At 43.5% G+C, this 72,089-nt stretch overlaps 2 protein-coding genes and 1 long non-coding RNA gene across 4 annotated transcripts; 2 read left to right on the top strand and 1 right to left on the bottom strand.

The window, feature by feature from the left end:
- Positions 1-34,775: 34,775 nt before the first annotated feature.
- Positions 34,776-47,399, top strand: LOC110521071 (fermitin family homolog 1). 2 transcript variants are annotated; one of them, XM_036976053.1, is made up of 16 exons: positions 34,776-35,097; positions 37,038-37,196; positions 38,782-39,015; positions 39,546-39,686; positions 40,451-40,637; positions 40,795-40,897; positions 41,033-41,140; positions 41,762-41,890; positions 42,093-42,142; positions 42,419-42,650; positions 42,772-42,848; positions 42,940-43,087; positions 43,326-43,450; positions 43,615-43,756; positions 46,052-46,437; positions 47,010-47,399. In XM_036976053.1, the coding sequence occupies exons 2-15, from the start codon at positions 37,046-37,048 to the stop codon at positions 46,223-46,225; spliced, it is 2,001 nt and encodes a 666-aa protein (XP_036831948.1). In that variant the 5' UTR covers positions 34,776-35,097; positions 37,038-37,045; the 3' UTR covers positions 46,226-46,437; positions 47,010-47,399. The 2 variants fall into 2 exon arrangements, with proteins under 2 accessions (XP_036831948.1, XP_036831949.1); XM_036976054.1 differs by lacking the exon at positions 34,776-35,097 and adding an exon at positions 35,331-35,353.
- Positions 47,400-48,206: 807 nt separating this feature from the next.
- On the top strand, positions 48,207-51,518 carry LOC110520983. The gene is made up of 5 exons (XR_005051511.1): positions 48,207-48,266; positions 48,377-48,531; positions 48,645-48,979; positions 50,333-50,435; positions 50,996-51,518. It is a non-coding gene; the product is annotated as an uncharacterized LOC110520983 (long non-coding RNA).
- Positions 51,518-60,618, bottom strand: LOC110522445 (trichohyalin). The gene is made up of 7 exons (XM_021600837.2): positions 60,389-60,618; positions 60,042-60,088; positions 59,860-59,953; positions 57,005-58,745; positions 56,709-56,841; positions 56,385-56,492; positions 51,518-51,972 (listed from the first exon to the last, which is right to left on the bottom strand). The coding sequence occupies exons 1-7, from the start codon at positions 60,435-60,437 to the stop codon at positions 51,889-51,891; spliced, it is 2,256 nt and encodes a 751-aa protein (XP_021456512.2). The 5' UTR covers positions 60,438-60,618; the 3' UTR covers positions 51,518-51,888.
- Positions 60,619-72,089: the final 11,471 nt, after the last annotated feature.

Raw genomic sequence — 72,089 nt, 5'->3', positions numbered from 1 at the left:
GAGACATAGAGAGAGAGAGACGGAGATGGAGAGACATAGAGAGAGAGACGGAGATGGAGAGACATAGAGAGAGAGAGAGAGAGAGAGAGAGAGATGGAGATGGAGAGACATCGAGAGAGAGAGAGAGAGAGAGAGATGGAGACGGAGAGACATAGGGAGAGAGAGACGGAGATGGAGAGACATAGAGAGAGAGAGAGAGATGGAGAGACATAGAGAGAGAGAGACGGAGATGGAGAGACATAGAGAGAGAGAGAGAGAGATGGAGACGGAGATGGAGATGGAGAGACATCGAGAGAGAGAGAGAGAGAGAGAGAGAGAGAGATAGAGACGGAGATGGAGATGGAGAGACATAGAGAGAGAGAGAGAGAGAGAGAGAGAGAGAGAGATGGAGACGGAGATGGAGATGGAGAGGCATAGAGAGAGAGAGAGAGAGAGATGGAGACGGAGATAGAGAGACATAGAGAGAGAGAGAGAGAGAGAGATGGAGATGGAGAGACATAGGGAGAGAGAGACGGAGAAGGAGAGACATAGAGAGAGAGAGAGAGAGAGATGGAGACGGAGATGGAGATGGAGATGGAGATGGAGAGACATAGGGAGAGAGAGACGGAGATGGAGAGACATAGAGAGAGAGAGACGGAGATGGAGAGACATAGAGAGAGAGAGACGGAGATGGAGATGGAGAGACATAGAGAGAGAGAGACGGAGATGGAGAGACATAGAGAGAGAGAGACGGAGATGGAGATGGAGAGACATAGAGAGAGAGAGACGGAGATGGAGAGACATAGAGAGAGAGACGCCGATGGAGAGACATAGAGAGAGAGACGGAGATGGAGAGACATAGAGAGAGAGACGGAGATGGAGACGGAGATGGAGAGACAGAGAGAGAGAGACGGAGATGGAGAGACATAGAGAGAGAGACGGAGATGGAGAGACATAGAGAGAGAGACGGAGATGGAGACGGAGATGGAGAGACATAGAGAGAGAGACGGAGATGGAGAGACATAGAGAGAGAGAGACGGAGATGGAGAGACATAGAGAGAGAGAGAGACGGAGATGGAGAGACATAGAGAGAGAGAGACGGAGATGGAGAGACATAGAGAGAGAGAGAGACAGAGATGGAGAGACATAGAGAGAGAGAGACGGAGACAGAGATGGAGAGACATAGAGAGAGAGAGACGGAGATGGAGAGACATAGAGAGAGAGATGGATATGGAGAGACATAGAGAGAGAGAGACGGAGATGGAGAGACATAGAGAGAGAGACAGAGATGGAGACGGAGACGGAGATGGAGAGACATAGAGAGAGAGAGAGATGGAGATGGAGACAGAGATGGAGAGACATAGAGAGAGAGAGACGGAGATGGAGAGACATAGAGAGAGAGAGACGGAGATGGAGACGGAGATGGAGAGACATAGAGAGAGAGAGACGGAGATGGAAAGACATAGAGAGAGAGACGGAGATGGAGAGACAGAGAGAGAGACGGAGATGGAGAGAGATAGACGGAGATGGAGAGACATAGAGAGAGAGACGGAGATGGAGAGACATAGAGAGAGAGAGACGGAGATGGAGAGACATAGAGAGAGAGAGATGGAGATGGAGAGACATAGAGACATAGAGAGAGAGACGGAGATGGAGAGACATAGAGAGAGAGATGGAGATTGAGAGACAGAGAGAGAGACGGAGATAGAGAGACAGAGAGAGAGAGACGGAGATGGAGAGACATAGAGAGAGAGATGGAGATGGAGAGACATAGAGAGAGAGACGGAGATGGAGAGACAGAGAGAGAGAGAGACTGAGATGGAGAGACGGAGATGGAGATGGATACGGAGATGGAGAGACATAGAGAGAGAGACGGAGATGGAAAGACAGAGAGAGAGAGACGGAGATGGAGATGGAGACGGAGATGGAGAGACATAGAGAGAGAGACGGAGATGGAGAGACATAGAGAGAGAGAGACGGAGATGGAGAGACATAGAGAGAGAGACGGAGATGGAGAGACATAGAGAGAGAGACGGAGATGGAGAGACAGAGAGAGAGAGATGGAGATGGAGAGACATAGAGAGAGAGACAGAGATGGAGGCGGAGATGGAGACGGAGATGGAGATGGAGAGACATAGGGAGAGAGAGAGATATGGAGAGAGAGAGAGAGAGAGAGAGAGAGAGAGAGAGAGAGAGAGAGAGAGAGAGAGACGTAAATACAGGGACCTGCCCTTTGAATCAAACTCCTCTCATAAAGACACCACGCGTCACTGAATTATACCTCTGCATGATTGGAGAGCTGGGCTACATAAACAGCCAACGTCAAGATTTATATATTTACCGCCTAAAGCACAAACAGCTGTTTATAGACGCTGAGGCCTGGAGGAAGAAAAACCCTTAAGCTGTCTATCTATATCTATACATAACATAGAGAGGCACAGCTTTTAAACCGTCAAACGTTAATGTCAAGTTAAATTGCCATGTAAAGTTAAACATTGCTATTGCTCAACTGGATTTTAATGGGGTCTAATATAGCTAAAACATGTTGTTGGTAGAGAGGCACATTCATTAATGACAGCGTATAGTATTATTAGTTAACCTACAGTATATGATCATTTGATGATAATCTATCTCTTAGTGCTTGTGAAGGTGCTATGAAGGTTTACTTGAAGGAACTTCTGTCAGAGTTTATTATTTTAAAAATGTTTAATATATGATTACGTGTAGAGGTATGTTGACTTTCACGTGGACAGCATTTTCAATCTCCCTCAGATCAAGATGAGGCATAGAGATTTCATATTCTTTCATTTCCCCTGACATTAGCCACAAAAAGTAATAACAGCATTGAATGTTTGTGTGACTTTGACAAAACCGTTTCAACCCCAGTGAATTGGATTGCGTCCTTACAGGAGGGTATGAGGATGACACAATTGATGTTGGTCTCTCTCTCTGTGTAGGCGTGCTGCTCACAAAGGTTGATTTGAAGTGTAGGGCAGAGAGGATACACAACGCTAAAGATCACATGTCAAACAGACTGAGGCTAATTCATGTGGAGAGGTAGTGTTGTTTAAAGATAAAGGTAGACCATTTATGGTGTTTCAATGAGAATGTTTTCCGCTTACCAAATAAGGAACAGATAGTTAAATGACATGTTAGCTCCCTGCACTCATAAAGACATCAAGGGTTTTCACAGAAAAAAAAGCTATATTTAGCCTATGGGCTATTTAAAAACTGCTAAAAGTGTACTTTCAATTTGAATGTTTGTACTTTTATTGCTGATTTGCCGAATAGCCACATGACTATTTCCCTTTATTAGAATTAATTGGCGCATAATTATTGAGCCATAGTTTTTCAAATTCCAACAAACAAGACAAATTGACACCATTTATTCAAGACATCTCTTGATATCGATGTCAGGTTATACAGAATCAAAGTCAGAAGTGACACACATTCATTATCACATTGACAAGTTCAGGCCTCTCTGAAACAGACGCAGGGAGCAGAGACGTTTGTTGTGTGTGTGTGTGTGTGTGTGTGTGTGTGTGTGTGTGTGTGTGTGTGTGTGTGTGTGTGTGTGTGTGTGTGTGTGTGTGTGTGTGTGTGTGTGGAGGAGAGCTATAGGGAGGACAAGATTGTGTCTTGGCATCCCCACAGCAGTGACATTAAAGCTGTGTGGTTTTACGATAATAATAATCTTCAGAGCAGCTGTCTAAACATTTAACTTACATCAACTCCAAGGGCATGCAGTATCTATCTTTGACTTCTTTAACTATGTACTATCTGATGCAACTCTGAGCAGATATATTTCGTCTTTTATTTGTGTTACTTTCTCTACAACATTACCCACTGGGCACACCAGGTCATTTCAACGTGCAAATGTTGGTCATATTTGGTTGAGACGGTGATCAATGAGATTTTCAACAATTGTTCTCCCATTCCAAAAAGACAGCCACAAGTTTGTTGAATTTCAAGTGTGTTCTCACTACACTTTCAAACATTGAAAAGCACAACCAAATTCCAATGGAAAAACCATTGTGATTTTTGGTTAAGTTGTCATCTAAATGTGGTATCACTGTGCTTTCAACCATTTAAAAGCATAACAAAGTTCAAATGGGAATGCAATGTCAGATTTTATTTATACAACAACTTAAAAGGATTCTTTGGGAATTTGGCAATCCGGCCCTATATCTACTTTCCCAGAGTCAGATGAATTCATGGATACCATTTTTTGTCTCTGTGTGCAGTTTGAAGGAAGTTGCTAACTAGTGCTAGTGCATGAGCTAACTAGTGATAGCGCAATGACTGGAAGTCTATCTGCTAGCATGCTAAATGCTTTGTCTCATGAAACTACCTCTAACTTCCTTCATGCTGGACACAGAGACATAAAAATGGTATCCACAAGTTCATCTGACTCTGGGGAAGTAAATTAAGGGACTCATTATCAAAATCTCAAAGTATCCCTTTAATGTGTTTTCACTTTCTTCTAATAGCACAACCAAATGACATGAATTGCCCGTTAAGATTATATTAAAGCACAAAGTGCAAGTGCGCAATGCTGTTCTGCGCAGATTATTACAGCAATTGTGAAGATCTCCACAGACCTGCGACCTTTACATGCTATCTTGGACATGCATGCTTGCTATGATTACATAAGAAGACATTTATAGTTACAGTAGGCTAACCTCAAAATGTGGCCATGGATGTGTTACTCGTTTTAAGGTTAAATAAATACTTTTAGATTAGTTTGTAAGTTAGCCTTAACTTTGGACAACTTTTGACAACACAACCAAATATCAACATTTAAAAGATATCTAATGCTTGGATAGTTTCATTGAAGCCACTGGCCTAATGCTATTATTGAACTTTTATGGGGGGGATCCAACATATTTTGTGAATCCAACATGTTTTTTATTGTATTTTTTATTTCACCTTTATTTAACCAGGTAGGCTAGTTGAGAACAAGTCCTCATTTACAACTGCGACCTGGCCAAGATAAATCAAAGCTGTGCGACAAAAACAACAACACAGAGTTACAGATAAACAAACATACGTCAATAACACAATAAATGTCATTTGTTAACTTGTTAATAAGCTATTTACTGTATTGCAAAAGTGATATTGAATTGTATTTGGTCGTCAACAAATTCCAGTTTGTCGACAAATTAATAATTGACATGTTGGCTTCACGTCTCCATCTTAACCAAAAATCTAAGTTAAAGGATAGGACTAAATCTGATCTAATCAAATTTTAAATGCACTTTAAAAAAAAGTCTGATTTGATTTAGTCCTAATCTTTAACTTAAATGTATCGTTGAGATGTAGATGTGAATCCAACGTATTAATGATTAACTTGAAGATTAAATGTCAAATCAACCAAAGCTTGAAACCCTTGGTCTATATGTATTGTCTGTTTTTAGTTGAATCCTGGGTTGAATTGAAACAATAGCTGTTGATGACTTTGTAAATGTTACGAAGGCCGAAATAGTCTCATTGGTGATAAATGACTTATAAAGTCTGGTTACATTTCATTTGCTCTGTCAAATCTATCCTTTGTGTCACGGTTGTCGTAAGAATGGGACCAAGGCACAGCGGATGTTGAGTTCCACATATTTATTTCAGTGAAACTTAAAGCAAAAAACAATAAATCAATAAACGAACAACGAAACGTGACTACGTAGTGCACATGCACAAACACAAAACAATATCCCACCAACACAGGTGGGAAAAATAGCTACCTAAATATGACCCCTAATTAGAGACAACGATACCAGCTGCCTCTAATTGGGAATCATACAAAACACCAACATAGAAAATATAAACTAGAACACAACACACAAAATATTAAATTAGAATAGCCCCTAGTCACACTTTGGAATGACTTCGACACTTTGGAATGACTTCGATAGCAACAGTGAATATATTTAGTTATTAAGAGGTCTCTCAATAAGCATTCTCACTATACCACATTGGTAGTAGTCAGTGACAAATATAAAAGCTAAGCTAGGCTTGGTTAAAACACTGGATGGAAGACCAAATTTATAGCTGTACATCAAGAAGGTGCTGTCCAGCCTGTTTTTTGGGGATAGTGTATATAACTTTGAAGATCTGACATTGTATCATAGGAACAAATTCAACATATTTTATACAAGGTTTTTCTATGTTGACAATTGATTACAATGATTTCAATATCCTGTGGTTAAAATTTCACCCTCAAAACAACAGCTTTACGTTGACTACTTTAAATTTAAATTTCACCCTCAAAACAACAGCTTTACGTTGACTACTTTAAATTTAAATTTCACCCTCAAAACAACAGCTTTACGTTGACTACTTTAAATTTAAATTTCACCCTCAAAACAACAGCTTTACGTTGACTACTTTAAATTTAAATTTCACCCTCAAAACAACAGCTTTACGTTGACTACTTTAAATTTAAATTTCACCCTCAAAACAACAGCTTTACGTTGACTACTTTAAATTTAAATTTCACCCTCAAAACAACAGCTTTACGTTGACTACTTTAAATTTAAATTTCACCCTCAAAACAACAGCTTTACGTTGACTACTTTAAATTTACATTTCACCCTCAAAACAACAGCTTTACGTTGACTACTTTAAATTTAAATTTCACCCTCAAAACAACAGCTTTACGTTGACTACTTTAAATTTAAATTTCACCCTCAAAACAACAGCTTTACGTTGACTACTTTAAATTTAAATTTCACCCTCAAAACAACAGCTTTACGTTGACTACTTTAAATTTAAATTTCACCCTCAAAACAACAGTTTTACGTTGACTACTTTAAAAAAATCCAATGTATTTTCCACGTAGATTCCACGTCACAATAGATTGACAAATTACATTGAAACAAGGTTGATTCAACCAGTTTGTGCCCAGTAGGAAACGTCAAAATCTTCTCTATAATGTTGTTGTACAATTATGACATCACCTCTGCAATATTTTGTTACTTTTATGAAACAAACTTGTTTTGCTGGACAGATGCGTTTATAGCATTGACCTGCTGCCAGCATGGTTCAAAGGATAGGCCTAATACCAGTTTCAGAATATGCCATACAAACATCAATAAGTCTTCAGCACTTTCAGTGTAAATTGTAAATATGTATGAGCGATTTGGGCCATTCACAGCCAGTAAAGTCGTAGAAACTTTGTTAATGGTTCTTCACAATACAATACGTTTCCTTTATCCGTTTGTCTTCATTCGTGGCAGATCGACTAAATATTTCTGTGACAAAACTAACTGTTCTGTATGCAGTAAGCCCCGCAATCTGCTCTGGAATGCCTTTTCATTGGTGGTTTCCTTTGTTTACCCTATTTAATATGGTTAAGGGGTGTGCTTAGCGTAATGAATAATTAGGTGGATAAAACGAATGTGTCCTTCAATTAAAACTAGTGGCTTTAAGAAAATTAAATGAAGGTTAATACCCGTTGTAGGCCCCACGTCTGTCATTCAAAGCTCTCTCATCACATGCCAGATTACCATTATGTGCCATTTGTATCAGAATAAACAAAGCGCAGCTGGTTCGTATTCCCCTGCTACATGGATAAAGTGGAACAGCAGCAGCAATGTGAAGGGAATGGAAGCACTGCCATGATGCTTAACACAGTGAGACTAACAGAAGGACATCATGTCCCTGATCCATGCCTAGTGGTGTAGAGTCGACACAACTATTCTCTTAAACAACTTGTGGATGTTTTTTTAAGGCATTCTCATAAAGTTGAACCAGGCTACATTGGTTAAGTAAAAACCATGATTATTTTAAAGGTTTAGTATTGAAGTAAAATTCTGTATGTGTTTTATCAATTATATTCACCACAGCCTACGCTAATAGGCAACTGTATAAAAACAAACACAGCAGCCATATTGTAAAGTTTGTGTTGTTTCTGCTTTGGGTCACATACAGTAGAGTTGTTTGAGTTGGACAGGCTGACAGAGAGTGCTGTACCGCAGTAGTTTCCTTGTTCTTCGCATGTCTTTCACAATGTTAAGCAGAGCAGCTAGTGTAATCTAGTTAAAAACTACTGAAACTCTCAGATCTCTGAATGCATCTCATTACACGCCTTGTCATTCGACAACTGCACTTTTGATCTTTTCAAATCAAACCACCCATCGCATATTGTGGAGGCTTGCCATGGCACTACAAATAGACATGTCTGAGAGTTGGTGCTCTTCCAAAATACACAAAAACATGCATACACAGACAAGAGTCAATGGCTCAACCTGGTCTCATAGACTAGATATTTTATCTTTATTTAACTAGGCAAGTCAGTTAAGAACAAGTTCTTACTTTCAATGACGGCCTAGGAACAGTAGGTTAACTGCCTTGTTCAGGGGCAGAACGACAAATTTGTACCTTGTCAGCTCAGGGATTTGATCTTGATACCTTTCGGTTACTAGTCCAACACTCTAACCACTAGGCTACCTGCCGCCCCATGTATAACATAGTAAATGTAAATCCGGGACACTCAAAAAAGACAGAAAGTTACTTAAGGCAAAAATTAAAGGAGGGTGGTTGGTCGGAGTAGATGGGATAGTGTATAACGCAAAAGTCTAGCAACCCAAAGTTTGCATGTTTGAATCACAGACAACGTTGGGATTTTAGCTAATAAGAAACTTTGCAACTACTTACTACTTTTTAGCTACTTTGCAACTAGATATCATGTTAGCTAACCCTTACATTAACCTTAACCTTAACCTTTAACCTAACTCCTAATGCCTAACCCTAACCCCTAGCCTAGCTAATGTTAGCCAACTAGCTAATGTTAGCATTAGCCACCTAGCTAACATTAGCTACAGCAAATTGGAATTCGTAACATATCAAACATTTTGCAAATTTGTAAGTGCAATTCATAACATATTGTACGAAATGCAATTGGTAACATATTGTAATACTAATTGCAATTTGTAACATATCATACGAAACGGATGATGGACATCCACAAAATAATACATAGGCCTACCTAACATATCATTCTAATTGGAGTGTCCTGGATTTACCTTTATTATGTTACCTCTACCCTTGAATCCAGTTTAAAATAATAAAACATTTTCTGTCGGGTTATCTCACATCCGACTATGATTGATCAGTGATTATTTGGCCTGTATGTGGTTGGGGAAAAGACCACCTGCTCGGTTTATGCATGGTCCATTGAGAAACACTTGGACCCTTGTCAGTATGTCCAGATCTTACCCAAGAACGAAACATGTTATTTTCCTAACCTGGCTAAATAATCACATTACCTAAGACTCTATAAAGTGGAACAAACAGTAGCATAGAGACCCTGGCTTCTTCTTATGTGCCTTGACTGACAGATTGGCTATCATCAAAGTGCCCAGCCAATGAACTTATATAGTCATTTTGCTACGCTAGGAATACTAAATTGATCCTCATATGCGGAACATCTGGTGAAAAGCAATTTCCACCCAAGTGTTTTAGTATTTCCTCCTAATTAATTTCATATGTACATGACAAGAACGGAGCAGCCTCCCAGAACCGACGCATAAAGCCAGCTTTGTTCCCCCCCCCTCTGTTAGAAAAGTCATCTGTGGCTCCTCGCTCGTTAAACCACGATATCACTTTGACGCTCCCATCTATGTTGAAAGCTCCATTTCTAGGAGGAAAGTCACAACTAAAGTGTTATGTTTACATTTGGACAGTTGGATCGGTCGGTAACTTGCTTAGCCAGAAGGGCATGACAGAGCCCTAAGGAGAAGGAGAAGAGTGCATGCTCACAGAGTGCAGCGGGGACACAGTGTAAAGTGAGTGCTAAGCCATCAAGCTAAGCCACAATGTAGAAGTTTGTGTGAGTTATGGACTTGGCTACTGTAAGTGCTTTGGGTGTGATACGACACCCTGTGTATCAGAAGTTGGACGGGCATGGCAGAGTAATGGCGCACGTGAGATGTAGCTTCCGTTAAACTTTTGTATTATTTTCTGTTGATGAAAGGATCCACATAACAAGTACTACAGAGCCTTCAGAAAGTATTCATACCCGTTAACTTATTCCACATTATGTTGTGTTACAGCCTGAAAATCTACACACAATACAACATTTTGCAAAGTATTGAAAATGAAATACAGAAATATCTCATGTACATAAGTATTCACACCCCTGAGTCAATACATGTTTGAATCACCTTCGGCAGGAATTACAGCTGTGAGTCTTTCTGGGTGAGTCTCTGTGAGCTTTAAATCCATTTTAAATTCAAGCTGTAACACAACATATTGTGGAAAAAGTTAAGGGGTGTGAATACTTTCTGAAGGCTCTAATTTAAGACCATTTTAGTAATCTAAGGTGTCACTACCCATCAACGTTGTTTCCACGTCATTTCAATCAAGAAAATCAATGTGATGACGTTGAATCAACGTGGAAAACTGATTGGATTTGCAGAAAGTCACCAACGTCAGGGAATTTGGTCTTTTTTCACTCACTTTTAAAAAATATTTTTTCTGAATTTATCTTCAATTCACTTTAGTTGACAACTCAACCAAATATAAATCAAAACTACATGTTGAACCAACGTCTGTGCCCAGTGCGTACGGCCCACTATCCTTGATTGATTATAAAGTTGAATTGTAGAAGCATTGAGACAAAACAGCTCCTGTTATTACCTGTCTAGTTGACAACTCAGTGTTGTTCCCAGAACGACATGGCGTCTTCAGATGAAAGTTGAGCCTCGATCAGATGAATCATTAAAGAGCGATATGTCTCCCACCTCGTTATTGTTTTTACACAATCATCCTGCCGCCACTAGATCGAAGCCAGCGTGGGCTCTGTTTGGATAAGGTGTCTGGGACCACCTGGACGAATGGAACTTCTGTATACCAGACCGCACGTTGCACACCTGTAGATTTTTTTACTTTTTTTTTTTTTTTACAATGGGCTTTCCTCCGCCTTTACAGTTTAAGCTTTTCATCTTTACTGGCTTCTTCATCTACAGAGGGGGAGATGTGACGACACGTTGCTACAGAAGAAACGACTGACTGACTGACTGACTGACTGACTGACTGACTGACTGGGCAGGCAGAAGTTGTAGCTAGCCTAGTGGAGCGGATGTCTTGTCTGTACACAAATGAACAAGAATGGGAAATATTTCCCAACACTGATGAGGCCAGAGATAAAAGCAGGTGTTTGTGTTTGAAGGTGAAGGAGGAAGATTGAAGGTGTGTTTGAAGGTAAAGGAGAGATTGGAGGCTGAGGAAGACAGGCGGTGTGTTGGTGTTACTGTAGAACACAAGGAAACCTCATCCCTCCTTATCTTTTCATTTCACAGCTGTTTTCATAGCTGTACTCCTCTTTCAACTCAATTTGGCACCAGAGGACCATGACCTTGCCATTCCAAACATATTTCCTTTGCATTTTATGACTACCGATGACAACAACATAACATATTTCCCAAGTAGTTAACATCATATTATTTCCAGCATTTCAAACCATATTTTTTTGTCAATCATCTTTTTCATGGGGACAGATCAAATCTAACCCGGCTGCCTTTTCCTGAGCCTCTTAGTAGTCATCCGCCCTGGACTCTGTGGGTAGGAAACCCTGTGTCATTGTAATCCAGAGTTCCTAGGTCTATCCCTGTACTGAGGAAACCCTCTTCTCTGCTGCAGCTTCAAAGCATTTTTCCCTGAGTGGCAGAGTTACAGGCTCTTTGTGGCTTGGTCTATTTGTAAGAGGGTTTGGAGAGTGACTTGTTTCACTCTGCTTTCTGAAAGGGCCCAGTGCGTGTGTGTCTGAGGTGGTTTAAAATTACGGCCAGGAGCACCAGCATTACAACCCGACGACTGACTGGAAAAATGGGGTGAGCTCCCTTCAACCAGCTTCTAACAAAAACACCAATAGGTCGGAGCAGAGTGAGTGGAGCAGGAAACAACAGATTAGAGCTCTGATCTTAATCTAGCCTCCTCTGGTTATTGAGAAATAATAGCACTGAAGAGGAAGTCATTTAAACTGCCTTTAATCAATTTCTCTTTGACGAACGAGGGGAACGAGCAGCATGAAAGGCCAGAGAGAAGAGGAGAGAAGAGAGGAGAAGGCAGAGGGGGTTCATCCTAGCTCTAACCAACAGGGGCTGGTGGGTGTAGAAGGGAAGGGATGGGCTCTAATTTGTCTTCTCAGGGTGTCTGGGCATCTGAAGACTACGTGATCATCACCGCAGTGCAGCCCAGCACAGCTCCCAGGCCTTGAAGCCATGTGTGAGTGTAAATGGTTCCAAGGCTCCCTGGCAGTAAAATCACGTTGCCAGAATTACCACCAACTCCAAATGAAACACTACCCCACTTTTAAAGGTCTCATTCAAAATCCTGTGGCTTTTTTTAAACGGGACATAAGGGAGCAATTTCCCCCAAAATATGGTATAGCCTAACAAGTGTTGAAGAAACTGACACAGTGTCAGTGTAAATCAATGAGATATCTCAGATAAGTATGTTGCATTATTGAGGCATAATACATTAGTGTTCATGTATGATGAATTACAAATGCAAATAATGTAATATACAAGGGACTTTAGGGATTGATTAAACAAATACAAAGTTTAGAGTTTGCTCTGAAAGACAACATAATTGTTACATTTCGTGCTTTGGTTTTACAGCTATGAAATGCACAGAAATTGTAGCTATGTGTGCCTATCCACTCAAAAGACTGCAGCCTACAAATCTGCCCATTTTAAATTCAAGAGAGGAGGAACCCTTTAATTTAAGCCCTGAAAAATGAAGTCATTCATTCCATGCTGAACTGCACCACGACCCACGAGGTTAGATAAACAAGTCCCTTAATTGCATTACTGTCAAAACACCCTGCCCTTGTTCCTGCCATGATGTAAACTCCCTCCCACTATCACGTTACACTTACATTAGCCAGTGAAACTGACAGATGACGAAAAGACAGGAGGATATTCATGCCTGGTTTTGAGGATAGGGAGGGAGAGAGGCAAGGTGGGCCAGTAGCTGCAACCTGAAATCAAGAGTAGACATAACATAGTAACTTTAAATCTGAGACACTCCAATTAATATGATGTGTTAGATTTTGTATGGTATATATACATTTGTGGATGTCCATCATCCATTTTGTTTGATAATTTACTTATTTGTTACTAGTTCCAATTTGTTTTGGCTAATGTTAGCTAGGTGGCTAATGCTAACGTTGGCTAAGCTAGGGGTTAGGGGTTAAGGTTAGGGCCAGGAGTTAGGTTAAAGGGGAAGGATTAGCTAACATGCTAAAAGTAGTAAGTAGTTGCAACGTTGCTAAATAGCTAAAATGCTAAAGTTGCTAGATGTTTTGCGTTATACGCCTACCCATCCAACCTGACCAACCATACTACTTTACTTTTTTACCTTAAGTAACCTTCTGTCTTATGGTACCTGGGACTGTTCTCAGCTAGTTGTCTAAAGGGAGAACAGTGGAACATGATAGAAAAAGTGAAGTAAGAGAAGAACAAAAGTCCTGCATTATGGTAGGATGAAGACAGGCTACAAACCAGCTGGTCTCCCAGATCTATTACCATCCTACAGTACATAACAGCCCCTACAGGAATATCCGGAAGCCTACCAGACTACTGGGGCTCCAACCTCGACACTGGAGTCCAATCTGGACCTAATACTGTGTTCATCCTCTTTCTCCAGTTTTCTGACCTGTTTGTTTCTGCTCAATAGGGTTTGTAGGGCTGCAAGAACAGTCCAACAGCATAAAGGCCATAAAGGCCAAAAGGATCTGAGGAGCTATAGGTCCACATGGGAATGTTACCTTTTCAACTAAAATCACGGAAGCTGGGTATGGAAGCAATCTTTCCCTTTGAAAGCAATTCAGCCAAGCCTTAATTGTTTACAATTATAACCAGTCCAATTGTTGTGAATGATATACAGTACCAGTCAAAACTTTGGACACACAAACTAATTCCAGGATTTTTCTTTAGTTTGACTATTTTCTCCGTTGTAGAATATAGTGAAGACATCAAAACTATGAAATAACACATATGGAATCATGTAGTAACCCAAAAAGTGTTAAACAAATCAAAATATATTTTATATTTGAGATTCCTCAAAGTAGCCACCCTTTGCCTTGATGACAGCTTTGCACACTCCTGGTAATCTCACAACCAGCTTCATGAGGTAGTCACCTGGAATGCGTTTCAATTAACAGCCTTGTTAAAAGTTAATTTGTGGAATTTCTTTCCTTCTTAATGAGTTTAAGTCAATCAGTTGTGTTGTGACAAGGTAGGGGTGGTATACAGAAGAGCCCTATTTGATAAAAGACCAACTCCATATAAAGGCAAGAACAGCTCTGTGATGTGTACACAGAGGAACTTAAAACTTTCCACCTTCTCCACTGCTCTCCCATCGATGTGGATTGGGGGGTGCTCCCTCTGCTGTGTCCTGAAGTTCACAACATCTCCTTTGTTTTGTTGACGTTGAGTGAGAGGTTGTTTTCCTGACACCACACTCAGTGCCCTCACCTGCCCCCCATAGGTTGTCTCGTCGTTGTTGGTGATCAAACCTACTACTGTTGTGTCGTCTACAAACTTGATGATTGAGTTTGAGGCGTGCGTGGCCAAGCAGTCATAGGTGAACGGGGAGTACAAGAGAGGACTGAGCACATACCCTTGTGCAGCCCCAGTGTTGAGGATTAGAAAAGTGGAGATGTTGTTTCCTACCTTCACAGCTGGGGGAGGCCCGTCAGGAAATCCAGGACCCAATTGCACAGGGCGGGGTTGAGACCCAGGGCCTCAAGCTTAATGATGAGCTTGGAGGGTACTATGGTGTTGAATGCTGAGCTGTAGTCAATGAACAGCATTCTTACATACAGTTGAAGTCGGAAGTTTACATACACCTTAGCCAAATACATTTAAACTCAGTTTTTCACAATTCCTGACATTTAATCCAAGGAAAAATTCCCTGTCTTCAGTCAGTTAGGATCACCACTTTATTTGAAGAATGTGAAATGTCAGAATAATAGTAGAGAGAATGATTTATTTCAGCTTTTATTTATTTCATCACATTCCCAGTGGGTCAGAAGTTTAAATACACTCAATTAGTATTTGGTAGCATTGCCTTGAAATTGTTTCATTTGGGTCAAACGTTTCGGGTAGCCTTCCACAAGCTTCCCACAATAAGTTGGGTGAATTTTGGCCCATTCCTCCTGACAGAGCTGGTGTAACCGAGTCAGGTTTGTAGGCCTCCTTGCTCGCACACGCTTTTTCAGTTCTACCCACAAATTTTCTATCGGATTGAGGTCAGGGCTTTGTGATGGCCACTCCAATACCTTGACTTTGTTGTCCTTAAGCCGTTTAGCCACAACTTTGGAAGTATGTTTCGGGTCATTGTTCATTTGGAAGACCCATTTGTGACCAAGCTTTAACTTCCTGACTGAGGAATTGAGATGTTGCTTCAATATATCCACATCATTTTCCTACCTCATGAAGCCATCTATTTTGTGAAGTGCACCAGTCCCTCCTGCAGCAAAGCACCCCCACAACATGATGCTGCCACCCCCGTGCTTCATGGTTGGGACGGAGTTCTTAGGCATGCAAGCCTCCCCTTTTTCCTCCAAACATAACGATGGTCATTATGGCCAAACAGTTCTATTTTTGTTTCATCAGACCAGAGGACATTTTTCCAAAAAGTACGATCTTTGTCCACATTTGCTGTAGCAAACCGTAGTCTGGCTTTTTTTATGGCGGTTTTGGAGCAGTGGCTTCTTCCTTGCTGAGTAGCCTTTCAGGTTATGTCTATATAGGACTCGTTTTACTGTGGATATAGATACTTTTGAACCTGTTTCCTCCAGTATCTTCACAAGATACTTTGCTGTTGTTCTGGGATTGATTTGCACTTTTCACACCGAAGTACGTTCACCTCTAGGAGACATCTCCTTCCTGAGCGGTACGACTGCTGCGTGGTCCCATGGTGTTTATAGTTGCATTCTATTGTTTGTACAGATGAACGTGGTACCTTCAGGTGTTTGGAAATTTCTACCAAGGATGAACCAGACTTGCGGAGGTCTACATTTTTTTTTCTGAGGTCTTAGCTGATTTCTTTTGATTTTCCAATGATGTCAAGCATAGAGCCACTGAGTTTGAAGGTCTTGAAATACATCCACAGGTACACCTCCAATTAACTCAAATTATGTCAATTAGCCTATCAGAAGCTTCTAAAGCCATGACATAATTTTCTGGAATTTTCCAAGCTGTTTAAAGGCACAATCAACTCAGTGTATGTGAACTTCTGACCCACTGGAATTATGATACAGTGAATTATAAGTGAAATAATCTGTAAACAATTGTTGGGAAAAATACTTGTGTCATGCACAAAGTAGATGTCCTAACCGACTTGCCACAACTATAGTTTGTTAACAAGACATTTGTGGAGTGGTTGAAAAACGAGTTTTAATGATTCCAACATCAGTGTATGTAAACTTCCGACTTCCTCTTGCCCAGATGGGATAGGGCAGTGTGCAGTGTGATGGCGATTGCATTGTCTGTGGACCAATTGGTGTGGTATCCAAATTAAAGTGGGTCTAGGGTGGCAGGTAAGGTGGAGGTGAGATGATCCTTGACTAGTCTCTCAAAGCACTTCATGATGACAGAAGTGAGTGCTACGGGGCGATAGCCATTTAGTTCAGTTACCCTTGCCTTCTTGGGTACAGGAACAATGGTGGCCATCTTAAAGCATGTGGGGACAGCAGACTGGGATAGGAAGATATTGAATATGTCCGTAAACACACCAGCCAGCTGGTCTGCACATGCTTTGAGGACACGGCTAGGGATGTCGTCTGGGCCGACAGCCAAGCGAGGGCTAACATGCAGACCAGACTGGACACGTCGCATGAGCGAGTGTCGCAAAATAAATGTAGAAATTCATGTTATTCAATTATTGCACCCACACTGCCTGCACGCGCGAACGAGCGTCTGCGATGCCAAGGGCTAAAATAGAACTCCTTTCTACTTCTGACACAGATCGCGCTGAAAGTCCTGCCTCTCCCATCTCCTCATTGGTTTATAGAAGCAGGTACCCACGTGCCATCTCCTCATTGGTTATACCCACGTGGGTGATTGAAAGACGAACTGTTTTGCCGGTTGTCGTGGTAATACTATGAAAGTGTAGATACCAATCACCACATAAATTCAAATATGAAAAAGCCTGGAAGAAGGAGAGATGACTAGAAACTATTTGGTTGGCCGTTTTATGTGTGGACTAATTCTCGGGGTAGAGGACCTTGTGCATTTCAAGTAAAATAACAACTCAATGTTTATATCCCAGGACAAATTAGCTAGCAACAGCAAGCTAGCTAAATAGGACAAAGTACCTAGCAAGTGCAAGCTAAATAGTTAAATTGCCATACATGTTTAATGCTTTTCGACCTGTCCCCAAATTAATGTCATTGGTTCAGATTTTGTTTTGATATTTTAACCTGCGTGACCGCGTTTTGTGTAGGGGGACAAAATAAATGTGTGCATGATAGCGCACGATGGCGCACGCACGCAGCGGTTTGGGTTCCGTGTAACACGTTTAAATGTCTTACTCACGTCTGCCACGTAGAAGGAGAGGGAGAGCCTGCAGTCCTTTGTAGCGGACCGCGTTGGTGGCACTGTATTATCCTGAAAGCGGGCAAAGAAGGTGTATAGTTTGTCTGGAAGCAAGATGTCGGTGTCTGTGACGTGGCTGTTTTTCCTTTTGTAGTCCGTGATTGTGTGTAGACCCTGCCACATACGTCTCTATCTGAGCCGTTGAATTGCGACTCCACTTTGTCCCTATACCAACATTTTGCTTCTTTGATTGCCTTGCGGAAGGAATAACTACACTGTTTGTTTTCGGCCATATTCCCAGTCATCTTTCCATGGTTAAATGCGGTGGTTCGCTCTTTCAGTTTTACACGAATGCCACCATCTATCCACAGTTTCTGGTTAGGTTAGGTTTTAATAGTTACAGTGAGTACAACATCTCCAATGTACTTCCCTATAAACTCACTCACCAAATCAGTGTATAAATCAATATTATTCTCTGAAGCTACCCGGAACATATCCCAGTCCGCGTGATCAAAACAATCTTGATGTGTGGATTCCGATTGGTCAAACCAGCATTGAATAGTTATTTTCACAGGTTCATCCTGTTTGAGTTTCTGCCTATAGGACGGGAGGAGCAAAGTGGAGTCATGGTCAGATTTGCCAAAAGGAGGGCAGGGGAAGGCCTTGTATGCATCGCAGAAGTTAGAGCAGCAGTGATCCAGTGTATTGCCCGCACGAGTGCTACAATCAATATGCTGATAGAATTTATGTAGCCTTGTCCTCATATTTGCTTTGTTAAAATCCTAAGCTACAATAAATGGAATTTCAGGATATATGGTTTCCAGTTTGCATAGAGTCCAGTGAAGTTCCTTGAGGGTCGTCTTGGTATCGGTATGAAGGGGGATATCCACGGCTGTGACAATAACAGTCGAGAAATCTCTTGGGAGATAATATGGTCAGCATTTGATTGTGAGGAATTCTAGGTCAAGTGAACAAAAGGACTTCCTGTATCTTGTTACGATAACACCATGAATCGTTAATCATGAAGCATACACCCCAACCGTATTCTTCCCAAAGAGATGTTTATTTCTGTCGGCGCAGCACATAAAGAATCCCGGTGGCTGTACCGACTCCGTCAACATATCCCGAGAGAGCCATGTTTCCATGAAACAAAGTATCTTACAATCCCTGATGTCTCTCTGGAAAGCAACCCTTGCCCTAATTTTGTCTACCTTGTTATCTAGAGACTGCACATTGGTAAGTAATATACTTGGAAGCGGTGGGTGGTGTGCACGCCCCCGAAGTCTGACCAGAAGGCCGCTCCGTCTACTTCTTCTGCGGCGACGTTGTTTTGAGTTGGCCTCTGGAATCAGATCAAATGCCCTGGGTGGGGGTGCGAACAAAGGATCCGCTTCGGGGAAGTTGTATTCCTGGTCGTAATGTTAATAAGTTGACGTCGCTCTGATATCCAATAGTTCTTCCCGGCTGTATGTAATAACACTTAAGATTTTCTGGGCTAACAATGTAAGAAATAATACATAAAAACAAAATACTGCATAGTTTCCTAAGGACTAGAAACGAGGCAACCCTCTCTGTCGGTGCCATTTTGCTTTCCTCTATGAGAATTAACAAGGCAATGTAATTAGAATGACCCACATGACCACAGTGAAACGTCACTCCATGAGGTACTGTAGCTACCTACAGTATCTGGCCATGGAGGAGGAAGCCTAAAGAAGCCTAAGAAATATTTTGTTGCAGCAGATTGGTAACAGGCTCTGCTTATCAGTAATACAACAGTAATTGCTCCTTGATGCTGGAGAGAGAATGAGATAGTGAGAGATGGAGAGAGAGAAAGAAAAGGAGAAAAAGAAAGAGAGAAATGGGAATAAAGAGAATGATAGACAGAGACAGAAAGAAAGAAACAGAGAGAGAGAGAGATACAGCCAGAGAGAGAGAGAGAGACAGAGGGAGAGACAGAGAGAGAGACAGACAGCCAGAGAGAGAGAGAGAGAGAGAGGGAGAGACAGAGAGAGAGAGAGACAGAGAGAGAGATATATACAGCCAGAGACAGAGGGAGAGACAGAGAGAGAGAGAGACAGACAGCCAGAGAGAGAGAGAGAGAGAGACAGAGTGAGAGAGAGAGAGACAGAGAGAGAGACAGACAGCCAGAGAGAGAGAGAGAGACAGAGGGAGAGACAGAGAGACAGAGAGAGAGAGACAGAGAGAGAGAGAGAGAGAGAGAGATATACAGCCAGAGACAGAGGGACAGAGAGAGATAGAGACAGAGGGAGAGACAGAGAGACAGAGAGTGAGAGACAGAGAGAGAGAAAGACATACAGCCTGAGAGAGACAGACATACAGCCGGAGAGAGAGAGGGAGAGACAGAGAGAGAGAGAGACAGAGGGAGAGACAGAGAGAGAGAGAGACAGAGAGAGAGATATATACAGCCAGAGACAGAGGGAGAGACAGAGAGAGAGAGAGACAGACAGCCAGAGAGAGAGAGAGAGACAGAGTGAGAGACAGAGAGACAGAGAGAGAGAGACAGAGAGAGACAGACAGCCAGAGAGAGAGAGACATACAGCCGGAGAGAGAGAGGGAGAGACAGAGAGAGACAAAGGGAGAGAGAGAGAGAGAGAGAGAGAGAGAGATACAGAGGGACAGAGAGAGATAGAGACAGAGGGAGAGACAGAGAGACAGAGAGGGAGAGACAGAGAGAGAGAAAGACATACAGCCTGAGAGAGACAGACATACAGCCGGAGAGAGAGAGGGAGAGACAGAGAGAGAGACATACAGCCAGAGAGAGAGAGAGAGAGAGACAGAGACAGACAGACACAGCCAGAGAGAGAGAGACAGAGACAGAGACAGAGAGAGAGAGAGAGAGAGAGAGAGAGAGATACAGCCAGAGAGAGCGAGACATAGGGACAGAGAGAGAGACATAGAGAAAGAGGGAGAGACAGAGAGAGAGAGAGAGAGAGAGACATACAGCCGGAGAGAGAGAGACATACAGCCAGAGAGAGAGAGACATAGAGACAGAGGGAGAGACAGAGAGAGACATACAGCCGGAGAGAGAGAGACATACAGCCGGAGAGAGAGAGACATACAGCCGGAGAGAGAGAGACATACAGTCGGAGAGAGAGAGAGAGAGAGAGAGAGAGAGAGAGAGAGAGAGAGGATCCCTTTGATCCTGAAGCTAATGACTGCCAATTGACTGCCTGTTCCCATAATCCCCTGTGTCACCATCGACAGATCCTCTTGACCTCTGACCCCTGAATGTAAGGGAGGAATGGCAGGAAGTGACAACTTAATAAAACAACCTCATAGGTCAGGGTTCAGCAGGGATCTCTGTTGTAAAGGTGGTAGTACTTTGACTGCAACTGTTTAGGACAGAGATAATGAATTCATGTCACAAAGATGACCAAAGGATTCTGACTTTGATAAGTGCTTGACTCAACAGTGAACCCAAATCACAAAAACAGAAATGGCTAAATATTCTGCAGTTTAAAATCTGTGTTTACAAATGTGCTGTGTTTCTATCCTCAGTATCTGTGATGGAAAGACATTGCATTAGTCTGCATCCCTGTTCTTTTGGATTCTATGGCTAGTTCACTGTGTAACCTTTTGGTAGGCTACTCCAACACACCCAGTCAAAGAACAGTGGACAGGTGGTTCGTTTTTACACTTAAACACATGCAATGATGTGACCTAAGCAGTGAGTTTGTATTTGAATGCTCGAATGTATGCAGTAAATATTTCCACTCGAGCTCAAGTGACTGACTTCATGGCTGAATCAAAGGTTGTTAGCATTGGCACACACATACTCAACAAGTTTGAACTGAAGCTAAATCACAGACAGTTAACTTCACCAGTAAACACAAGTTATAGCATTACATTGGGACTGGAACAGCTAAACACATATGAAACTCATACATGTAAGCATCAATAATTCTATGACACCGTCAGTTAGTTTAATGCACAAACTCAAGCAGCTAGAACCGTTCCAACATAAGCAACCATTAACTTTCAAACACTTACTTGTCATAGTATAAGTTAACCCCGCACACATTTTCCAGCTCTAAACAAACAATCGCACTGGAATCAAACCCCCTGAGCATTTAGACAGCTATGTCTGTAACTCTGTCTGTAACTCTGTCTGCAACTATGTCTGTAACTATGTCTGTAACTATGTCTGCAACTATGTCTGCAATTATGTCTGTAACTCTGTCTGTAACTATGTCTGTAACTATGTAACTTCTGACAAGGCAGGCTGAATGGCTTGGCACTGTCTGCTAGCGGCTGGTTATCTCTCTCCCACATTACAGGGGTATCTGTAGAGCTGAGAGATGGAGCTGTGTGAGTGATCTACATGTCAGCAGCCTGCTGAGCCGAGGTCTGAAGAGACCAGCCAAACCTGTCAGGGAATTTGTCATCGATCCCTCTTCCTTGTCATCCACTTTATCTGATCCTGCTACATTTCTGCTTCCATTCATGTCCTCTTCCGCCTACATGCACTGCTCCTCCCCCTCCCCCTCCTCCTCCCCCCTCCATGCACTCCTTCTCCTCTTCCTCCAACCCTCCTCCTCTTCCTCCATGCCCTCCTCCTCTTCCATGCCCTCCTCCCCCCTTCCATGCCCTCCTCCTCTTCTTCATCCATGCCCTCCTCCCCCTTCATGCACTCTCCTCCTCCCCCTCCATGCACCCCTCCTCCTCTTCCTCCATGCCCTCCTTGTCCTGCTCCTGCTGCTCCTCTTCCTTGCATCCCCCTCATCCTCTCTTGGAGCAAATATAAAAATGGAATCTGTCCTCTTGGGAATGTAAAGTATGTATTAGAACAACAAAGAAACGATTTGATTTCCCCAGATGGTTTCGCGTTTCACCAGATGGTTTCGCGTTTCACCAGATGGCTTCGCGTTTCACCAGATGGCTTCGCGTTTCACCAGATGGTTTCGCTTTTCACCAGATGGCTTCGCGTTTAACCAGATGGTTTCGCGTTTCACCAGATGGCTTCGCGTTTCACCAGATGGCTTCGCGTTTCACCAGATGGCTTCGCGTTTCACCAGATGGTTTCGCGTTTCACCAGATGGCTTCGCGTTTCACCAGATGGCTTCGCGTTTCACCAGATGGTTTCGCGTTTCACCAGATGGCTTCGCGTTTCACCAGATGGTTTTGCGTTTCACCAGATGGTTTCGCGTTTCACCAGATGGTTTCGCGTTTCACCAGATGGTTTCGCGTTTCACCAGATGGCTTCGCGTTTCACCAGATGGTTTCGCGTTTCACCAGATGGCTTCGCGTTTCACCAGATGGTTTCGCGTTTCACCAGATGGTTTCGCGTTTCACCAGATGGTTTCGCGTTTAACCAGATGGCTTCACGTTTCACCAGATGGTTTCGTGTTTCACCAGGTGGCTTCACCTTTCACCAGGTGGCTTCACCTTTCACCAGATGGCTTCACCTTTTACCAGGTGGCTTCCCCTTTCACCAGGTGGCTTCACCTTTCACCAGGTGGCTTCCCCTTTCACCAGGTGGCTTCACCTTTCACCAGATGGCTTCACCTTTTACCAGGTGGCTTCACCTTTCACCAGGTGGCTTCACCTTTCACCAGATGGCTTCACCTTTCACCAGATGGCTTCACCTTTCACCAGGTGGCTTCACCTTTCACCAGGTGGCTTCACCTTTCACCAGATGACTGCTGTTTTGGGTACAGAATATGCTAATATTTTCTCAATAGCACCTTCACTTCCCTTAATAGACCATATTGTTATATGCAATACATTGTGAAAAGCCTTAGTATGTTTCATTTTACAAGGTTTGAATGCTCTAATGTTAAAACTCCAGTTACACTGTGGCCTAGACCATCTCTGTGGTCTAGGAGATGAGTCCTTCATGCACCATGTGCTTGGAAGTGGTTCCAATCACATGGAAACTATAACCAACCACCCACTCCGGTCTCAACAACACGTCTGCTGGCTCCTAGCATGTCCAGGCTACGTGTGTCTACTGTCTACAGTGCAGGGTTTATTCTCTCTGTCTCTGTGGGTCTGGCTTGGTGTCACTAGGTGATTTATATGACTGAGAGAGAAAGGACTGCTCTGGATATCCGTCCTGTGTGACCATGTCATCTTCATGTTTCTGGCTCTCCTCTCTGCAGTCTCTCTGCTGCACCGACAATTTGGTGGACAAATATACAATCAACCTCGCTACAGACAGCCCCTTTAGTTAGGGCCGAGCAGTGTGTGAGTTATGGTCTCCAAATGGAAACTGTGGAATTATGGGTGAGCTGCAGGGACTCTTGTCCGTGGGAGGAGGGAGGGAGGGAGGGAGAGAGAAAGAGAGAGAGAGAGAGACAGATGTCTACAGCCTTGTGGCACAGCATTCACTATAGAACTATACTCAACAAACTATCAGAAACATTGGTTGTTCTCGACAGTGTTTGTGTGCTTGAGCGTGCTTGTATGCGTGCACAGTGTGTGTGTGAGGTAAAGAGGAGGTTACTGCTAGCCCTCTCACCATGCACAAGCTTCTGTAAAGACCAACGGCAGGCTCAAAAACAGCATTGCAGGAATTCCTTCCTAATTGTACATTTTGGCGTCATTTCAAAGAGGAGAAGAAGAGAAGTGCTAGGGCCAGATACTGAGAGTCTTGTGATAGGCCGATATGGGCCAGCACCAACCTCCCCTGGGCTATTTAAAGGTACAGTAGGCTATATGTTCCGCTGTGCAGCGGGGCACCCACCCTTCCGCCGGTCTCCATATTGGAACCAGATGCTGCTGGATGCGAGGCCCCACTAATGGAAGTGGACAGGGCAGATGGAAGTTCCTCGCCCTGCCTGCATGCCTCCCCCTGTTGGCTTTCACATGATTGAACATTTCTGCAGCATGGGTGGTGGTGTGTGGGGTGGTCCACCCAGGAACACATACACACATACACACACATTGTCACACCCTGACCTTAGAGAGCCGTTTTATTTCTCTATTTGGTTAGGTCAGGGTGTGATGTGGGGTGGGCATTCTATGTTTTGTTTTCTATGTTTCTTTATTTCTATGTTTTGGCCGGGCATGGTTCTCAATCAGAGACAGCTGTCTATCGTTGTCTCTGATTGGGAATCATACTTAGGTAGCCCTTTTTCCCTCCTTTCAGTGTGAGTAGTTGACTTTTGTTAGTGGCACTAGAGCCCTGAAAAGCTTCACGGTTGTTTTGTATTGTTTATTGTTTTGTTGGCGACATTCTAATAAAAAGGAATATGTACGCTCACCACGCTGCCACTTGGTCCGCTTCTTACGACGGCCGTGACACACATGTACGTACACATGTACACACATGCGTATGCACAAACTCACTCACACGTAAACACACACACACCCCTCAGGTCCAGCAGCAGAGAGGAAGAGGACTTGTTTGACCTTTAGAAGATCAAAGGATGTTCCACAGCTGGCGATAGAGGGGTTACGTACTGTGAAACATCCATGCAATACTTATGACAACGCTGATAAGATTGGCATGTTTACTACAGTCCGCCAAACTGTTCACCGTGGTCTACATGGCACGTGGTGTCACTGAAAGAGAAAAGAGTTGAATTAAATGTTGAAAAACACATTTATAGAGTTGGGAAATAGCTTGAAGGAATTGCATATACAATGTGTATAAAACCATAGTAGTTCATTTCATAATTTCATCAACTTTAATAGTATAATTTTTTTTTTTTATGCATTGTGGAACTTTTCTTTGTGTGTTACCAGATCTGTTAAAATTGCTACAAAAAAACTACACACAAAATGTAAAGAATTATTAATAGCAGCTCATAAGCAGTGGTTCCTATGTGGACAAATTCATTCAAGTTTTAGCTACCGATTGGATTCATTATGTTATAGTGTTCACAAGTTAATGACATTGTCCTATTGACTGGTAGGGACTCTGGGAGTGTTGTGTGTAGTGGAGCTTGTGTCTACTTCGAGTTCGACCAGAGAGTCTGAAGCTCTTTGAGCATTCATCACCTGGCCCTAAAACACTGGCATGGCACTAAGCCTGCAACTCTATCCAGCCATAAATTACTACAGCGCCTAGCAACCATAAGAACAATTGTATGATTTGTGTGTGTGTGTGTGTGTGTGTGTGTGTGTGTGTGTGTGTGTGTGTGTGTGTGTGTGTGTGTGTGTGTGTGTGAGAACAAGAAATAGAGCTCCATAGTGTGTTGCAGTTGGTAAGCGAGGCAGAGAGGTAGGAGGAATTATGTCAGGGAGGCAACTTGAAACGCTGCATGGCTTTACACAGCCAAACGCTTGTTGTTTGGTAACCGAACATTGTGACACAACCGTGGACACGTTTGCATTTATTTTTTGTTTTATTTATGTGTAATAATGTTTTATATTTTGACAAACAAGCATGGCCTTGAAAGTGACCAAAATGTGTCAGTAAATAGATTATTTTCACTTCAAGTCAGGTCAAACTGATGCAAATAATGAAATAATCCTTTTATAGGCTTTACAGTGGATTAGAGGCGGGCTGAGCACACCTTTCATCTACAGACGTTAAAGCATTAGATGTTTAGATGCATTATGTTTTTTTTAACTTTATTTAACTAGGCAAGTCAGTTAAAACCTGTAAATACTGTAGGGGGCAGTATTTTGATGTTTGGATGAAAAACGTACCCAAATTAAACTGCCTATTTCTTAGGCCCAGAAGCTAGAAGAGGCATATAATTGATTAGGATAGAAAACACTCTAAAGTTTCCAAAACTGTCAAAATATTGTCTGTGAGTATAACAGAACTGATATTGCAGGCGAAAACCTGAGGAAAATCCAACCCGGAAGTGCTGTTTTTCCTGAAAGCTCTCTGTTCCATTGCCTGCCTTCGCTCCATTTAAAGGGATATCAACCAGATTCCTTTCTCTATGGCTTCCCCATGGTGTGAACAGTCTTGAGACATAGTTTCAGGCTTTTATGTTGAAAAATGAGCGAGAAAGATCACATTTTGTCAGTGGATGGCTGGGTGCCAGCAGCGTTTTGCATGCGCAACAGCTTGGAGCAGACATTTTCTCTCTCTCTCTCCTATTGAAGAAGCTTCAGTCCCGGTTGAAATATTATCGATTATATATTGTAAAAACAATCTGAGGATTGATTATAAAAAACGTTTGACATGTTTCTACGAACTTTAACGGATACTATTTGGAATTTTCGTCTGCGATGTCGTGACCACTCGAGCCTGTGGATTTCTGAACATAACGCGTCAACCAAATGGAGGTATTTTGGATATAAAAATAATCTTTATGGAACAAAAGGAACATTTATTGTGTAACTGGGAGTCTCATGAGTGCAAACATCCGAAGATCATCAAAGGTAAGCGATTTAATTTATTGCTTTCCTGACTTTCGTGACCAATCTACTTGGCTGCTAGCTGTTTGTAAAATTGTGTCTACTGAGAGAGATGTCCTTACATAAACGCTTGGTATGCTTTCGCCGAAAAGCTTTATTGAAATCTGACCTACCAGGTGGACTAACAACAAGCTAAGCTGTGTTTTGCTATATTGCACTTGTGATTTCATGAAAATTAAATATTTTTAGTAATTTAATTTGAATTTGGAGCTCTGCAATTCAGCAGAAGTTGATGAAAATTATCCCGCTAACGGCATGGGTGCATCAAGAAGTTTTAAGAACAAATTCTTATTTACAATGACGGCCTACCCCGGCCAAACCCGGACAACGCTGGGCCAATTGTGCACCGCCCTATGGGACTCCAAATCACAGCCGGGTGTGATACAGCCTGGATTTGAACCGGGTACTGTAGTGACACCTCTTGCACTAAGATAATCTGATCTAAATGCTGTAGTGACCTGTGGGAGAAGGTCATGACTTGAGGAGTCTGTGGCTATTACAACCCTTCTATTAGAAACCTTTCCTGGCTTAGAAACTGTAAAATGGACAAAAAAATACATTTTATAGGAATACCCTATAGGTTTTCAGATTAAAGGGATTAAATCTGTGAGGGATTTGAGGCTTCGTCCTGAGCCATGCATTCAGGGACGAGGAAATCAAACGAGTGACAGACTCAGACATGGGTTACCGTACGTTGCCCCCTGAACTGAGAGGTTAAGAGGTTGTATTATTAACACACACACACTCCTTGGGGGGTAAAGAGGTTGTTTCTGCTGTCCGTGCCCTATGGCTGTGATTAAGAGAATGTCCCTGTCCTCTACGTGTCCTGATGTTTAAATGTCACAGCTATTGCAGGAATGCTGAGTGGAGAGGCCAGAAGGGGTCATCGCCAGGATGTAAACATCAACCATTTCTTTCTTAAATGGATTTAGGCCACATGAAAGGCCCCTACAGCAGTAGAAAACCTGATCCAATAGCTAAAAGTCGCCCTGAGGCGTCGATATAGAATCAGATTAAACCCTCCCTAAATCCTAAACTTAACCATTAGGGAGTAAAATGCCAAACTGACCACAAATCAGCATCTAGGGACAGCTTCATCATATATATACTCCGTGGGCGGTTGGCGATTGCCCATGAGGTCAGGGCTTTACCCTGAGATGGCTATCGGAACAGTCAGGGTTTAACACCCTCTCTGGAGCAGGGCCATGGCAGGGAGCGGACAATAGATCCTTTGTGACGCCCTGATTGGACTATCTGATCATTACAAACACATTAAATGGGGAAGTCAATGTGGGGGTAAAGAAAAGGCTCTCAGTCACAACTGAAAGTTTCTTTGGCTTCATGTTGAGCTGACGATTTTCAGAATGCGAAGTAGAAGTTGTTTGAACTCAAAACAGGGTTTAGTGTTGTACCAGCGATTTACAACTCTGTAACTTTCATTAATCCTTTATTTAGCCAGATAAATCATTGAGAACAAGCTCCCTTTTACAATAACGACATGGTAAAAGTTAGACAACTGTCAGTATTGTTGTAATGACCATAAAACATTTGCTCCCCCACTCCGTCCCCTTCCCCCCTCTGTCCCCGTCCTCCCCTCCGTCCCTGTCCCCTCTCCGTCCCCGCCCCCCTCTCCGTCCCCGTCCTCCCCTCCGTCCCTGTCCCCGTCTTCCCCTCCATCCCCGCCCCCTCTCCGTCCTCGTCCTCCCCTCCGTCCCTGTCCCCGTCTTCCCCTCCATCCCCGCCCCCTCTCCGTCCTCCCCTCCGTCCCTGTCCCCGTCTTCCCCTCCGGCCCCATCCACCCTCCGTCCCTGTGCCCCCTCCGTCCCCATCCTCCCTCCATTGCCCCTCTGTCCCCGTCCTCCCCTCCATCCCCATCCCCCCTCCGCCCCCGTTGTCCCTCCGTCCCCATCCTCCCCTCCGTCCCTGTCCCCGTCTTCCCCTCCGGCCCCATCCCCCCTCCGTCCCTGTGCCCCCTCCGTCCCCATCCCCCCTCCGTCCCCGTCCCCCCTCCGTCCCCGTACCCCCTCCGTCCCCGCACCCCCTCCGTCCCCGTACCCCCTCCGTCCCCATCCTCCGTCCCCGTCCTCCCCTCCGTCCCGATCCCCCCTCCATCCCCGTACCCCCTCCGTCCCCGTACCCCCTCCGTCCCCGTCCTCCCCTCCGTCCCCATCCCCCCTCCGTCCCCGTCCTCCCCTCCGTCCCCGTCCTCCCCTCCGTCCCCGTCCTCCCCTCCGTCCCATCCCCCCTCCGTCCCCGTCCTCCCCTCCGTCCCCATCCCCCCCTCCGTCCCCGTCCTCCCCTCCGTCCCCATCCCCCCTCCGTCCCCATCCCCCTCCCCAGTGGTCTGGGATCCCTCAGGGTTTTGTTCAATAGGCACTGAACAGCTAAAAACATTTTGAAACAGAATGAGAAGGGGAGGTACTACCTGATCTACTGAACCTGACCCTGTTGACATGGTTTGAATCAACCAGACATACTGACCCTAGTCCTCTGGGGACGGTTTGTAATGATGCAGATATAGATTCTCTGACAAGGCCCTGACACTTGATATGTTGGTCAACTCCCCGGCACTCCGTGTTAGGTTTACCAAACCATAAACACTGTGTCCGTAGGGACTTGTTGCACTATGAGAAAGCCCAGGACATAGACTGCCAGCCTAGTATATTGCTATGGACCTTCAGCCCCATCTACTGTTGCACTAAACACTACCAGGTAGAGGCTGGCCTTATACACAGATCTAGGATCAGTTCATGATCCAGAATTCTAACCCGAAACCATAACGTAAGAAAATGTCAAACTGATTTTAGATCAGTGTGTGGGAGCAAAGTGGCTCACAGATACACTACTAACTGACTCCACTTACTTAAAGGGGCAATCTGCAATTTAAACAATAACAAAGCGGATTTACCAATCCCAGATTTCCCCTTTAAAGGGGTAGTTCAGGATTTTGGCAACTAAGCACTCTATCTATCTCCCCAGAGTCAGATGAACTCGTGGGATAACAGTTTTATGTCTCTGCGTCCAGTATGAAGGAAGTTAGAGGTAGATTCGCAATCTAAGCTAGTTAGCATTGGCTCACAAACTACCTCTAACTTCCTTCATACTAGACGCAGAGACATAATAATTGTATCCATGAGTTTATCTGACTCTGGGGAAGTAGATAATTGCCAAAATACTGAATTATCCCTTTTAATGTGTTTTCACTGTGTTTCATCTAATAGCACAACCAAATGACATGAATTGCCAGTTGAGATTACATTAAAAGTACATAGTGCAAGTGATCAATGCTGTTCTGCGCAGATTATTGGAGCAATTGTGAAGATCTCCTACACCTACAACCAGACACATTCTTTAAGGTTACAAAAATAAGTTAATGACGTCAGAAAGTAGAGTGAAATTCCCACAGCTGTGGCTGCTGTCCCAGGCCAGGTGAGTGTCTCCAGGACATATGTGTACAGTGTTGTAGTCAGGGTAAATAGGTGTCTGTCTACGTCAGGATGTAGCTGTGAATGACCTCTGTGTGATGTGAGAGTTTCACTACCTCAGGGAAACGTTGTATCTTAAGATACAGTACAAGTGCATACCTTGGGACTTCAGGGCAAATGGTTTACTCAATGAAGTCAATTGGAGATCCTACAACTGCTGCAATGAGTGAAAATGTGTGTTGTGAAAATGTGTTACTGAACAGAAAAATGAAGTATCCCCCCTAAAAAGCCTAAATACTTGATATATTGACTTCATGCCCAAAAGGTCTATTGAAATCCATATGTGCATTACACACGCAGAAATGAGGTTGGATTGGTCCATCTGAGAGTTGAACACTAACAGTCCCAGCTCCCAGTACCTTCTGAGCTGAGCAGTGTGACCTGAGTTAGTCACAGGTCAGAGGTTCCTTGTCCCCCCTGCCTTCCTTCCTTCTACTAACCTGTATTCTTGTTGGCTTTCTGTTCAGGTTTTCTTAATGACTACTAATAATACAAACCCTCACACATCTCCCTCTGTTTATACAGCTGAAGTCGGAAGTTGACATACTCTTAGGTTGGTGTAATTAAAACTTGTTTTTCAAACAGCAAAGGACCTTGTCCATTATGGCCAAACAACAGCAAAGGACCTTGTGAAGTAGCAGGAGGAAACAGGTACAAAAGTATCTATATCCACAGTAAAACGAGTCCTATATCGACATAACCTGAAAGGCCGCTCAGCAAGGAAGAAGCCACTGCTCCAAAACCGCCATAAAAAAAGCCAGACTACGGTTTACAACTGCACATGGGGACAAAGGTCGTACTTTTCTGAGAAATGTCCTCTGGTCTGATGAAACAAAAATAGGACTGTTTGGCCATAATGACCATCGTTATGTTTGGAGGGAAAAGGGAGAGGCTTGCAAGCCGAAGAGCACCATCCCACGGGGGTGGCAGCATCCTGTTGTGGGGGTGCTTTGCTGCAGGAGGGACTGATGCACTTCCCAAAATAGATGGCATCATGAGGTGGGAAAATATATATATATATATATTTTCAATATATAGATATACTGAAGCAACATCTCAAGACATCAAGTTAAAGCTTGGTAGCAAATGGGTCTTCCAAATGGACAATGACCCCAAGCATACTTCCAACGTTGTGGCAAAATGGCATAAGGACAACAAAGTCAAGGTATTGGAGTGTCCATCACAAAGCCCTGACCTCAATCCTATAGAGGATTTGTGGACAGAACTGAAAAAGTGTGTGCAAGCAAGGAGGCCTACAAACCTGACTCAGTTACATCAGTTCTGTCAGGAGGAATGGGCCAAAATTCACCCAACTTATTGTGGGAAGCTTGTGGAAGGTTACCCGAAACGTTTGACCCGAGTTAAACAATTTAAAGGCAATGCTACCAAATACTAATTGAGTGTATGTAAACTTCTGACCCACTGGGAATGTGATGAAAGAAATAAAAGCTGAAATAAATCATTCTCTCTACTATTATTCTGACATTTCACATTCTTAAAATAAAGAGGTGATCCTAACTGACCTAAGACAGGGAATTTTTACTAGGATTAAATGTCAGGAATTGTGAAGAACTGAGTTTAAATGTATTTGGCTAAGGTGTATGTAAACTTCCGACTTCAACTGTACTGCATGTAACAGTATGGACTGACTGAGACCTGTGTGTGTGTGTGCTCCATGTGTTCCCTTTCATTCCTTCTCCCATCCCCTATTTCCTTCAGTTCTGAAGTCTTTAGCCTGAAGCTAAAAACACCTACTAGGTAAATCTGAGATAAGACAATAGGATCTGTAGAGGTGTCTTGTTACAGACAGAGAGGCAGAGCTGGGTCCAGACACTGTAAACCTCTCCTTTCTCACCTACAAGGTTGCCTCCACACACCAGGTGTGAAAAATGCTAGAAAAACATTGTCTTTCATGCCTGCAGCGTTGGGGACCAAAAACGTTTCAGCATTTGCTTCCAAACTCATGATTTGACTTGAACTGTGCCGGGTTGGTTGCAGCCCTGCAAGCTGTTGAGTTTTTGATGTATCATTTTCAAGTGCATGTGTTCCATGTTATACTAGTCACTGTTGAGGAATGTGGAGTTAATGGACAATCAAGTTATTGGAGAGAGGGATAGCGAGAGAGAGTACTTTACCTATTTGCACATCGTTACAACACTATATATAGACATAATATGACATTTGAAATGTCTTTATTCTTTTGGGACATCTGAGTGTAATGTTTACTGTAAATTTTTGTTGTTTATTTCATTTTTGTTAATTATCTACTTTACTTGCTTTGGCAATGTCAACATGTGTTTCTCATGCCAATAAAGCCCTTAAATTGAATTGAGAGAGAGAGAGAGAGAGAGAGAGAGAGAGAGAGAGAGAGAGAGTGAGAGCGAGACAGAGAGAGACCGAGAGAGGGCCTTCCTAGTTTGTTTCAGAATTATATAGTAGCTCCCTCTGCTGGTCACACCACCACATCGTAACATAATACTACATGGAACTCCTCACTTGAAAGCCTTGTTCTTTTTAGAGGATCGACCACATCCCTCATGGCTTTGAACTGCTTATATTCACTAAGTAGTAGTTTGGCCTGCCCGGCATGACTGACTGACTGACTCACTGCTTTATAAGTTTGAGAGGGAGAGAAACTCTTTGATCCACTCCCATTTAGGATCCTCCAACTCACTGATGGCTTTATAATCTAGTGGTAAGTATTACATGGATGCCATCTGAGTGACTGTAGATTCTCAGAATGAGGCTTTTGCTCCAGCCCTGCACTAACACATTCGATTCAGCTAATCACGGTCCAAATGTGCAGATGATTAGTAGTATCAGGTGTTTTAGAGGGGGCAGGAGCAAAAGCCTGCATTCCCCAGTAGTTCTGTAGGAGGAGGGTTGGCCACTCCAGTATGCTGTCATTCCACCACAAGTATCCAGTGGATGGCAGGCTTGAGTCATTATTACCTGTGTTGTCCTACTATTCAATTAAACTTCTGTGTTTCAATGACTGGAGTTTCTAAATGTGTACATTCTTATGTAACATGTTGGATAGTAACTCAAATGATATTTGATCTTTAGTTTTGTGAATGGATGTGTAATGCCACTACATCAATCAATCAATACATAGGCTATATTACATATTGTAAGTGTAGTGTTATGATTCATACTGTACGGATTTACACATAGAGACAGGATGTTATGAAAGTAAGGGAAGGTCCGCTGACTGTCTGATTCATAAAACTCAGACTATCCTAAATAGGTAGGTTAGGCTACCTGTGCTTCTTCCTCACACCTATTGCAAATTATAGTCGGCCTTTGAGAAGTAAACAAGATTATAAAATACAATATGTCCAAAAGTATGTGGACACCTGCTCGTCGTACATCTCATTCCAAAATCATGGTCATTAATATGGAGTTGGTCCCTCCTTCGCTGCTATAACAGCCTCCACTCTTCTGGGAAGACTTTCCACTAGATGTTGGTACTTTACTCCGGGGACTTGCTTCCATCAGCCACAAGAGCATTAGTGAGGTCGGGCACTGATGTTGGGCGATTAGGCCTGGCTGGCAGTTGGCGTTCCAATTCATCCCAAAGGTGTTAGATGGAGTTGAGGTCAGGGCTGTGTGCAGGCCAGTCAAGTTCTTCCACACCGATCTCAACAAACCATTTCTGTATGAACCTCGCTCTGTGCACTGGTGCATTATCATGCTGAAACAAGAAAGGGCCCACAAACTTTTGCCACAAAGTTGGACACGTAGAATCGTCTAGAATGTCATTGTATGCTGTAGCGTTAAGATTTCCCTTCACTGGAACTAAGGGGCCTAGCCCGAACCATGAAAAACAGCCCCAGACCATTATTCCTACTCCACCAAACTTTACAGTTGGCACTATGCATATGGGCAGGTAGCGTTCTCCTGGCATCCACCTAACCCAGATCCGTCTCTCGGACTGCCAGATGGTGAAGCATAATTCATCACTCCAGAGAAGACATTTCCACTGCTCCAGGAGTCCATTGGTGGCTAGCTTTACACCACTCCAGCTGACGCTTGGCATTGCACATGGTAATCTTAGGCTTGTGTGCACGGCTGCTCTGCTATGGAAACCCATTTCATGAAGTTCTTGTGCTGATGTTGCTTCCAGAGGCAGTTTGGAACACGGTAGTGAGTGTTGCAACCGAGGACAGACAATTTTTACACGCTTCAGCACTCGGTGGTCCCATTCTGTGAGCTTGTGTGGCCTGATGTAAAAAGGGCTTTATAAATACATTTGATTGTGGCCTACCACTTCACTGAGCCTTTGTTGCTACTAGAGTTTTCCACTTCACAATAACAGTGCTTACAGTTGACCGGAGCAGCTTTACCAGGGCAGACATTTGATGAACTGACTTGTTGGAAAGGTGGCATCCTATGATGGTGCCACGTTGAAAGTCACTGAGTATTTCAGTATCGGCCACTCTACTGCCTATGTTTGTCTATGGAGATTACTGTGTGCTCCATTTTATACACCTGTCAGCAACGGGTGTCGGTGAAACAGCCGAATCCACTCATTTGAAGTGGTTGCGTAGTTGTTGGTAGTTTTAAGAGTAATACAGACAGCAGAACTTCATGCTACTGAGACAATTTATAAGACAAGGCTGAAACTTCTAGGCTAGCCTACTTCCTTAACTGTGTGTATGGGGCGGGTACCTGTCCTGAGCGAACGGGACAGCAGACCGCATCACACACCACAGAAAAAAAGAGAGAAGAGGTTTCAAACTTTTATCAAGGTGAGTTTTCTAACGTACCTGTGTTCTGTTACGGTTTTAGCACGATAAAAGAGATTGTAGCCTACGCATGGCTGAGGTTTCGGTTGCGGCTCATTCGCAGTTGAGCCTTTTACTAGGTCAATCAGGTGAGCTAGTTCAGGGCTACATCAAAATTGTGAAACGTCTGGAGATCCCGAGGAGGTTTGAGAAACAACTGGGCTGGTATACAATCTAGCCTGTCGTTTATAATGTAAACCAACATTTCACATTTGTTATGGTATGTGCTACTGAATTTAACCTACTCTATTATAAATCGACATATGAGTCCTTATATCTTTTTTAAAATTCATATTTCACCATAGATGTTTCTCACAACAGTTTTATGAGACCTAAATACGTTTTTTTGGTCCAGATTTCCTCCTGCGATTAAAATAACTTCTTTAATAACCAGGTTCCAATCGAAACGTTTTAGGCGCGTAAAGTAGATATCGTTAAAAAAACAAATAATAATCATGACAGGCCTGATGGAAACAAACTTTTTCAGTAAACTTTCCAAATACGCTAGACAAGGTAGGATCTCTTTGTGTCGGTAAAATGAATTATGCTCCCACTACGACGTCGGAAAAGCATGCAGTGTATTAGGCTACAGATTAAATAAATTATGAACTTCATATGGTGGTGGAAGTGCAAGGTGATGAGCGTGGTGATCCTTTCCAATAAATATCGAAGGTCATATTCTGGTGACATGTTAATCGATGTCAAAACTAAAAACTCTTGCTCTCCCACTATAATAATCTCTTCATGTATACGTGCGCAGAGCACGTGCCATTACCAGTGGGCACACTCGCAATATAAAAATGGGAAGTTTCTCCCATTCTTCTCTGCAGATCCTCGCAAGCTATGTCAGATTAGATGGGGAGCGTCACTGCACAGCTATTTTCAGGTCTCTCCGGAAATGTTTGATCGGATTCAGTGCGGGCCACTCAAGGATATTCAGACTTGTCCCAAAGCCACTCCTGAGTTGTCTTGGCTGTGTGCTTAGGGTCATTGTCCTGTTGGAAGGTGAACCTTCACCCCAGTCTGAAGTCCTGAGCACTCTGGAGTAGGTTTTCATCAAGGATCTCTCTGTACTTGCTCCGTTCATCTTACCCTTGATCCTGACTAGTCTCCCAATACCTGCCACTGAAAAACATCCCCACAGCATGATGCCGCCACCACCATGTTTCACTGTAGGGATGGTGTCAGGTTTCCTCCAGAACACTGACTGAAGAGACAGGTCAGCAAAAGGGCATGTTCAGCTTGGCTTTCAGGCCAAAGAGTTCAATGTTGGTTTCATCAGACCGGAGAATCTTGTTTCTCATGGTCTGAGAGTCTTTTAGGTGCCTTTTGGCAAACTCCAAGCTGGCTATCATGTGCCTTTTACTGAGGAGTGACTTCGGTCTAGCCACTCTACCATAAAGGCCTGATTGGTGGAGTGCTGCCCCCCCCCTGCTTTGTCATTATGGGTTATTGTAGGTAGATTGATGGGGGGAAACATTTATTTAATCAATTTTAGAATACGGCTGTAACGTAACAACATTTGGAAAAGGGGAAAGGGTCTGAATACTTTCCAAATGCACTGTATATAGTAGATTTTTTCACGTAGGTTGTGTCTATATATGGAAAAATACACATTTAAAAAATTCAACCAATTGATAAACAGACAACTTTTGGTTGACCAATATTTGTTTTAGTTGGGGACAGCCCTACTATATAGAGAATAGGGTGCTATATTTATTTTAGTCAGTCAGTACTGCAAATGAGACTGAACATGCCCTTTTGCTGACCTGTCTCTTCAGTCAGTGTTTTGGGGAAGCCACAGCAGGATCAGTCGCTCAATCATATTTTAGTCATACAACACTTTTCACAAATACATTTGTTAATAAGTCCTCTATCTCTCACCTAAACTCCCTGCTCTCCAGTCAGGGTCATGATAAACACGGCAGAGTATGGCAACACGTCGTGGGAGCTGTCAGTCCAGGTAGACCAGAGAGATGGAGACGAGGGCATGAGGTTTAAACTCAGAGTCAAGGGAGACCTGCACATTGGAGGACTCATGCTCAAACTGGTGGAGAAGATCAGTAAGTCTCTTTCATTCTCTCTTCCAACCCTCTCTGTCTCTCTGTCTCCCCCCCTCTCTCAGACACAGTACTAGCCTGGAGAACACACCCTTGTTTGCCCTACATTCATCTATAGTGCTGAGTAGTATTGTTCTCCCACAATGCTTCAGTACCACAGCCAGAGGGGCTAAAGTCCACCACTTTATCTCATGTTTATTCACCTGGGAGAAATCTCAAGACACCCTATTCCCTGTGTAGTGCACTACCTTTGACAGTTATTACGTCTACAATATGAGTGTCCTACATGGAGAATAGGGTGTGATTTAAGACACATCCTGCCTTCATTCAGGAGGATTAGACACTATGGAATTCCCCTAGTGTAAAACGGTATTATAGTGACCTAAGCCTTGGTTTATTTCACATAGATACAAGGTGTGTTGTGTTTGTTACAGTGGAGGTAAGGGGGTGTATGACAACATGTACTTTATATGACTAAGCCATATACAGTTGAAGACAGAAGTTTACATACACCTTAGCCAAATACATTTAAACTCAGTTTTTCACAATTCCTGACATTTAATCCTAGTAAAAATTCCCTGTCTTCGGTCAGTTAGGATCACCACTTTATTTGAAGAATGTGAAATGTGAGAATAATAGTAGAGAGAATTATTTCTTTCAGCTTTTATTTCTTTCATCACATTCCCAGTGGGTCAGAAGTTTACATACACTCAATTAGTATTTGGTAGCATTGCCTTGAAATTGTTTAACTTGGGTCAAACATTTTGGGTAGCCTTCCACAAGCTTCCCACAATAAGTTGGGTGAATTTTGGCCCATTCCGTCTGACAGAGCTGTGTAACTGAGTCGGGTTTGTAGCCCTCCTTGCTCGCACACACTTTTTCAGTTCTGCCCACAAATGTTCTGTAGGATTGATGTCAGAGCTTTGTGATGGCCACTCCAATACCTTGACGTTGTTGTCCTTAAGCCATTTTGCCACAACTTTGGAAGTATTCTTGGGGTCATTGTCCATTTGGAAGAGCCATTTGTGACCAAGCTTTTACTTTAATATACAGTATCCACATAATTTTCTTTCCTCGTGATGCCATCTATTTTGTGAAGTGCACCAGTCCCTCCTGCAGAAATGCACCCCCACAACAGGATGCTAACCAGCCGCCTGCTTCACGGTTGGGATGGGGCTCTTCGGCTTGCAAGCCTCCCCCTTTTTCCTCCAAACATAACAATGGTCATTATGGCCAAGCAGTTCTATTTTTGTTTCATCAGACCAGAGGACATTTCTTCAAAAAGTACGATCTTTGTCCCCATGTGCAGTTGCAAACCGTAGTCTGGCTTTTTTATGGCGGTTTTGGAGCAGTGGCTTCTTCCTTGCTGTGCGGCCTTTCAGGTTATGTCGCTATGGGACTCGTTTTACAGTGGATATAGATACTTTTGTACCTGTTTCCTATTAGACGAGAGAATATCGGTTTTAATTGTGGATAATACATACAGCTGTACATGTTTAATGGCAATGTTTGTGCCTTGTGAAAATACTGTCCTTTTATCCAACCATATATCCTCTCTCTCTTTCCCCCATCTCCATCTCTCCGTCAGAGGCCCCTCAGGACTGGTCAGACCATGCTCTGTGGTGGGAGCAGAGGAGCTGTTGGCTGCTGAAGACCCACTGGACCCTGGACAAGTACGGTGTCCAGGCAGACGCTGACCTGCGATACACTCCCCAGCACAAACCCCTGTGCCTGCAGCTGCCCAACATGAAGACGGTCAAACTCACCGTCAGCTACTCTGCCGTCGTCTTCAAGACCGTCGCTGAGATCTGCAGAGCACTCAGTGAGTACCCTAGCCGGATATGAGGCCCTATCCTCACCCCCTAGTCCCTAAGCACTAGTCCCTTTGCACTAGTGTACTGTAGATCTGAAAGGATTGGATCAGTGTTTAATATGGTCAAGTTCCCATTTACTGATTTTTGACAAGGAAAATGTTTGTCATATTGTTTATACTTCTCCAGTGCTCTCACGTCTTCACCGGGACTGAGGGGGGTAGGGGCTAGGACCTAGTGGTTAGGGATTTAAATCTAGGTATAGGGATTTAGGGTTTAGGGGTCTGAGGAAGTGGTTCTCAAACCTCTCCTCGGAGACCCCCGGCCCTTCTATGTATTTGATCTATTCCAGAGCCAGCACACCTGATTCAACTTGTTAACTAATCATCAAGCCTTTGAATAGGTGAATCAGGTGAGCTGGTTCAGCTCTACAGCAAAATTGGGAAACGTCTGGGGGTCTCCGAGGATAAATTTGAGAACCACTGGTCTAGGAGTAAGGGTTTAGGGGCAGGAACTCTCCTTGACGTCCTCTCTCCTCTAGACATCAGGAGGCCAGAGGAGCTGTCCCTGCTGAAGCCTCCAGATAACCTGCCCAAGAAGAAGAAGATGAAGAAAGACAAGAATCCAGCGCTGGAAGACATCTTAGATATGGACATCTTCAATGGAGGCTCTGGGGGAACGGGTGAGAGAAGCAGAGTTACAATCGTGTGTTAATCGTGTTTTTAGACATGGATATTTTCAGTAGACCGTCAGATTCTTCCTTTCTGTTTTCATGTAAAGACTTCAACCAAGTTAGCCATATCCTAGGTGACTGCCTGTTTCTGCTTTACCCAACCCCATTGTTGTTGTCTCTTTGTCAATATACCTTTATTGAATCACAGAAACCATCAGGCCCTCAGGCTAAGTTATCCACATGGTGAAGTTAGCCTGGCGTAAACTTTCCTCATATCTCGAAGGTCATCTTCAATCATGCTGTGAAGCTATTCCATTCACCACCATGGCAACACAGTCGAGGTTTAGAACCTCAGGCTAACTCAAAGTGGATCATTTCTGACTTGTATGTCTCACACCACCAGATTCAGCCCACATGGTGGCTTCTGTTGACTTCTGAAACAATCTAAGAAGGAATGCAGAATTCTGAAGATCTAAAAGAATAGAGCGATCATGACGGATATCTGAAAGAATAGTACAGTACGCTGCAATTTTCTCAAGGCTGAAACGCAGACACACACACTTTCTGAGTCTGTTTGAGTAGCTACAGTATAGAGCAGCTGAGGATTCCAACTCATAAAATCAGCCTCATTTTGACTGTAGTTCTGAACCATTTCAAAGGTTTTGATATAATCTTATTCGTTATGATCTAAAAGGCAAAACTGATTCTAGATCAGCACTCTCATTATAACATGGTCCCTGAACTGTGTCTCCTCCTCTACCTGACTCCTCCAGGCAGTCCCTTGTACAGTAAGACCATGGTGCCCACCTATGACCCAGAGAATGGGACTCCAGCCTCGGCCACCAGCTTATGGTTTGGGGACAACCCCCTGACCTCCAGCCAGCCCAACCTGCCCCCTGAAGAGCTGGCCAAGATGTACCAGCAGTTGTCCATGGTGGACAAAGCCATCATCAACGCAGGGTAAGAGTTACTCAGAAACAAAAACCTTGAGATGAACCAGACTATGGCTGTACATGTAGAAGACTTACTAGATGTTGGCTTTGCTATGCTGGAGTTCTCTGTCTCTTCCCTGAACACTTCCTGGTTTACTGTGATAGGCTGCTGATGTGATTGACAGGTGGTTGGACTCCTCCCGCTCCTTGATGGAACAGGGCATCGGAGAACATGACAGACTCCAGCTACGCTTCAAATACCACTGCTTCTTCGACCTCAACCCAAAGGTAACACTAACCCCTAACCTTAAACTTAAGTGAGTGTTTGAAAAACACTGAACCTCAACCCGAAGGTGAGACTAACTGTAACCATAACACCAACTCTAACGCTAACATTGACTGATTTATTGATGTGTGTTTCAGTATGATGCTGTGAGGATAACCCAGCTGTATGAGCAGGCTCGCTGGTCCATCCTACTGGAGGAGATCAACTGCACTGAGGAGGAGATGCTCATGTTCGCCTCCTTACAGGTACACACACACACACATACATACATATGCGCGCGCACATACACGCACACACTATTATCCATCTGGTTTGGTGTCTCAGTCCCAAAGGAGGCATGATGGGAAAGAGGACAATCCCACAGGAGGCAGGGAGGGATTCTCGTTATCCTCCTGAACTCCTCTGGGTGATAAAATATAAATAACACAAAAGTATTAAGTGAAAAACATAGAATTTCAACTGTTCTTCATCTCTGACTGATTTATTCTCAACTGATCTATAAAAATTATTAAATCCATGAGATGGTTATTGCTCTCACCTCTCACCTTGTTACTGGTATCACAAGACTCTCTCTGTCTTCTCCCAGTCTGTGTCATCGTCTGGCCTCAAGTGTTGGAACTAAAAACTGTTTCTGGGTTCAGACCTGCCTTTTACACAGCTAAAGACTGGGTATATTTAGGTTTTCAAACTTGTCTGTTAGTTTTATACTCTTCTTATCTACTTTGTATTGTACTCTTATCTACTCTGTATTGTACTCTTATCTACTCTGTATTGTACAATAATCTCCTGTTGCTCTTAGTATGATATATCCCCCAATTCCCATCATTAAGTGTTGATTATTAATTATTTTGTTAATATTGTTTCAGTATCACATATGTAAGATGACCATTTCCACGGAACCTCTGGACTTTTCCAATGAACCGGAGATAGATGAAGTAGAGGCTGCCTTATCCAATCTAGAGGTCACACTTGGAGGAAAAACAGACAGAATATTGGTAAGTGGATTTTTTATTATTTTAAACGATTCATATTCTTTATATACAGTATAAATGATAAACAAGTCTGTATGATTTCAACAGTTTCAGAGGGTGCAACACATGTCTTTTAAGCAAGGGTTGATAGGTTGTCTGCTTTGATTGCATGTCTCAACATGATGATGTCATAGGATAATTGACAGTTGTGCCGCCCCCCCCCCAGGAAGACATCACAGACGTTCCAAAGCTGGCAGACTCCCTTAAGCTGTTCAGGTAAATCCTAAAGGCCGCTGTATATGGCCAGAAACACACATTAATAGGGTACTGTATCTGTGTAACAAATGGAAACATGGGTTTTAGAAACCAAGAATGATAAGTCGTAGAAGTAAAATGCCATTACACTTTACAGAAGGAAAGGTTAGAATGCTACACTGTAGATAGTCCATGACACAGACAGTTCACACAGCAACGTGTGACTGTGTGGGGACACAACCTGTTCACATTTTTCCCCAAATCGTTTTTTTGTTGTTGTTTTGTTTCGTACCCCAGGCCTAAAAGGCTGGCATTGCGTTCATATAAGGAGTACTGGTTCGTGTTTAAAGACACCACCATCTCCTACTACAAGAACAAAGAGACAGCTAGTGGAGAGCCGATAGAACAGCTGCATCTCCGAGGATGTGAGGTGGTCCCTGACGTCAATGTGACGGACAAGAAGTTTGGCATCAAGCTGCTGCTCCCAGTGGCTGATGGGATGAGCGAGGTCTACATCCGCTGTGACAACGTAAGATGCAATTTCTTATTGAACCAAAGTCTTATAAAAACATTTTTTGGGAGTGGGGCACCAAGAACATGACTCCATTGTTCCCCTTACATATTGTGATGATATTCCTGTTTTTATCCAGGAGACGCAGTATGCCAAGTGGAAGGCAGCGTGTACTCTGGCCTCCAAGGGCAAGACCATGGCTTACAGCTCCTACAGGTCACACGTTCTTACTTCATCCTTCCCATGCCTTACCACATTAATAGGGTTCTGACTGTAAACTGACTAGGAGAAACTGGGATTGGTCTAGGTCGGAGGTGAAGAACATCCAGTCGTTCCTGCAGATGAAGAGTCTGGCGCCCCCCCCTGGTCAGTCTGCTCCAGACCTGGATGCCATGGAGATGAACGCTGAGTGCTTTGTCTCTCCTAGATACACCAAGAGGTACAAGCCCAAACAGGTGGGGGTCTATCTGCAATATAAGGTGATGATCAATCAAACATGATTCAGTGTTTGTGAGCCACAGACAGGGAGAGGATGTCATCAGAGCTCTCCAGTGGTTTTATAATCTCAGACTGACAATCTGTCGACATCCAGATCATTCTATTCCATTCACTTACCCTCTCAGTATTTGTTAAAGGGCTGACATAATGTCTGTGTAAAGTAGCCTAAATGTCCCTGTTCTGTCTGCTGTCCAGCTGACAGCGAGGATCCTGGAGGCCCATCAGAACATTGCCAGTCTCTCTCTCAATGAAGCTAAAATGCGCTTCATCCATGCCTGGCAGTCCCTGGCCGAGTTTGGTATCAAATACTACATTGTCAGGTACGTAAATGTGACCAACCAGGTTCAAACACCTCAAGGCTGTGTTAGCCTGCTGAGATAATGCCTTAGCTTTAGGCGTTAGCTCAGCGAGCTAATGTAAATCTTCAGGTCCCAGGTAAAGTTACTTATCACACAGTGTGTGTGTGTGTGTGTGTGTGTTCCAGGTTCCGAGGCAGTAAGAAGGATGAGCTGATGGGTATCTCCTATAACCGTCTGGTCCGTATTGACATGTCCACTGGCCTGCCTGTCACCACCTGGAGATTCGCCAACATGAAACAGTGGAATGTCAACTGGGAGATCAGACAGGTAAATGGCTCTAGATTGATTGCTTTTTACAGATTAGAAAGCAAGGATAATAGTTGTCTTTGTAATAAGAGAAACTGTTTTACTGAAAATATACTTAACCTTGCAGAAGTATTCAGACCCCTTAGATGAATTCACATTTTATTTTGTTAAAAAGTGAACATGCATATTGTCTACAACAAGGCACTAAAGTAATACTGAAAAAAAAAAACATGGCAAATCCAACAACATATCACTGAGTAACTGCCTCCTTATTTTCAAGCATAGTGGTGGCTGCATCATGGCATGTGTATGCTTGACATTGGCAAATACTGGGGAGTTTTTCAGGATAAAAATAAATGGAATGGAGCTAAGCACAGGCAGAATCCTAGAGGAAAACCTGCTTCAGTCTGCTTTACACCAGACACTGGGAGAGGAATTCACCTTTTAGCAGGATAATAGCCTACAACACAAGGAAAACTGGATTTGTTTACCAAGAAGATGGCGAATGTTCCTGAGTGGCCAAGTTACAGGTTGGACTTAAATCTGCTTGTAAATCTGGCAAGACTGGAAAATTGGTGTCTAGATATGGTCCCAAATATCTTGACAGAGCTTGAAGAATTATGAATCTACAGTCGTGGCCTAAAGTTTTGGGAATGACACAAATATTAATTTTCACAAAGTTTGCTGCTTCAGTGTTTTTAGATATTTTTGTCAGATGTTACTACGGAATACTGAAGTATAATTACAAGCATTTCATAAGTGTCAAAGGCTTTCATTGACAATTACATTAAGTTGATGCAGAGCCAATATTTGCAGTGTTGACCCTTCTTTTTCAAGACCTCTGCAATCTGCCCTGGCATGCTGTCAATTAACTTCTGGGCCACATCCTGACTGATGGCAGCCCATTCTTGCATAATCAATGCTTGGAGTTTGTCAGAATTTGTGGGTTTTTGTTTGTCCACCCGCCTCTTGAGGATTGACCACAAGTTCTCAATGTGATTAAGGTCTGGGGAGTTTCCTGGCCATGGACCCAAAATATCTATGTTTTGTTCCCTGAGCCACTTAGTTATCACTTTTGCCTTATGGCAAGGTGCTCCATCATGCTGGAAAAGGCATTGTTCATCACCAAACTGTTCTTGGATGGTTGGGAGAAGTTGCTCTCGGAGGATGTGTTGGTACCATTCTTTATTCATGGCTGTGTTCTTTAGGCAAAATTGTGAGTGAGCCCACTCCCTTGGCTGAGAAGAAACCCCACACATGAATGGTCTCAGGATGCTTTACTGTTGGCATGACACAGGACTGATGGTAGCGCTCACCTTGTCTTCTCCGGACAAGCTTTTTTCCAGATACCCCAAACAATCAGAAAGGGGATTCATCAGAGAAAATGACTTTACGCCAGTCCTCAGCAGCCCCGATCCCGCAGCTGAATCAACTTTAGGAGACGGTCCTGGCGCTTGCTGGACTATCTTGGGTGCCCCAAAGCCTTCTTCACAACAATTGAACCGCTCTCCTTGAAGTTCTTTATGATCCGATAAATGGTTGATCTTACTGGCAGCAATATCCTTGCATGTGAAGAACTTTTTGTGCAAAGCAATGATGACGGCACGTGTTTCCATGATTGACAGAGGAAGAACAATGATTCCAAGCACCACCCTCCTTTTGAAGCTTCCAGTCTGTTATTTGAACTCAATCAGTATGACAGAGTGATCTCCAGCCTTGTCCTCATCAACACTCACACGTGTTAACGTGAGAATCACTGACATGATGTCAGCTGGTCCTTATGTGGCAGGGCTGAAATGCAGTGGAAATGTTTTTTTGTTGCAAAAGTGAATCCCCATTCAGTTCATTTGCATGGCAAAGAGGGACTTTGCAATTAATTGCAATTCATCTGATCACTCTTCATAACATTCTGGAGTATATGCAAATTGCCATCATACAAACTGAGGCAGCAGACTCAACTTTTGGCCACGACTGTAGGTACGGAAAGCTCTTAGAGACTTACCCAAGAAGACTCACAGCTGTAATCACTGCCAAAGGTTTTTCTAACATGTATCGACCCGGGGAGCTGAATACTTATGCAACGACATTTAAGTTATTTAATTTAAATATGTAAAAAAATATATATTTCAAATGTTCTTCTACTTTGACACTACAGAGTATTTTGTGTTGATTGTTGACATAAAATGACAAATATATTTTAATCCCACTTTGTAACACAATAAAATGTGAAGAAATCCAAGCGTTATGAATACTTTTGCAAGGTACTGTATCTAAAAAGTACATGAATCAATATTAATCCATACTGTTTGTCTTCAGGTGGCCATAGAGTTTGACCAGAATGTGTCGATAGCCTTCTCCTGTGTGAGCTGTGACTGTAAGGTGGTCCATGAGTACATAGGAGGATACATCTTCCTCTCAACACGCTCCAAAGACCAGAACGAGACACTGGATGAGGAACTCTTCCACAAACTCACTGGAGGGCAGGAATGAACCCTGGACATCAGCTTTCACTTAGTGCTGCTGGCAAGAAATCATTTAAATGCATTGTTGATATGGTTTTGCAGACTACATCAATTATTTGTTCATATTGTAAATTGCAGAGAAAAGTAGAATGTTTTTGTCACTATATTTCATCCCGAGACCATCTCTACCGGATGGGTAGACCATCTCTACCGGGTGGGTAGACCATCTCTACAGGAAGGGTAGACCATATCTACAGGATGGGTAGACCATCTCTACCGGATGGGTAGACCATCTCTACCGGATGGGTAGACCATCTCTACAGGAAGGGTAGACCATATCTACAGGATGGGTAGACCATCTCTACCGGATGGGTAGACCATCTCTACCGGATGGGTAGACCATCTCTACCGGATGGGTAGACCATCTCTACCGGATGGGTAGACCATCTCTACCGGATGGGTAGACCATCTCTACAGGAAGGGTAGACCATCTCTACCGGATGGGTAGACCATCTCTACCGGATGGGTAGACCATCTCTACAGGAAGGGTAGACCATATCTACAGGATGGGTAGACCATCTCTACCGGATGGGTAGACCATCTCTACCGGATGGGTAGACCATCTCTACCGGATGGGTAGACCATCTCTACCGGATGGGTAGACCATCTCTACCGGATGGGTAGACCATCTCTACAGGAAGGGTAGACCATCTCTACCGGATGGGTAGACCATCTCTACCGGATGGGTAGACCAGCTCTACCGGATGGGTAGACCATCTCTACCGGATGGGTAGACCATCTCTACCGGATGGGTAGACCAGCTCTACAAGGCCACTTTGTCTGACGGTCTGGCCTACTGCTTTGGTTCCATGGTCCATCTGCAGAGACAGCAATTGATTCAGCACATGAGCTTTACATCTTGTCACTTGTTTGATTTGGTGTAGCACAGTCTTTGAATTCAATGTTGTCGGCTACTTTCACAATCAATATACGTTCATTGCTTTCTTTTATACATGTTACTTGTTTGATGTTTTTAGAATGTAACTTTTTTTGCAATTTTATTAACAAGTCCAAAATACCTGTATATTTCAGAGAGAGTTCTGGTGGTGGGTTATTATCGTGTTGAAGGAGACATTTGTTTTCAGAGAAAACACTGGAATTTCTGCTGACTGAGATGCACTGAAATAAACTTGAGAAACATGTTTTGGTCAGTTGTTTTCTCTGCAATGGTGATTCCCTGGGAGCAATTCATGACATGTCCACGTAGAATAGTCTTTCCAGCCTTTAGATCAGTTATAACCCCATGTGAGATTTTCCCTCTGTGCTCTCAGACTTACCTATCAGAACCTAGAAAATCTTAGCACTTCTCTACCATTGGCGGATACGCTTTACGAACAGCAAATAAGCCAATCAGAGCCGAGTACTGTGAGCGATTGATTTTTCTGCTGTTGGCTAATCGTCCTGAATGCTAAGGAAACGAAAACTAGCACGTGGGTTAGATAATTCAATAGGCGAGCTCCAAAAAATAATTTATTTCAGTACTTTACTGTTATCTTTGGTGATTAAAAACTCATATTATTGGGTAAAAAATAGAATGTACCATTCAGCTTGCTATTAAGCAGGAAGACAAGCTTTCTAATGACGGACAAGGAAGATGATGACTCCCAGCACAGAGCGAATGAGGGTGACTCCGTTGTACTGAAACGGGGAGACATCTAACGTTACAAAGCTGCGGATTCAAAAGACAAAGTTAGTCGTTACACAACTGTGCTCATGCACAATCACATTATCTATTGGTGTGCATTAGCTAACAATGCTTGACAGTCAGGTCAAATATTTGCCTGTACTATCAACATGCAAGCTATGCATCAGTGCCCGACCTCACTAATGCTCTTGTGGCTGAATGGAAGCAAGTCCCAGCATCACTGTACCAACATCTAGTGGGAAGCCTTCCCAGAAGAGTGGAGGCTGTTATAGCAGCAACAGGCGGACCAACTCCATATTAATGACCATGATTTTGGAATGAGATGTTTGACAAGCAGGTGTCCACATACACTACATAACCACAAGTATGTCAACATTTTATGTAAATTCTATCGGAACGTACTGTAATGTTGCGTTCATCTGGAGACACCCGAACAGACTCCTCGATCTTGTGTCTCTATCCTCTCTCCTCCAGGCTATGGGTCAGTGATGCAGATGTACCCAGGAGGAGGCCCTGAGAAGGCGGGGGTAGAGAGCTTTGGCTTCCACGATATGCTCCATGAGCTTCCCATCTGTCATGTCAACGCACTGCTGGCAGGGACACTGGACACGGAGGCTAAAGACATAGACGTGGGCATGGGGAATATAATCCTTTGACAGACCAACAATGCTATACTGTCTCATTGAATCAATGCTATACTGTCTCATCTATTGAATTGATTGATGTATTGTCACCACTCTAGATGCTGGACAGGCCAATGGAGACAAGTCCAACCTGACCCAGAGAAAGCAGAAGGCAATGGGGGCAGCCCAGACACAGAGGACCAGAGCATGGAGACTAGTACCAGTACAGACCCTGCCGAGGACAAGGAGAGGGAGAAACGGAGAGAGATCAACACATAGTGAAGCAGCAAGTTGTCTCTGTTATTTGTCACACTTCCTGGTGCTTGTGTGCTCCAAAGATTTCAACGGTGTACAATTGAAGAGCAACTGTGTGTTGCGTTTCAGGCCCAGGAGAAGATGGAGAAGAGGAAGAAACTGCTGCTGCAGGCGTGCCGGAGGGTAGGAACGCTGTCGGGTGAGTGTTATTCTGTCTCGCTCTCACCTCCCCCATAAGGTCTCTGTTTTAATGCCACTAAGTTACAGAGTGAACTCTAAAGCATGAATGTGCTGTCAGTAGACATGTATAAGCACTAATAAACAGTATAACAGCTGCTTGGCACTAAGATTACATACCCCTGACACACCAGGTTTGCTCTGTAGGTGTCGTCTTGCACTGTCTGAAATCAGTCAAACATGTCAATGTTTGTCAACAAAACAGGAGTGCTTAGCAGTAATCTTGATCCGAAGTGAGATGTCTAGTTAAAGATGATTGATGTTGGGGCTACAGCAGATGTCATCTGATCCTGTGTTTATTGATAGGTTTGTCGAGGGTTGAGGAAACTCGTGTTTCCATGTAGTCTACAACCCTAGTATGTCTCTACACATGAGTTCCAATACTTTCAACAGGCCTTCTTCCATCCTCCCTTCTTTGAAGTACTCACTAATCTCACCAAATTGGTTAGGTGAGTTCTACTGTCTAGTTCTACTGTCCAGTTCTACTGTCCAGTTCTACAGTATAATATCACTGGTTCTTCTCCTCAGGTTGGTGATAGCCAGTCGGTTCCACCCCTGTCCAGTTCTACTGTCTAGTTCTACTGTCCAGTTCTACGTCTAGTTCTACGTCTAGTTCTACTGTCCAGTTCTACTATCTAGTTCTACTGTCCAGTTCTACAGTATAATATCTCTGGTTCTTCTCCTCAGGTTGGTGATAGCCAGTCGGTTCCACCCCTGTCCAGTTCTACTGTCCAGTTCTACTGTCTAGTTCTACTGTCCAGTTTTACAGTATAATATCTCTGGTTCTTCTCCTCAGGTTGGTGATAGCCAGTCGGTTCCACCCCTGTCCAGTTCTACTGTCTAGTTCTACTGTCCAGTTCTACTGTCTAGTTCTACTGTCTAGTTCTACTGTCCAGTTTTACAGTATAATATCTCTGGTTCTTCTCCTCAGGTTGGTGATAGCCAGTCGGTTCAACCCCTGTCCAGTTCTACTGTCTAGTTCTACTGTCTAGTTCTACTGTCCAGTTCTACGTCTAGTTCTACTGTCCAGTTCTACTGTCTAGTTCTACTGTCCAGTTCTACTGTCTAGTTCTACTGTCCAGTTCTACTGTCTAGTTCTACTGTCCAGTTCTACGTCTAGTTCTACGTCTAGTTTTACTGTCTAGTTCTACTGTCCAGTTTTACAGTATAATATCTCTGGTTCTTCTCCTCAGGTTGGTGATAGCCAGTCGGTTCAACCCCTGTCCAGTTCTACTGTCTAGTTCTACTGTCCAGTTCTACTGTCTAGTTCTACTGTCCAGTTTTACAGTATAATATCTCTGGTTCTTCTCCTCAGGTTGGTGATAGCCAGTCGGTTCAACCCCTGTCCAGTTCTACTGGGCCTCATCAAGTTCCTCGCCCCCTCCAGACCCTTTGCAGTGTACTCTCAATATAAAGAGGTATGTATCTGAGTGTTCTCTAGTATGCTTCCTAGTGTGCTCTAGTGTGTGTTGTGTATTTAATAAGCATATTACTGTTATTATTCTTTCTAGTAGACCCTAGTGTACTGCCATGTTCACCCCGGTCGTGTTCACCCCGGTCGTGTTCACCCCGGTCGTGTTCACCGCTGTCGTGTTCACCCCGGTCGTGTTCACCGCTGTCGTGTTCACCCGGTCGTGTTCACCGCTGTCGTGTTCACCCGGTCGTGTTCACCGCTGTCGTGTTCACCCCGGTCGTGTTCACCCCGGTCGTGTTCACCTCTGTCGTGTTCACCCCGGTCGTGTTCACCCCGGTCGTGTTCACCGCGGTCGTGTTCACCGCGGTCGTGTTCACCGCGGTCGTGTTCACCCCGGTCGTGTTCCCCGCTGTCGTGTTCACCTATGTCGTGTTCACCGTGTCGTGTTCACCCCGTCGTGTTCACCCCGGTCGTGTTCACTGCGGTCTTATACAACTGTCTCTGTGGAAGCGTCCATGTTTGTTATATCTGCACGACCTCTGACCTCACTGTCTCTGTGTGTAGGTGTTGCCTAACAGGACCACCCTGTGCTGCTGATGAGTGGGGGCGGGGCTTGCCTCCTCTCCGGGATGACCGTTACTACAGATACAACTAAAGACAGGCTCAACTACAGCAGAAGAGCCGGCCACAAAGAGACGAACTCAGAGACCACAGAGGGATGACACTATTGAGGGGTGCCCAGAGTTTGTCTAATTTAAATCATTGATGACTTGATTTACATGTACTTGTGGAGGTGGGGATAGAATCACTGAAGTGTCTCTCCCTCCTGCTACCAGTTATAAACGATCATGGTTGTTATTCAGCCCTGGAGCTGCTCTCCAAAGCTCTAAGCTCCCAAATGTAGCATTTTGTTTGTATTTTATACTCTTTTAGCAGAAAGTGCCGTGATGTAAAGCAGCCATTTGCTATCACAGCCTCCTTACTGTGCTGCATTAGTGGGAATTTCAAGAAATACAGTACTGTTAAAATACTATTACTCTTGATAACCAACTGTGTTGCTGAGGTATTAAAATCCTGAGATACGTGTTAATTTTGGTCCCAGAATAATTAATTTTATTAAATGCAGACTGAACAAACAAACAACCATTCAAAAGTTTGAACAAAACTGTCATGCGTACTTTAAATATATAGATATCCGGACAAATTAGCAAAGCATCTACTTTATCTTTATACTATTATACTTATATATTAACTAAACAGTCTCTTTTGAGAACATCAACATTTCACAGGTACAAAGGTTAACACAGCAGAATTTGCAGCAAGGCTCTTGGATGTTAGTGTTTTTTTGTCCGGAACGCTGACGGGTCAGTCTATCTCTCTCTAGTCTTTTGTTACTATCTCAGTGTGCTAACCTTGTGTATCTTAGCATCCCTGTCTGCATGCCTCTGCCTGTCTATCTAGTCACTCCTGTCCTCCTGCATCTTCTCAGATATCTTCTGTAACTCCATGTCCATAGCTGCTATGTTCTCCAGCTCCTTCTCCTGAAAACACAACACACACACACACAGAGAGAGCGTTATTACTGCTAAATACACTGAACAAAAATATAAACACAACATGTGAAGTGTTGGTCCCATGTTTCATGAGCTGAAATAAAAGATCCCTGAAATGTTCCATATGCACAAAAAGCAAAGTTCTCAAATTTCCTGCACAAATGTGTTTTCATCCCTGTTAGTGAGCATTTCTCCTTTGCCAAGATAATCCATCCACCTGACAGGTGTGGCATATCAAGAGGTTGATTAGAGAGCATGATCACTACACAGGTGCACCTTATGCTGGGGACAATAAAAGGACACTCTAAAATGTGCAGTTTTGTCACACAACACACTGCCACATATGTCTCAAGTTTTGAGGGAGCGTGCAATTGGCATGCTGACTGCAGGAATGTCCACCAGAGCTGTTGCCAGAGAATTCAATGTTAATTTCTCTACCATAAGCCATTTGAGAGAATTCGGCAGTAGGTCCAACCGGCCTCACAACCGTAACCACCTCCAGCCAAGGACCTTCACATCCGGCTTCTTCACCTGTGGGATCGTCTGAGACCAGCTACCTGGACAGCTGATGAAACTGGGTTTGCACAACCAAAGAATTTCTGCACAAACTGTCAGAAATCGTCTCAGGGAAGCTCATCTGTGTGCTTGTTGTCCTCGCCAGGGTCTTGACCTGACTGCAGTACGGCGTCGTAACCCACTAGTGGACAAATGCTGAGCTTTGATGGCCACTGGTACGCTGGAGAAGTGTGCTCTTCACAGATGAATCCCGGTTTCAACTTTACCGGGCAGATGGCGTCGTGTGGGAAATGTTTTATGATGTCAATGTTGTGAACAGAGTACTCCATGGTGGTGGTGGAGTTATGGTATGGGCAGGCAGGCATAAAACTACGGACATGAACACAATTGCACACAATTTGAATGCATAGAGATACCTTGACGAGATCCTGAGGTCCGTTGTCGTGCCATTCATCTGCCGCCATCACCTCATGTTTCAGCATAATAATGCACATCCCCATGTCACAAGGATCTGTACACAATTCCTGGAAGCTGAAAATGTTCCAGTTCTTCCATGGCCTGCATAATCACCAGACATGTCACCCATGGAGCATGTTTGGGATGCTCTGGATCAGCCTGTACGACGGCGTGTTCCAGTTCCCGCCAATATCCAGCAAACTTCACACAGCCATTGAAGAGGAGTGGGACAACATTCCACGCACCACAATCAACAGTCTGATCAACTCTATGCAAAGGAGATGTGTCGAGCTGCATGAGGCAAATGGTGGTCACACCAGATACTGACTGGTTTTCTGATCCAGGCCTATCTTTTTTTAAGGTCTCTGACAAACAGATGCATATCTGTATTCCCAGTCATCTAAATCCATAGATTAGGGCCTCATTTATTTATTTCAATTGACTGATTCCGTTATATGAATTGTAACTCAGTAAAGTCGTTGAAATTGTTAGATGTTGCATTTCTATTTTTGTTCAGTGTAGCTTAATGTTTCTCCTCCATCCAAGGAAGAAAGAACATATAGGCATTTATTCCGTAAAAGTGCAAGCCTTTCAATTAAACCCCTTGCTCCTGGAATCTGACTCTCCCCTTAATTAGCCACTGCTTTCCCTGGATCTTAATACAGTCAATAGTGTAGATATTCCCACTACCGGAGTCCCATTGTAGGGGATGCTGCTGCAGTGTAGTCTGAAGACTGTCAGGATGAAAAATAATACCCTAGAGTCATCCATTCTCCCCCTCCCCATTGTATTTCCTCGCTCCAGAGCAGGTGGTGTGATAGAGAGTTTATACCCGGGCCGACCACTATCAGCTCTAATAGGGGTGGGTTGTGAGGGGATGCAATAACTTAGGTTTTGGTGCAATCGCTGCTGCAGCCTTGAAAACCATGCGAGGGAGAGAGGAAAAAGAACAGCCTTTTTCTCTGCAGCTAGATGCACATTTTCTAAACGTGTGGTTGTATTACTTTCAGATGAATCCCACAGTGCAGAGGACACCATTTCTTTCAGGGACACACATATCTTGTTTAGCCTACTATCATCACAGTGAAGACTGTCAGTGCCAAAGAACAATGTTGCAGAATAATATATTCATTACATTATCAATTTGCTTAGTGAGCCACCACCACTATCTAGGAAGACATGCCTGGAGTCAAAGGGCTTTTCTCTGTAGGCATTTGTACCTGCGCTCATTCACACACAGGCTGTTTCCATTCCAGAATATCAAGGCTCATTTTGAGTTGTGAAGCCTCAACCCGAGCCAGGTCTCCTAGAGATAAACATATGGCTTCTGCATGGTTATGCAACCAGGGTCTCTCCCCACAGCAGACTACAGAGAGGTTAGAGTCTCTTCCCACAGCAGACTACAGAGAGGTTAGAGTCTCTTCCCACAGCAGACTACAGAGAGGGTAGAGTCTCTTCCCACAGCAGAATACAGAGGGTAGAGTCTCTTCCCACAGCAGACTACAGAGAGGGTAGAGTCTCTTCCCACAGCAGACTACAGAGAGGTTAGAGTCTCTTCCCATAGCAGACTACAGAGAGGTTAGAGTCTCTTCCCACAGCAGACTACAGAGAGGGTAGAGTCTCTTCCCACAGCAGACTACAGAGAGGTTAGAGTCTCTTCCCACAGCAGACTACAGAGAGGTTAGAGTCTCTTCCCACAGCAGACTACAGAGAGGGTAGAGTCTCTTCCCACAGCAGACTACAGAGAGGGTAGAGTCTCTTCCCACAGCAGACTACAGAGAGGTTAGAGTCTCTTCCCACAGCAGACTACAGAGAGGGTAGAGTCTCTTCCCACAGCAGAATACAGAGGGTAGAGTCTCTTCCCACAGCAGACTACAGAGAGGGTAGAGTCTCTTCCCATAGCAGACTACAGAGAGGTTAGAGTCTCTTCCCACAGCAGACTACAGAGAGGTTAGTCTCTTCCCACAGCAGACTACAGAGAGGTTAGAGTCTCTTCCCATAGCAGACTACAGAGAGGTTAGAGTCTCTTCCCATAGCAGACTACAGAGAGGTTAGAGTCTCTTCCCACAGCAGACTACAGAGAGGGTAGAGTCTCTTCCCATAGCAGACTACAGAGGTTAGAGTCTCTTCCCACAGCAGACTACAGAGAGGTTAGAGTCTCTTCCCACAGCAGACTACAGAGAGGTTAGAGTCTCTTCCCACAGCAGACTACAGAGAGGGTAGAGTCTCTTCCCACAGCAGAATACAGAGGGTAGAGTCTCTTCCCACAGCAGACTACAGAGAGGGTAGAGTCTCTTCCCACAGCAGACTACAGAGAGGTTAGAGTCTCTTCCCACAGCAGACTGCAGAGAGGGTAGAGTCTCTTCCCACAGCAGAATACAGAGGGTAGAGTCTCTTCCCACAGCAGACTACAGAGAGGTTAGAGTCTCTTCCCACAGCAGACTACAGAGAGGGTAGAGTCTCTTCCCACAGCAGAATACAGAGGGTAGAGTCTCTTCCCACAGCAGACTACAGAGAGGTTAGAGTCTCTTCCCACAGCAGAATACAGAGGGTAGAGTCTCTTCCCACAGCAGACTACAGAGAGGGTAGAGTCTCTTCCCACAGCAGACTACAAAGAGGTTAGAGTCTCTTCCCACAGCAGACTACAGAGAGGGTAGAGTCTCTTCCCACAGCAGACTACAGAGAGGTTAGAGTCTCTTCCCACAGCAGACTTACAGAGAGGGTAGAGTCTCTTCCCACAGCAGAATACAGAGGGTAGAGTCTCTTCCCACAGCAGAATACAGAGGGTAGAGTCTCTTCCCACAGCAGACTACAGAGAGGGTAGAGTCTCTTCCCACAGCAGACTACAGAGAGGTTAGAGTCTCTTCCCACAGCAGACTACAGAGAGGGTAGAGTCTCTTCCCACAGCAGACTACAGAGAGGTTAGAGTCTCTTCCCACAGCAGACTACAGAGAGGGTAGAGTCTCTTCCCACAGCAGACTACAGAGAGGTTAGAGTCTCTTCCCACAGCAGACTTACAGAGAGGGTAGAGTCTCTTCCCACAGCAGAATACAGAGGGTAGAGTCTCTTCCCACAGCAGAATACAGAGGGTAGAGTCTCTTCCCACAGCAGACTACAGAGAGGTTAGAGTCTCTTCCCACAGCAGACTACAGAGAGGTTAGAGTCTCTTCCCACAGCAGACTACAGAGAGGGCAACATCCAACATTGGACTGGTTCATAATTTTCATAGCGTGAAAAAGGTTTTCTTACTTCAATATAAAGCAGGATTGTGGTGTCTAAGAGCATGAAACATCCAAAACCTTCTGATATGTCATCTTTCAAGATATATTTTCTGAGAAGTTGAAGAGGAGGCTTATGAAAAGGTAATTCACCATTGAATTGTTCTGTGTCATGTTTCATAAAGGTTATTTGTGATGTTCAAATGTTACCTCCTCTGGGGTTAGAGATACGCTCCTCTTCTTTTCCTCGTCTGCCAGCTCTGATTGGCTGGCCAGCTGGTGATTCTTATAGGACAGCAACTTCGCCAGTTCCTCCATCTTAGCCAATCAAATCACATCACACTTTAGTGTATTAAAACATTTCTGTACAATTAAAAATCAAATTGGAAACAATTGAACATCATTTAAAGTGGAACCTTAATATATAAATTAAAGAATAATAAAAGTGATTGAAAAAAATAATTAAAATAGCTCAAACTATACAAACTAACACAGCAGTAGTCCAGTCTAAAAATTTAGGTTGTGCATAGAAACCTTATGCAATGGTGTGTGTGGGTCTATGCTTCTCTTCCACCAGGCGGGGTGGTAGTATCCTCTGTAAGCCCAGGGAGAACGTTTCTCATACACCTCACCCTCCCCCAGGAGACGACTCTTCTCTGCCAGGTACCTGTCACACAAACACCAGCTCAACCTATATACTCAGTGTTTCCCGGACACAGATTAAGCCTAGTCCTTGGTCTCAAAAGCATCTGTCTAAAATGTCCTTTGGTAAAAATTGTTATGGTTGAAGATTTATAGCCTGGAAAACATATGAATACGTAGATACACACCTCAGAGCCTCCTGCCTATCCCTCTGTCTCTCGTCCTCCTCGGCATCTCCATGCCTCTTCTCCTCCTCGTGTTCGTCCGAATCACTCCTTCGTTCCTCGTCTTCCTCCTCTGAGGAATCCCCATTGCGTTTGTGATGCTTCTTGTGGTGGTACCTGTGAGTTGGTTTCCAAATCCTCTTTTCTCTCTCATCCTCATCTCTCATCATATCCTCATCTCTCTTCTCCTTTCCATCACCCAGACTCCAGGACTCTTGGCTGCGTTCTTCATCTGGCTCCTCTCTCCCTTCTTCTGAAAGCTCCTCATCACGTTTGTGGTGTTTTTTGTGGTGGTATCTGTGTGTGGGCTTCCAGATTCTCTTCTCTCTATCCTCTTCCTCCTCTTCCTCTGACTCTTCTGATCTCTTCTCCTCTGATTCCTCGTCCGATGAGTCAGCACCTCGTTTGTGGTGTTTCTTGTGGTGATATCTGTGTGTGGGTTTCCAAATTCTCTTATCTTTCTCCTCCTCCTCTTCCTCTGAAGGATCTTCACTGCGTTTGTGGTGCTTCTTGTGGTGGTACCGATGGGTGGGTTTCCAGATCCTCTTCTTTCTTTCCTCATCATCCTCCTCTCTCTTTTCTTTCTCATCGCCCAGACTCCAGGACTCTTGACTGCGCTCTTCGTCTTCTTCGTCTCGTTTGTGGTGTTTCTTTGGGGTGTACCGATAGGTAGGCCTATATCTCTTCTCCTTCTCATCGCCCAGGCTCCAGGATTCCTGACTACGTTCCTCTTCTGGCTCTTCTCTCTCTTCCTCTAAACCCTCTTCGTCTCGTTTGTGGTGTTTCTTTGGGGTGTACCGATAGGTAGGCCTATATCTCTTCTCCTTCTCATCGCCCAGGCTCCAGGATTCCTGACTACGTTCCTCTTCTGGCTCTTCTCTCTCTTCCTCTAAACCCTCTTCGTCTCGTTTGTGGTGTTTCTTTGGGGTGTACCGATAGGTAGGCCTATATCTCTTCTCCTTCTCATCGCCCAGGCTCCAGGATTCCTGACTACGTTCCTCTTCTGGCTCTTCTCTCTCTTCCTCTAAACCCTCTTCGTCTCGTTTGGGGTGTTTTTTGGGGGTGTACCGATAGGTAGGCCTATATCTCTTCTCCTTCTCATCGCCCAGGCTCCAGGATTCCTGACTACGTTCCTCTTCTGGCTCTTCTCTCTCTTCCTCTAAACCCTCTTCGTCTCGTTTGGGGTGTTTTTTGGTGGTGTACCGATAGGTAGGCCTATATCTCTTCTCCTTCTCATCGCCCAGGCTCCAGGATTCCTGACTACGTTCCTCTTCTGGCTCTTCTCTCTCTTCCTCTAAACCCTCTTCGTCTCGTTTGTGGTGTTTTTTGGTGGTGTACCGATAGGTAGGCCTATATCTCTTCTCCTTCTCATCGCCCAGGCTCCAGGATTCCTGACTACGTTCTTCGTCTGGCTCTTCTCTCACTTCTTCAGAAACCTCCTCATCACGTTTGTGATTGGGTTTCTTATAATGATACCTGTGCGTTGGTTTCCAAATCCTTTTCTCCTTCTCGTAGTTGAGGTCCCATGACTCCTGGCTGCGATCTTCGTCCTCCGGTGTCTCCCTCTTCTCCTCCACAGACTTCAAGAGGGCCTCGATGTCTTTCACGTCGGCTCCTGGTGCCTCAGGTTCATGTTCTTTGCCCTCCTCTTCATTAGTCAGCACCTCATCACTTTTCTTCTCCACAGGAGCAGCATGTTGGGCACCTGTAGAGGGCGTGGACAACATCCACAGTGTTTACTACTTTATCCTTGTCTCATGTTGTCCAACTCAAGCCCAACTCTGCAAGTTTCCCCTCAATTCAAACATTACAGAGACAGAAGAGCTACTCGGAGGCAATGGCACTTTTTTCCAGCACTGCACTGACACCTGATTCAACTAATCAGCTACTCATAGACCCTTGATTAGTTCATTTTGGTGACCATTGTAAAATGGCTCTCAACAATATATGGGGAAAGCATTATCTGTCTCCCATAGTAGCATATTTAAATTCAGCTAAGTAGAATTTCCATCAATAAAGAAGCAAATGCTAATTTAGGTGTCTCTACTCATCTCCTCAGTTGGTTGTCAGGTTGTAGCTCTATAGCTCTGGTCTCTGTGTTAGCCGAAGCCCCACTAGGTCCTATGACCTACAGCAGTAACCCTGTGTAATATTACTGTCAAGCAAAAGGGTCAACTCCTGTCAAAATATGTCCACACAGGAATACAGCATTAAGCAGACCGATAAGCAGATCACCTGCCTTCCAGCCTTTAGGACAATGACTCCCATTGTTAGGGCGGAGACAAGACCATCTCCTCATTATATACAGTACTGGTATCTCTGGTTGTACTCATTCTTTCACCATCTCTTCCTCCAGTCAACACGGGGCTGCATCTCAATAGTCTAAAGTGGCTTTATCTGCTTGTCTCCTTTCCTTCATTTCCATTGACATTACAGAGAAAGACAGGCAAAAGTGATTTATTGGTAGCATCATGGCAGACCAACATTTTACATTTTATTCATTTAGCAGATGCTCTTATGCAAGCAACTTACAATTAGTACATTCATATTAAAATAGCTAGTTGGGACAACCACATTTTTCCTCGAAAAAATAGCTATCAGCAAATTCAGTGCTGGTGGAGGGGCGGGGGATGGGTGAGTCAAGTGCACGTGTTAGTTTATGAAAGGCAAGTGCAAGGTTCATTAACTCCAGTCTTGTAAACAAACACTGACATCATATTGCTATCACCGTTTATGAAATGATATAATGCTATCTTTTCCAAATCTTTCCTATCTGCTGCCTTTGAAATACAACAATTAGTCATGTAAAAACGACTTGCCTGCTTTGAGAATATCTTTACATTCCTGATCCAGAGGGTGAGAGTCAGGTTTGGTCAACGCCTTGGACAGGACCTCAACCAAGCACCGTGTTACCTGGAAAACAGTAACAGTCCCTCATATAATAATGCTATTTATTTTTAATCTGAGTTATCCAACATGTGACGAAAAACATTTCGCGTACCACATCCTCTCGCTGTCGTTCTTCTCCAACGGGAAGTGCTAGATGTTCTGTAAATTTGTGAGAAAATGGGTCAGAATGTGGTTCTGTGTTGAAAAAAACTTCTCCATAACTATATGATATTACATTCCATTTAGTTTTGCAAAATAAATATGTGATATAGATGAGCAATTATAAAAACATTTCTCAAGAAGATTAACAGAGAAAATGCTCCATACAATGCATGACTGACTACTGCATGCAACTCTCTCAAGCAGTGGCGCTCTCCGTGGTGCTGAAACGCGCTAGAGTACACGCAACACCATGCAGTACACGCACAACGAAACACATTGAATTTACCAATAGCTTACCTGCAAAGAAATACGCAACCACGGCAAAAACAAACACCAGTTTCATCATGGAAGACTTAGATTTTCTCCCCGTAGAAATGACCTAAGAAAGAGCTGATAAATAGAGCACAAAGTCTAACCACATCACCGCCAAGCCAGCTCCCGTTCTCCATCCGTGTGTGTAGGAGCGGTTGTGTGGGTTCTGCTGCGGTAGCTGGACTCTTGTAGTCTGAGAAGTAGAGGGAGGCACACCATATATCAGGACTGAACTGGAAGAGGTGTAGGAGGGATGTGGACGTCACCTGCGTCATTATTAGATTAGATCGCAGTCAAAAAGGCAATAGCCTACAGCAAGACGTCAACGGTCCTTTTAATAAAGTTGTTTGAGGAATGCAACAACTGGCACCCCAATTCTAAGCTGTGTCAGTGGATTTACAACAGGCTAGTGGTCAGCAACACAGAATTGGGTGCAAAACAAGAGGTTTAATTTCGTTAAAGAAAGGTTAAGGCCACGAAATAAAGAAACCATTTCTTATGAAGTTAGTATTGCTTTCACAGCTGGGGAAGCCACAATAGAATAAATAAATATATGTTCAATATGACACTATCATTTCACAATCCTTATTACATGTGTGCAACGCTGTCATCAAGGGAAAGGGTGGCTACTTTGAAGAATCACATATCAAAAATATTTACATTTGTTTAACATGTGTTTGGTTACTACACGATTCCATATGTGTTATTTCATAGTTTTGATGTCTTCATTATTATTCTACAATGTAGAAAATAGTAAAAATAAAGAAAAACCCTGGGATGAGTCGGTGTGTCCAAACCTTTGACTGGTACTGTATGTCTCATACATTTCAGAGACAGCATGTTCAGTATATAGCCAACCATCTGTGAATAATTCATCAGAACATGCCATTTAAGTAAGCAGTAAAAATTCCATAGGAGACAATAGTGCAGTAGGCAGGGTTTACAATATTGCACACATGTAGCCTAAAGAATGGCAATGGTTACTGAATAGTATTCAACAGCATTTGCTGACTCTAAAATAAGCAACTCCTTAACGTTCACGGTTCACATTGTATGGAATGCCTGTTAACTGAATTCATCTATTGATTTTCTCATATCTCATTCCGTTTCATCTAATATGTATAAATTAGCCGACCAAGCAAACTAGTGCAATTTTTTCACAAATACACAGGAAGTCATGCTCAGGGCTATCAGGAGAGATAATGTTGTGAAAACACCAGCGCATTTAACAAAGAAGCATAAATGATTCAGAGCTGGTTGGCAGTAGAATGAGTGGGGGTTCGTAGTAATACTGTTTTGCTGGATATCTGATGATGATCTCTTGGTTTTCAATAGTTGAAGCCTCCTTTTTGACATATACTAATGGCTCTGCCAAGTCTGAATCTATATGGCACCAATATTACATGTTAAATGAATATCTAGGGCTTAAGATAGGAGTGAGAAAGAGAGAGAGAGAGAGTTGGTGGGGGGAGAAAGAGAAAAAGACAGAGAGAGAGAGAGAAAGAGAGAGAGAGAGAGATTTGGTGGGAGGAGAAAGAGAAAAACAGAGAGAGAGAAAGAGAGAGAGAGAGAGTTGGTGGGAGGAGAAAGAGAAAAACAGAGAGAGAGAGAGAAAGAGAGAGAGAGATTTGGTGGGAGGAGAAAGAGAAAAACAGAGAGAGAGAGAGAGAGAGAGAGAGAGTTGGTGGGAGGAGAAAGAGAAAAACACAGAGAGAGAGAGAAAGAGAGAGAGAGTTGGTGAGAGGAGAAAGAGAAAAACAGAGAGAGAGAGAGAAAGAGAGAGAGAGAGTTGGTGGGAGGAGAAAGAGAAAAACAGAGAGAGAGAGAAAGAGAGAGAGAGCGTTGGTGGGGGAGAAAGAGAAAAACAGAGGGAGAGAGAGTTGGTGGGGGGAGAAAGAGAAAAACAGAGAGAGAGAGAAAGAGAGAGAGAGAGAGAGATTTGGTGGGAGGAGAAAGAGAAAAACAGAGAGAGAGAGAGTTGGTGGGGGAGAAAGAGAAAAACAGAGAGAGAGAGAGAGAGAGAGTTGGTGGGGGAGAAAGAGAAAAACAGAGGGAGAGAGAGTTGGTGGGGAGAAAGAGAAAAACAGAGAGAGAGAGAGAGAGAGAGAGAGAGAGAGAGAGATTTGGTGGGAGGAGAAAGAGAAAAACAGAGAGAGAGAGAGAGAGAGAGTTGGTGGGGGGAGAAAGAGAAACAGAGCGAGAGAGAAAGAGAGAGCGAGAGAGAGAAAAACAGAGAGAGAGAGAGAGTTGGTGGGGGGAGAAAGAGAAAAACAGAGGGAGAGAGAGTTGGTGAGGGGAGAAAGAGAACAACAGAGAGAGAGAGAGAAAGAGAGAGCAAGAGAGAGAAAAACAGAGAGAGAGAGAGAGTTGGTGGAGGGAGAAAGAGAAAAACAGAGAGAGAGATAAAGAGAGAGAGAGAGAGTTGGTGGGGGAGAAAGAGAAAAACAGAGAAAGAGAGAGTTGGTGGGGGGAGAAAGAGAAAAACAGAGAGAGAGAGAGTTGGTGGGGGAGAAAGAGAAAAACCGAGAGAGAGAGAAAGAGAGAGAGTTGGTTGGGGAGAAAGAGAAAAACAGAGAGAGAGAGAGAAAGAGAGAGAGAGAGAGAGAGAGAGAGAGAGAGAGAGAGTTGGTGGGGGAGAAAGAGAAAAACAGAGAGAGAGAGAGTTGGTGGGGGAGAAAGAGAAAAACAGAGAGAGAGAGAGAGAGTTGGTATGGGAGAAAGAGAAAAACAGAGGGAGAGAGAGTTGGTGGGGGGAGAAAGAGAAAAACAGAGAGAGAGAACGAGAGAGAAAGAGCGTTGGTGGGGGAGAAAGAGAAAAACAGAGAGAGAGAGAGTTGGTAGGGGGAGAAAGAGAAAAACAGAGAGAGAGAAAGAGAGAGTTGGTGGGAGGAGAAAGAGAAAAACAGAGAGGGAGAGAGAGAGAAAGAGAGAGAGAGAGAGAGAGTTGGTGGGGGAGAAAGAGAAAAACAGAGAGAGAGAGAGAGAGAGAGAGAGAGAGAGAGAGAGTTGGTGGGGGAGAAAGAGAAAAACAGAGAGAGAGTTGGTTGGGGAAGAAAGAGAAAAACAGAGAGATGTATATGAGTGTGAATGAAGTCTGTTGCTATGCCTCTAGAGGTTCCCACGCGGGATCTTACCAGCTCAGATGCAATGAATTATAAAGGCATCATGCTCTCCAAAGGCTGTGTGTGTGTGTGTGCATCCGTGCCTGTGTGTGTGAGTGTGTGTGCACGCGCCTCCATGTTAGCATGTTCTCCCCGTGCTTAGATCCCCAATAATACTTCATCCATCCATAAATTGTGAAGGGGGATTGGGACAGGAACCCAAAGAATTCAGACAGGCACTGTCAACAAGCTTCTGAACTGTCCCTGTGTACGGCAACCAACTCTGGCTTTTCATCCCATTAACATGCAAGGACAAAAAGCACCAGGAACAAGAAAGGAACCATGAAAGCCTAATGGAGCTTTGATCGTTGTGCCGACGATACATTATACTTGGCTCATCTCCGACTCAAGAGGGATAAAGAAGATGATGCATCAGGCAACTACAACAATGGAAGAGTCTGTGTAGTGATGTTGGTCAAAAGCTACACTGTTGTTTGTTTTTGTGTGAGTTCTCAGCTGAGTGCACTTTCTGTTGTAATTATTGTGATTGTTCATATAGGCCTTTCAGCTCCCTCAGAGAACATTCACCTTGTTCAGAAAACATTCTGCTCCCTTAGAAAACATTCTGCTCCCTTAGAAAACATCCAACTCCCGTAGAAAACACTGAGCTCCCTTAGAAAACATTCAGCTCCCTTAGAAAACATTCAGCTCTCTCAGAAAACATTCAGCTCTCTCAGAAAACATTCAGCTCCCTCAGAGAACATTCATCTCATTCAGAAAACGTTCTGCTCCCTTAGAAATTATTCTGCTCCCTTAGAAAACATTCAGCTCCCTTAGAAAACATTCAGCTCCCGTAGAAAACATTCAGCTCTCTCAGAAAACATTTAGCTCCCTCAGAGAACATTCAGCTCGTTCAGAAAACATTCTGCTCCCTTAGCAAACATTCTGCTCCCTTAGAAAACGTTCAGCTCAATAAGAAAATGTTCAGCTACAGTACAAGCACATCTACATATATCTGAAAATAACCATGGAAGCACCACATTGAGTCTGCAAGGGGGCAAAACTTTGATTACTACTCCAATCAAATGATTACTTAGAGAACCTATAATTAATCCATATGCAATACTAGGGTCTCTTTTCAGATACAGTTGAATCAACAGTTGCTAGAGAGGGATGAGGGGGAGGTGGGGGAGGAGAGAGACTAGGGAGGAGACAAATTGGGAGTAGGGTCATTATGACCTGTGCAGGTGTGATTTCAAAGCTCTCTGATTACTTATGCATTCAGGAAACTGATGATTGGAGCAGGCCGCTTTGTCTCTGTGTCTTTGTAGTGCCCACTGCTATTGTTTCTCCACTCCCACACCAGATAACTACAATCCCCACGATCCTAGAATCACCATTGTAACTTAGGATGCCTTATCAAGATACTCCACATCAGGACCCATCTGTATGCTAGCAACAGGCCATCAGCAGAGTACACATTTACCTCAAGGAGATTCAGATAATAATAATTTTACAGCAGTTGGGAAAAGCTCAATGAATATGTAGGCTAGACTAGACTAGCCGATGCCTGATTACAATAGTGTCTGTTAATTACTAGCTGATCCTTCCATCTCATCTCTGTATCATTCAGTTCTCCTGGTTAGAAATGAGCATTGCCCTTGGAATATATTATGGACAGACACAAATGACTCAAAGAAATGAGACTGCAGAAACCTGGTTCTCTTTTGCATTTGAATCACAATCTCTCTCTCTCTCTCTCTCTAAATATAAATACTGTTGGAAATGATAATGTGACACGCAGTCCTATATGTAGGTCTGTGTGAACCAGAGAAAGCGAGAAGTGCCTATGGTGAGTGAATATGTTTTTTCGCGGAATCACTCATTGACAGGGCAATGGGTTCTAATGCAAAGCAGCTTAATCACAACCCCTGGGCCTGGGCAAGAATTGTGAGAGCCAACTGAAGAAACTCTGCTAACAAGTTCTTTAGGGAGATGAGAATGTGGGGGAAGAAATATATGAATATCAAATGAACAGAACAGAAGAGATAACAGTTTCCTGTAATACTGAAAGTATTTTCTGGGTGAAAATCAAATAGAAAAACAAACTTAGGAAATACACAGTAGATATCACAACACATAATAACCCACTGGGCAAAAACTGGTTGAATCTACATTGTTTCCAAGTCATTTTAACAAAATACATTTATGTGATGATGTTGAATCAATGTGGAAAACTGATTGGATTTGCAAAAAGTCATTAAAGTAAGGGAATTCTGTCTTTCTTCCACGCAACTTTTAACCATTGGTGTTCAAGTCTGTTCTAAACGAGATGTTGAGCTGGCATCTGTGCACAGTGGCAACGTCTTTGGTTGCATTCTCCTGATAATGTTATACAGTGCCTTGCGAAAGTATTCGGCCCCCTTGAACTTTGCGACCTTTTGCCACATTTCAGGCTTCAAACATAAAGATATAAAACTGTATTTCAAACTTTTTTAACAAATCAAAAACTGAAAATTTGGGCGTGCAAAATTATTCAGCCCCTTTACTTTCAGTGCAGCAAACTCTCTCCAGAAGTTCAGTGAGGATCTCTGAATGATCCAATGTTGACCTAAATGACTAATGATGATAAATACAATCCACCTGTGTGTAATCAAGTCTCCGTATAAATGCACCTGCACTGTGATAGTCTCAGAGGTCCGTTAAAAGTGCAGAGAGCATCATGAAGAACAAGGAACACACCAGGCAGGTCCGAGATACTGTTGTGAAGAAGTTTAAAGCCGGATTTGGATACAAAAAGATTTCCCAAGCTTTAAACATCCCAAGGAGCACTGTGCAAGCGATAATATTGAAATGGAAGGAGTATCAGACCACTATAAATCTACCAAGACCTGGCCGTCCCTCTAAACTTTCAGCTCATACAAGGAGAAGACTGATCAGAGATGCAGCCAAGAGGCCCATGATCACTTTGGATGAACTGCAGAGATCTACAGCTGAGGTGGGAGACTCTGTCCATAGGACAACAATCAGTCGTATATTGCACAAATCTGGCCTTTATGGAAGAGTGGCAAGAAGAAAGCCATTTCTTAAAGATATCCATAAAAAGTGTCGTTTCAAGTTTGCCACAAGCCACCTGGGAGACACACCAAACATGTGGAAGAAGGTGCTCTGGTCAGATGAAACCAAAATTGAACTTTTTGGCAACAATGCAAAACGTTATGTTTAGCGTAAAAGCAACACAGCTGAACACACCATCCCCACTGTCAAACATGGTGGTGGCAGCATCATGGTTTGGGCCTGCTTTTCTTCAGCAGGGACAGGGAAGATGGTTAAAATTGATGGGAAGATGGATGGAGCCAAATACAGGACCATTCTGGAAGAAAACCTGATGGAGTCTGCAAAAGACCTGAGACTGGGACGGAGATTTGTCTTCCAACAAGACAATGATCCAAAACATAAAGCAAAATCTACAATGGAATGGTTCAAAAATAAACATATCCAGGTGTTAGAATGGCCAAGTCAAAGTCCAGACCTGAATCCAATCGAGAATCTGTGGAAAGAACTGAAAACTGCTGTTCACAAATGCTCTCCATCCAACCTCACTGAGCTCGAGCTGTTTTGCAAGAAGGAATGGGAAAAAATGTCAGTCTCTCGATGTGCAAAACTGATAGAGACATACCCCAAGCGACTTACAGCTGTAATCGCAGCAAAAGGTTGCGCTACAAAGTATTAACTTAAGGGGGCTGAATAATTTTGCACGCCCAATTTTTCAGTTTTTGATTTGTTAAAAAAGTTTGGAATATCCAATAAATGTCGTTCCACTTCATGATTGTGTCCCACTTGTTGTTGATTCTTCACAAAAAAAGACAGTTTTATATCTTTATGTTTGAAGCCTGAAATGTGGCAAAAGGTCACAAAGTTCAAGGGGGCCGAATACTTTCGCAAGGCACTGTACATATTGTCTCTCCCATATAATGTATGAATCTCTTGTCTTGCACGGTGTTTAACTTACAACATGATTGCAATTGTCTAAAGACTAAAAATATAATTTGTCTCCCTCTATTCTAGTGAAATAGGGTTTGTCTTTAAAGGGGCAATCTGCAAACGATTGGATATGCCACCAGGGAGACCTATTGTGGCCTCCATTGGCTCTTGAAAATGACATATTCGTTCAACAGAAGGGAACTGCTATGGGTAGTAAAATGGAACTGAATTATGCCAATCTGTATGTGGGGTTGTTTGAGGAGAATTTGATTTTCAGCCCATTCTTGCGATATATCAGACTCTGGAAACGCTTCATTGATGACATATTTCTTCTATTGCAGGGCACAGCAAAGAAACTTAATCGATTCCACTCTTTCATCAATACAAGCAGGGAACATTTGAAATTCACCCTGACCTATGATGCGCATGAAACAAGTTTTCTTGACATTTTGATTGAGAGGGAGGGTGGCAGTTTTAGTATGGATCTATACAAGAAGCCGAAGGACAGGAATTCCCTGTAAAGCGGAGATACCTTCCACCCTACACCCCTAACAAAGAGCCTCCCCATTAGCCAATACAGTCGCATTCGCAGGATTTGTAGTACAAAGAGTGTACACGACAAACAAGCCAACTATCTGGGTGAGCGTTTCAGACAGCGGGGTTATCCAGAGGAATGCTGCATGACACAAGGGAATGTTTTAAAAATACGATGACAGCCTTACGCTCAAATCTTCACTCCCTCCTGACCAACGCATTCAATGCTTCCTTCAATACTCCCCACCTGGTAAACACTAAAAAACAATGCTTACAATTACATTGTTTACAAACACAGGAGTAAAACAAAGGTATATTTTGGGTTCTGATTGGGTAGACAGTTAAACTAAGCTCATGAGTCATTTCTAAGTTATATTCTTCAAGAATAAAGGGCTATATATCATGCATTTAAAAGTTTTTAAAAAATGGATGTAGCAATCACAGATTGCCCCTTTCAGGTATTTGTGAGAGGGTTTTAGATGGAGATACACTATATATACAAAAGTATGTGGACCGGGCAGTTCTGCCCTGCAAGAGCTGCCCCGGTCAACTGTAAGTGCTGTTATTGTAAAGTGGGAACGTCTAGGAGCAACAACGAATCAACAGCAAAGTGGTCGGCCACACAAGCTCACAGAACAGGACTGCCGGGTCTTGAAGAGCGTAGCTCGTAATTATCACCTGTCCTCGGTTGCCACACTTACTACCGAGTTCCAAATTTCCTCTGGAAGCAAACGTCAGCACAATAACTTTTAGTTGGGAGCTTCATGAAATGGGTTTCCATGGCAGAGCAGTCACACACGAGCCTAAGATGACCATGTGTAATGCCAATCGTCGGCTGGAGTGGTGTAAAGCTCTACGCCATTGGAATCTGGAGCACTGGATGCACCTCCTCTGGAGTGATGAATCACGCTTCACCATCTGGCAGTCAGACTGGCGAATCTCAGTTTGGCGGATGCCAGGAGAACGCTATCTGCCGGAATGTATAGTGCCAACTGTAAAGATTGGTGGAGGAGGATTAATGGTCTGGTGCAGTTTTTCATAGTTTGGGCAAGGCCCCTTAGTTCCATTAAAGGGAAATCTTAATGCCACAGCATACAATGACATTCTAGATGATTCTGTGATTCCAAATTTGTGGCAACAGTTTGGGGAAGTCTCTTTCCTGTTTCAGCATGGCAATGCCCCTGTGCACGAAGCGAGGTCCATACAGAAATGGTTTGTCAAGATCGGTGTGAGTGGCCTGCACAAAGCCTGACCTCAACCCCCTTGAACACCTTTGGGATGAATTGGAACACCGACTGCGAACCAGGCCTCATCGCCCAACATCAGTTGCCCGACCTCACTAATGTTCTTGAGGCTGAATGGAAGCAAGTCCCCGCAGCAATGTTCCAACATCTAATGGAAAGCCTTCACAGAAGAGTGGAGGCTGTTATAGCATCAACAGGGGGACCAACTTCATATTAATGGCCATGATTTTGGAATGAGATGTTCGACAAGCAGGTGTCCACATACTTTTGGTCATGTGGTGTACTAATTCATACTTGAAAAGAGTTGAAAAGGAGATAAAAAATCTAGTGCTGATAACATAATAGAGTGACATAACTAGGACAAATATCAAAGGAAGTGTATTTCTTCATACGTTCCAGGAGCTAATGCATCCTAGTTCAATGCTGTACTGTATAGTGCTCAATGTTTTCTTTGTCAAAGCTTACAGTAATCCTCTTCGTTAATGCTTGACATCCAATGCAACAAGCCTCGGGGGTATATTCTACACAATTATCTTTCTCTGGCCACTGATCTATTTATATATCTATGCCTCTACCACTTCAAGACAGATACTGCCATTTACCGTAATTACATCGACATTATCCTTTCCCCAGGGCGGCATTATAATTATGCTGGCTCCTATGGGTGAACTCATCAGCAGAGAAGCAGAACAGAAGGTCTTTCCATTGTAGTTTCAAACGAAGAGATTATGATAGTGCCTTGAGGACAACAGTAGTTATCATAAGAGTGAGGTCATTCACTAACTCTTCCTTCACCCAGTCCATATAGATATGCCTCCTCTACACTGAGCTTCTGTGGTTTGAAAGCCTTTTAAACATGAATGGGGAATGTGTAGCTGTGTTACATCTAAACGTGCTCTCCTTCCCTGGGCTTTCGCTAACGCTAACATCAGTATAGATCTCAAAGTGTTAACGCAATATAGCAACCTTATAAACACAACACTGTCTGGCCAGCAGGAATCAATATCCACAGCCAATTTAACTGTCCCCTGACTGGTTAATCAACAACTGAACCAGGGCCACAATTAGCTTACTAAAAGGCAATAAAAGCCTCATAGGCTTGTGTTGTATTCGATCTTGATCTTACGGACTGTGAAGGGACAAACACACGCACATGCACACTCTACACACACTCTACACACACTCTACACACACTCTACACACACTCTACACACACTCTACACACACTCTACACACACTCTACACACAGCCACACATTGTAATATTGTAATGTGGTACATTTTATACTGTACATGTGTAGTAATGGAGAAATGTACATACTGCACAACGTCTGGTTTGATGTACTGTTTTATTTATGATGTACGTTTTTCTTTTACATTAATGTATTGTTTTATTCCTGTTTGGACCCCAGGAAGAGTAGCTGCTGCCTGGTCAGCAGCTAATGGGGATCCTAATAAAAACTAAATATTAAAATACTGCGCCTGTATGGTTTTGGAAAGGAGGAAATTGATCTGATTCTTTGTCTGGATTCCGTGGGCTTTCACTATACCACGTTTTCTCTGTGAAGACATAGACTAGCTTTATTATACAAATACTTTAGTGGGTTGTCAGAAAAGGAATGACTCGCTTTCAGAAATCTAGTAGAATATCAAAATCCTACCTTTTCGTCTTCAGCTAATTTTTTGTTTTACAGACACACACAGAAAAGACAAATGCTATAAACTTAATATACTTGTAAATCAGATGCACAAGCGCAGGGGTTGGAACAAAGATTGTTGAGAGATTGCTTCATTACTTCAACCCAGACAGTCTAGCAATTATAAACGTGCAGTTTAGTAGAATACAAATCTACCAGGATCGTAAACTTTAAAATTCGATCTGGTTTCATTTCCAATATAATTCTAAAACCCAATGTGCAACGTCTAAAACATACACAAAGATAATGTTATGGAATAGCAACAGTTCACAGAACCCTATTAAGAGGAAGAAATGTTTATGTTATCTCAAATCCCAACAAGCTGATATACAGTTGAAGTCGGAAGTTTACATACAACTTAGCCAAATACATTTAAACTCAGTTTTTCACAATTCCTGACATTTAATCCTAGTAAAAATTCCCTGTCTTAGGTCAATTAGGATCACCACTTTATTTTAAGAATGTGAAATGTCAGAATAATAGTAGAGAGAATGATTTACTTCAGCTTTTATTTCCTTCATCACATTCCCAGTGGGTCAGAAGTTTACATACACTCAATTAGTATTTGGTAGCATTGCCTTTAAATTATTTAAATTGGGTCAAACGTTTCGGGTAGCCTTCCACAAGCATCCCACAATAAGTTGGGTGAATTTTGGCCCATTCCTCCTGACTGAGTTGGTGTAACTGAGTCAGGTTTGTAGGTCTCCTTGCTTGCACACGCTTTTTCAGTTCTGCCCACAAATTTTCTATAGGATTGAGGTCAGGGCTTTGTGATGGCCACTCCAATACCTTGACTTTGTTGCCATTAAGCCATTTTGCCACAACTTTGGAAGTATTCTTCTGGTCATTGTCCATTTGGAAGACCCATTTGCGACCAAGCTAAGACTTCTTGACTGATGTCTTGAGATGCTGCTTCAATATATCCACAGAATTTTCCTACCTCATGATGCCATCTATTTTGGGAAGTGCACCAGTCCCTCCTGCAGCAAAGAACCCCCACAACATGATGCTGTCACCCCCATGCTTCCCGGTTGGGATGGTGTTCTTCGGCTTGCAAGCATCCCCCTTTTTCCTCCAAACATATCGATGGTCATTATGGCCAAACAGTTCTATTTTTGTTTCATCAG

This window comes from Oncorhynchus mykiss, chromosome 4 (assembly GCF_013265735.2).
Source record: "Oncorhynchus mykiss isolate Arlee chromosome 4, USDA_OmykA_1.1, whole genome shotgun sequence".
In the NCBI taxonomy this organism is placed as follows: domain Eukaryota; kingdom Metazoa; phylum Chordata; class Actinopteri; order Salmoniformes; family Salmonidae; genus Oncorhynchus; species Oncorhynchus mykiss.
The sequence above is the reverse complement of the archived record's forward strand: the minus strand, read 5'-3'. Positions and strand labels throughout refer to the sequence as shown.

Coding starts and splice junctions, on each gene's coding strand:
- LOC110522445 (XM_021600837.2), bottom strand. CDS start 60,437: ATGATGAAACTGGTGTTTGTTTTTGCCGTGGTTGCGTATTTCTTTGCA. Junction 60,089..60,388: donor GGTTGCGTATTTCTTTGCAG/GTAAGCTATTGG, acceptor ACAAATTTACAG/AACATCTAGCACTTCCCGTT. Junction 56,842..57,004: donor GATAGGCAGGAGGCTCTGAG/GTGTGTATCTAC, acceptor TTTGTGTGACAG/GTACCTGGCAGAGAAGAGTC.
- LOC110521071 (XM_036976053.1), top strand. CDS start 37,046: ATGATAAACACGGCAGAGTATGGCAACACGTCGTGGGAGCTGTCAGTC. Junction 39,687..40,450: donor TGGAGGCTCTGGGGGAACGG/GTGAGAGAAGCA, acceptor TGACTCCTCCAG/GCAGTCCCTTGTACAGTAAG. Junction 43,451..43,614: donor ATCAAATACTACATTGTCAG/GTACGTAAATGT, acceptor TGTGTGTTCCAG/GTTCCGAGGCAGTAAGAAGG.